Here is a 72,089-nt window from a genome sequence, read left to right as displayed (position 1 = left end):
AGAGGAAGACCCCTCATTATAAGCTATGAGTCACTCAATTACTGAAATTGAACTGTTTCCCATTTATGCATAATTCTCTAGGCATAATTTAAATTTGATAGAAAAGGAGAAGATGTCCCATTTCTACCTCAGTTCCTCTAATTATACATTTCCCCAAACATATTAGGCCTCTTAGAAAGAGATTAGCTTAAAACAGAGATTAATAGTTTCTGGAGGAAAGAAAGCCTCTTTCCTCCAGATGATATAATCAGTACCCCCAGTAGTTAAATCTTTCCTTCTTTCCCAATCAGACCAGCTGCACCAATCCATTTCCAAGATCAGCCTGACCCACAAACATGACAGATGAACTAAAAGAAAGGAAGTGTTTTTTCTAGCCATCTGAATTTTGCACACACTATTGTTCATGAAAGTTCAAGTGAACTCAAGTGATCATTTAAATCCCAAAGCACAGAAGGTGCAGACATAACTAATTATGAGAACTAACTACATTGCAATACCAAACCTGACTGGTTTATAGATGTGAAACAGCCTGCACTCTATTAATTTCTTGAATGCAGATTTATTTTCATTTACATACATTTCTGAGATGATAAACAAGGCCAGAAGAGAAGACAGGGGACCCATGGGAGTTGTGCTTCACCCTGGAGTGGCAGCTGAAAACTAGGTGAGACACCCAATAAGTCAAGATGTCTGTGTTTGGCCAACACATTGGCATCCTTCTTGTTTCAGTGAATGATCAGGAGTTATTTTTCTGCACTCCTTCACAATCCATGTCCCCCTGCAGAAGACAAAAATCCATTTCTTATTCTCTATGTAACTTCTCACCATCTTCCATTAAAATAATTGAGGAAAGAAATCATAGGGGTGGTAAGATGCATAGCCAAAATTACTCATCTTTGAAGTGTGCTATGATTTTTTTTTTTCTTGTAGCTCATTTAAGCCCTATGACTCTTTTAGCAGCCAAATGTGCCCAGCAGTTAAAAAATCAATACACTCCTATTGAGGAGTGTCTTCCCATCTCCTGTGTTGATTTGTTCTGTAACCTCTGATAAGACCAAGATTCCTCTTTGGCTCCCAGTTTGATTGTGAAACTGAATAACAGCCCAGAGTGCAGCGGCAATTCCTGGTGCTGGGGAGCAGAGCCTCCTCTCCCCTGAGCAACAGCAGCAGTAGGTTAGAGACATTTGCCTCCTTTGGCCATCCTGCCCTTTCCCACATTGGCCAATGCTTTTTCTGGAGAGCCCTGTGAGACCCTCAGGTCAGCATCATGCAGGCAAGGGAGAGAGCTCTGGTGCATGTCTTGCAGTGACACCCCTTTCTCCTGCCAAGCCCTGGTGAAACTATGAGCTGAACAGGCATTTTCCAGCACAAAACTTGCTACAGAGCTAACCAGGACCTATGCTTACATTATCACTGCAAGTTAAAGCCAAATCTGTTAGTACATGGGAAACTGCAAGCCTTGCTGGCTTTATCATCACAGTATTTCTGAGAACTGGGACAGCTGTGTTAAAAAATGGGATCATTTACATGGATCCCTATGCAAGATCATAAACCAGATTTCTTCCATACTTAATACTGCTTCATAATCTCTAGCAGTTAGCACCCATACTGTTTGGGTTGCAAGTGAGCTAATTTGTCACCCTTATGGTTTCCACCAGCAGTAGGGTAAGAGTAGCAGTTTTAATTAAAAGTTTATATGCAAACATACCTCACAATTTCTGTGTGACAAATGGTTCTTCTCTCCCTGTGCTTTCCCTGCTTCTGGTCAGGACAAAATTCTTGCCTTTGCAAAGTTGCACATTTTTGTCAAAGACTGCAGTCATTCTCACACATTTATCTTGGACTTCTGTATGAGAGATAAATTTCTTTCTGTCATCCCTACTATTTTATTTGTTTCGGGCTTCATTCCACAGATTATACTGTCTGGAATTAAGGCATCTGTATCTTCACATCATCAGTCTGTCATTGCTTTAAAACAAAGACTATTATCTTCTGCATCAATACCTTGTACAACAGATATTCCAACATCATTATACTGGAAATATAATAATAAATCTTTGAAGTACTTTCTTTTAAAGTAACTTTACAGTGTTACCACATATAGGAAAATAAAATGCCCAAAGCTGTATTTGTACAAACCATGTCAATAGTCAAAAAGTGTGAGAAATTATACAAATAAATAAATATCTAATTTAAATGGTCTGGGTGTGTTGCCTGAGTGGCTATTTATTTCTTTTTTGTTCCTCATATTATCTTCCATTTCTGATTCTTCCCTTTGAAGAATGAAGCCCACTAAGACAGACTCTTCTCTGTTCATACTTTGTGGCTACCTACACCAGGCAGTTGTTATGACTGCTGATGTAAATTCTTTTCATGAACTGAAAGAAAGATTTGGAGTGATTTTTTCAAGATCAGCATATTGCAGTCGATCTGTCTAATACCATCTATGCTTTGTGCCATTCTGTTCAATGCAAATTCATTACCAAATAGTCTTGGATCAGCACAGATGAAGTCTACTTAGCACAGTCTTCTGCATTCAGGAGCAGTGTTTCACATACATGCAGACACTAGTGCAGTTATTTCAGTGCACAATTATTTAACTGCAGGCAGCGGTGACATCCAAAACCTGCATGCACAACCCTCTGCAGGCTTGCATTTGCACTGATTAAAAGATCCCATATCAACATACACAAGCTAGTGTTTGCATAGTGTTTGAATTTTTGATCTCTGCATCCGCACCTGTACATATACCAAGATGTCCCAAAAACAGAGTTACAGATTTGTTGCATTTCTCACTGGAGTGATTGAAAGTTAAGCCAATATGGGCAGTCCTTTTCTGTTCCTCTTAGAAAGAGAAAGAAATATCATATTTACCTTTCTTGGCACATCAAAATCAGCAAAAAGGAACAAGATATGTTTTCAAGAAAATGTTTGCCTATTCTTAACTCTCAGCACACATTCAGAGATCAGAACTTCTTGGTATGGCAAAGAACTCCCACCCAATGTGAATCTCTCCTGATAGCTGTAAAGCCTCCCCCTTTACTCTTCCAAACTATGTAAAATTTTCTATTGTCTTCTTTTCCAATTTGCCTGTTCACCTCTAACGGTCTTGTTGCATAAGTTGTTTTTGCCTGAGCAACAATGATGAATGAGATTCTAATTGTTAGGAGCTGTTTCCTAAATGGTTTCTTTTATCATCCCTCCGAGTACTTTTTTTTCCTAAGTTTTTCCGTTGCCTTGACTTAATTTGTACATGTGATCAAATGACTTCAGTATTTAGCAAGCTCTTCATCCTCTTAATTGCTGTATGCTGTTTGAAAATACAAACATTCTGAACAACCTTCTTGCCTTCCACAAGTGTTACTCCATTTGCAGCATATAAACACATGCACTGAATGAGTAGCAGTTTCATTAATCCTGGCAATGAAGCTTTTTCCCTCTGCACCCACATCCTTCTTCTCAAAAGTCTATTAAACAATTATGTTGGCCCAATTGTCAGTGGTGACCTTAAAATTTGCTTAGACTGAAAAAAAAGGATAATTTTCCTGATCTGTTCACTGCTAATTTATCACCAAGGTTTAAACCAAAAATCTTAAAATGAAAAAAAAAAAAGTACATTATTTTAATGGCTTAAATACACATTTAGAGTTCATGAAACATGAATGCACTAATCACCTTAGGAAGCTGAATGGACCTGGGAAAACAGCAATAACAGAGGAAACAGTTATCATATTAATAATATTCCTCCGTATATAAGGAATGTTTATAGCATTTAACACAGAAGCAAAAGTGAAAAGACAGAGAATTAGACAATGCCCCTGACGGTCAAATGCATACAGGTCATTAATCCTAAAATACTCATGTGGTATTTGACAAAATATTTGGCCAGAAGTCCAGCTATTGTGTTCCCTGCCTGCTTTTATTATTCTTGGAAGGATGCACCATTATGTCAGCAATAAGGATAAAGACACATAGTTTTGGGATTTGTCCATGGAAAGAGAGGAAAGCAAAAAGATCTTACAAAAGGGCCACCACAGGCTGCAGCTGTTTGCACTGCCAGATTTAAAGACCCAGCTCCAAAAGCACCTGCCAGGAATAAAAGCCACAAACAAGTGTAGTTTTGCCAGCAAGGAAGTCAACAGGCTTCAACTTACAGTCGCAGAATGCTCCCAGAAGATTCTTTCCCCTGTGGTTTGATGCAACCATGGTGCTTTATGCAATGGTATAATGCAATAATGTTACACTGGTCTCCTGTTTTGATGCAAGTGCTTTGTTTAGGAGTGGAACATGACCAGAAGTTGACATACAGAGAATGAAGAGGCCCAGATTTACTGTGTGGGGTGATGAAGGACCTCAGCCAGGAAGAGAACAGAGCCCTCCAGCTCCACAACTGGTTGAGAACCACGGTGCAGAGCTTAGTCCTGGCAAAGGCTGTGTGCGCCCTTGAATAACCTGTCTTAGAAAGTCTAGACAAACAGCTAGATCATTCCAAGACATTTGCTGAAATCTGTTTTAGTAATTGAGAGCCTCAAGGTGCCATTGTCCCGTTTCTTATTTATTCTTGTTTGCAACTTCTCTTCACTCTTGTTTTCATTTCAGAGCAATTTTTTTCCCGAAATGTATGGATAGGCAGAATGCTATAAAACTGACAAATGTGAGATGATGTCCTGGGTTGTAGTGTAGGATGCACACAAAGTATTTATTCTATCACCATCTTCATGAGCTGTTGAAACCAGGTGGGGCAGTGTTTTCCCAGGCCCCCTTCCTTTGGGCTCTTCTGCTAATGGCCCATCAATGCCTTGCCCAGGACTCACAGGTACCTCCCTCCAGGAGTTATCTCTGTTTAATGGGCCATCAAGGACCCACTTCACAACTCATCATCTCATTGTGAGATGCTCCACCCAGGGGGAGGAGCCAAGCATTCTCACCTGGGGTTTGGGGCAGTACAGGCAGCCTTTACCCACTGGATTCCCAGAGGACCAGAGCTACCAGACCTTTCTACAGGATCACTGCTTCAATGAGAGCACTTCATCTGGACTGCTTCCACCACCCTAACTAACAGGGCATCAGGTTGTATCCTAAGTCTGTCAGGAGTCTTCTGTACTATTGTTTTTTATTTTATTTTACTTCCTTTCTATTAAATTGTATTTCTGACCTGGAGTCTCTCACTGGTTTTGCTTTCAAACCACTACAGATGAGAAGTACCAAACACTTCCTGCTGATCTCTGTGTCATAATGTAGATGGATGCTTAGCTTCAAAATAGTTGCTGAACTCTTAGTATTTCCTTTTTGCTGTGCTGATCTGTCTTTTATACCAATTGGCTGATAAAGAGATGTTCTCCCCAAAACTAAGAGAAGACAGTCGATTTGCAGCATTTTGGAGTTGCCATATCTCAGAATGCTGTCACAGCCTTCCTGCTAATAGTAGAGACACTATTGTATCAAAGTCAATCAGATTTTCCATTTTTAAAGAGGAAGAGTACAAAACTGGTAGGGCTGAATGATGGCATCATGTAAATGTGGGTTTGTGTCAGGAATTATTTTTTCTCAAAAGGAACAGAGGGCAAAAAGTCATTATACACTTTATGTATCAAAGAGTAAGAAGTCATCTCTAGCAGACTGAGCTGGAATTCAATTTGGTGTTTGCATGTATTAGTAGTTGATGGAAGAAGTGCAGAGGTCCAGTCCTGCAGGACCAAATCATGGGAATAAATCCTGCCAGAGGCAGCTTTGGTGCTGGTGGTGCTCTCTTGCAGAGGCCCAGTGGAAAAGCTCCATTGTGGAGCCCTTACCCCTGAGGAGCAGTCATGCTTTTACTGCTTGTAGACTCACAGATTGACAGCCTGAAAGAGATCAGTGCTATATAAGCATCAAGGACAACAGCTATCTGTTATTACAATGTATATATAATCAATTATTTTTATATGAAAATTTGACATATGTCCACTCTAATGGGGAAATTTAGATTTGCATGTCATTTGAAACTCTGTCATAATATATTTACTTCTTGCAAGTGATTAGCAAATCTTAGAAATATTTTTCTAAAGCTGTTTCTCACACATGCCTCTAAGCCTAATAAAGTTCTGTGTTGTTGATAAGTGTGCATTGCTGTCTGCTTAACTGTGAAAAACAGAAATGAAAAGCAGAGAAGAGGCTATGTCTTTGCCAAAAGGTTTCACTCAAGTATTTAAAAAATCAGCAAGCAATCAACACAAGTCATCATGTTCCCAGTCAGAAAACAGAGAGTTTTGCATGTAAGTTGTTATTTAACAAGGTGAATAAATCAATCCTCTCAATATACTTCATCTAATTAACAAGGTTCAATATACCTTATGTGAACTACCTGTTTCCTCACATCAGTTGTTTAAAGAACTGAGCAAAACTAGCAGTGAAAACACTGTAAACTATGAGTGGGGAAAAGCCCATCTTCACTGTCCATGAACAACATGTTTAAGCATCTGTTCCTTAAATCAGAGCTGAGATAATGTGAGCCTCCCTTCTGCCTTCCTTCACCCTGGGGCTGGGATGCTGTCACAGATGTCTTCCACCCATGTAAGTCAGTTTGAACTGTTTGGTGCTTACTTCATGTTAAAGTGAAGCTGTGTGGTCTCAAGGGATCCCAGCAAACTGCATTGAGGCACATCATCTATACTACACTTTCAAAATCTGCATTCAAACAAATTTGAGAACCACCTTGCTTCTCAGATGGCTCCAAAATCTGCAAGTGCTGGAAGTGGCAGAGAATTTCTAAAGGGCGAGATTGACATCCTGATCTGTGGAAAGATGTCCTGTGCAAACAAATGAGGGACTATTAAGAGCAGTACCACTGGGAGGAGGCCCTGGGGTACTAGATGTGTTTGGGGCAAACTGTCTCCAGTAATTTCTAATTAATTTCTTTATGGAGCTATTGCTGTACATCTCCTCTCAATAGAGGGACATGATCTCAGCTGTATCACATACTGTTCCAGAAATCCTAACAGGAAGCATGAAAATAGGGTATCAACACAATATCCATTGTCTTTCATAACTCTCTCTACTTCTTCTCTGCCACCAACCCAACATCCCTGCGTATCTCTGCAATGCTCTGGGACTCTTTCAGTCACTCTTTCTCTCTAAAAAATGTTTACACATCATAAACATACAATGTGGTGTTAAGAAAATGTCCTCTAGTGTATTTTATCCAAAGTAATTTATCACTTCTATCCATAGACAAAATTTAGCATCATCCTGGGCAAATAAACATTTATGGTAACATAACACCATGTTGTGGTTTGAAAGCAAAATGAGTGAGAGGCTCCAAGTCAGAGATACAATTTAATAAGAAGAAAGGTAAAAAGGTAAAAATAAAATAAAATAAAATAAATGCAATAACACAAAGGATCACTGACAGAGTCAGAATACAACCTGAGCAGGATGGTGGAAACAGTCCAGGTGAGGTGCTCTTCCTGAAGCAGTGATCCTGTAGAAAGGTCTGGTAGCTCTGGTCCTCTGGGAATCCAGTAGGTAAGGGCTCCTTGCACTGTTCCAAATACCAGCTTATATCCAGGTGAGAATGCTTGGCTCCTCCCCCTGGGCAGAGCATCTCACAATGGGATGATGAGTTGTGAAGTGGGTCCTTGATGGCCCATTAAACAGAGATAACTCCTGGAGGGAGTTACCTGTGAGTCATGGGCCAGGCGTTGATGGGCCATTAGCAGAAGACTGCCTTACACTAGAGCACTGCCCCACTTGGTTTCAACAGTTCATGAAGATGGTGATAGAATAAATACTTTGTGTACATCCTACACTAAAACCCAGGACACACCAGCTGAGGCAATGTCAGGGCAGGACTGCAGCATTGCTTCTGTGTGGAGGGCTCAGACCTGTGGGGTGCACTGCCAGCAAGCCCAGTCTTACAGACAGGCAAGCCCTGTGGACACAGGCAACCAAAGTTTTTTACATTCTGGGACAGGTCTTTGCACAGAATTTGATTTGCCTTCCCAAAAGCACAGGGTAGATATTTGCAGCCAGTAGCCAGTAGTATAGACACGATGGTGACTTGGTGCATACAGCAGTCACATCTCTCAAAAGGCAGAACTTTCAGGACTGAAAAAAGCCTAGATTGGCTGAAGGAACCCTCTGAGGAGAGAGAGGAAGAGCAAGAGGACATGCTTTCACTGGGACAGGTATTGAATGTGGTATTGATGATGTAGGAGTATTAAACGTATTTAAACACAACCCCATTTGGCAAAAGACATACAGGGAAATTCTAAGGATGTATGATCAAAGTAGTAGAGCTTTTTCCTATACATAAAATAGAAAACACTTTCCAGTTTATTTTAAGGTGAAATCTTCAGCAAAGACAAAAGCTACATTACACTGTTAAGCATTTATAGAGATACTTCTAGGACTTTAATTGCAACATACAGAAGGAGATGCAATATTACTGTCACTGAGCAATACTCATCTAGTTTTCTTTGAAGCCAGTGGTAGGCTACCACTGCCATCAGTCAGAAACAAATTGGGCCTTGAATATGTACCCATTTAAGTAAATTGCTTGTTAGCTTCTCCCATCAAATCTGCAGTTGAGCCTATCATTGCCAGGCGGAGATAAAACCCACATTCATTTAGAGAGGAAACGGTTGCAGAATATGAATTACTTTGTCTTCTCTGTTTCCTTCAGCCACTCCATAGAGAGAAAGACAGGCAAGGCAAAGGCAGCCAGCACACAGCTCTGGCTGAAATGAAGTCATGGTCTCTGGCAGCCCAGTGCTGCCATTGCTGGACATGAGGCAAGATTACAGTGTCTCAGAGCAGAGGCTTGCAAGATTTACTCTGTCTAAATTTGTCTTGCCCTGCCTGGAGCTTCGTTTGTATGTGGTTTTTATGTTTTCACTTACTTGGGGTTTTTTTTCTGACACACAACCCAATTACTGGATCATAAGGTGCAGCTTTTTTCGACTGCTACTAAAGTCCAGAGACCTGCCAGAGAATCTCTGAATTGTGGGATAATGTATGAATTCCAAGTGCCAGACTGCCTTGTCCTTGTTATCCTCTCTGAGAAGCAACAGGGAAGACAGTAAACAGTTCCTAGTAGATTTTTTTGCTGTAGAATACAATATGGTCTTTCCTCACCATGTTGACCAAAAGGAATATAAAATTTGTCCATTCTACAAACCTCTTAAAAAGCCCTGCAGGCAGTAAAAGGGTTAATAACTCAGCTTCTCCTGTGCTTGTAGACATTAGTTTTTATGACTAAATGTTACATTTTACAGTTACATACATTTTATATGCACTGATTTTTATTGCTTAGCCAGTTCTGCATTTATGAATCATCCTCAGATCCTTTAGCTACTTGAATCTAGTAATGAAAGTTAAAATGCTACTTGGTATTAACAATGTTGGTTTGGGGTTTTTTAAATCAACTTACGAGGCACAGTTAAAATATTCATTTTCAGCAAAGAAAGTTCAAACTGTTCAACACCTGAAGTGACACATATCTTGAAGAAATCAGCATAGGCATTTAAAGAAGTAAAATTTTACAAAAGTAAATGCATGAAGAATAACTTAAGAATGAAACAAAGGCCTTTTCCTATACATGCATACTTCTGTCCTGGGTTGCAGTGTAGGATGTACACAAAGTATTTATTCTATCACCATCTTCATGAACTGTTGAAACCAGGTGGGCTAGTGTTTTCCCAAGCCCCCTGCCTCTTCTGCTAATGGCCTTTGCGGTGTCTTCTGCTAATGGCCCATTAAAGCCTTGCCCATGACTCACAGGTAACTCCCTCCAGGGGTTATCTCTGTTTAATGGGCCATCAAGGACCCACTTCACACTTCTCATGCTATTGTGAGATGCTCTGCCCAGGGGGAGGAGCCAAGCATTCTCACCTGGATATAAGCTGGTATGTGGGACAGTGCAAGGGCACTTATCCTCTGGATTCCCAGAGGACCAGAGCTACCAGACCTTTCTACAGGATCACTGCTTCAGGAAGAGCACCTCACCTGGACTGTTTCCACCATCCTGCTCAGGTTGTATTCTGTCAGTGATCCTTTGTGTTATTGCATTTATTTTATTTTATTTTATTTTTACCTTTTTACCTTTCTTCTTATTAAATTATATCTCTGACTTGGAGCCTCTCATTCATTTTGCTTTCAAACCACAACAACTTCTTATATACTTTTTTTAAAAAGAAAACTCTTCTCCCCAAAAGAAGAGTAAACCTGCAAACTCTAATATATAAACATCACTCTTCCCTACACCCTCACTGAAATAGTTCTGTAATTTCCAAACAATGCCATGTGTTCTGCTTCCAAACTGGATCAAAAAGCTTGTGGAGCTTATCTGTAATATTGTTCTCAGAACCATTTATCGAACTTATATTTCATCCACAGGGTCTACATCTTGAAACACAGTTTATTATTCTGGGTTCATGGCAACATTCAGCACTTTGGATTCAAAAGCTGCTGACAGTTCATTTCCATTGCTCAGTCTTTGCCTTTCTGGGTTCAAATCCAGCCGAGTCCTGGCAAGCTTAGGACTCAGCAAGTGCACCTTCAGCTAAAGACACCAGGAAAAGATTTTTATTAGCAGAAGATAACCATCAAACTAAATTACACCATGACTCTTTTAGGACAGACAGATACATTTGGGTGGAAACATAAAAGTGATTGCCATAAAACTCATTAGAAAAATAGACACTTCTTATAGCGTTTTCAAGTGATATAGCATTCCTGCTAGCTACAGGGCAGCCAAAATAATCCCTCACTGGAGAACCAACCATGAGATGTATACTTCTCAGATACCTAAACAAACTGAAAAGGAAGCAAAAATAATTAGAATCAAACAGTTAACAATCTGAAAACAGAAATATAGAATCAAATGCAAGTGTGTGAATTAATACTGTCTTATAATGATGTGAAGTGTTTGTCTCTGGACCAAGCCCAGCAAATCCCTTCAGCACATTTCCTGACTAGACACATCACATGAGACCCACTGGGGTGTGACTGGAGAGAGCCATTTTAGTGTGGCAATGAATAGAGACACAGTACCAGCATCCTCAGGACTGTATCCTTTATGCCCATTTTCTATGCCCTGGAATGTAAGATCTAACTGCATTTACCTTCCAAATACACAGTAACTACAGGAAGAGAGACATAAGCATGCAGATCCAGAAGTCTGCTCCTCTACTTATATAATGGCTATAGTAATTGAAATGTTCGTATAGCTTACAGAGTTTAAGTTTAAATTATATATTTTTTGTTAAAAGCACCTCCAGCTCCCACATCAAGTGGTAAATCCTTTGAAAATTAATTCTTCAGCCTCTATGTAAGTTTGTTTTTTTTTTTTCCTAAAGAGGTACCTTTTCCAAAATTCTATATTTTCTTTAATTTTTTTTTCATAGCAATACCTACCACAGATTGCTTATCATGCAAAGTCCTAGAGTAAAATTAAATGCCTCAGAAAATGCTGCACATTTTCTAATGCTTATTGCATGCCTTTAATTTCTTAGTAAATTTATGTTGACTTAGGTGTGGGCAAGAGTCCTGTTGCACGGATGAAAGTTGCCAACTAGTATGAGTGTCTCAGAAACTTCAGGGATGAGGTACGAGATTTAGGAGACCTAAAGCAGGAATAAGTTCCAGCATTACCAGATGTTTCCTATAAATGCAAAATGAAACCATAATGTGATTTCAGTATAGTCAACACCAATTTCCACTTTAACTCTACTAAATCATCAGTGGATGATGATAGGTGATCCTGATAATTCTAGCTGTCTGATGTTTTGCCATTAAGTTCTTGCTTTCAGTGGCTTATATTTTGCCAAACACAACCAACTAGAGGACATTTTCTTTCTTTACTCTAGGTGGTTATGTTTTTGTTTTGGTTCTAAGACTTTGAACAGCCAGTTCAGCTGTTTCCGAGAAGAACTAGGGAAAAGAGTCAATAACTCTGCAAGAGCTTGAAATAACATTTTACATGTTCTTTATGTTTACACATAGCAATAGGGAACTACAACTTCACAAAATCTGTGCTGTGCCCATGAAAAACCTCAGCTTTGGGCAAATGACAAGTTTCTAAAATATACATATTTTTAAATCTACATACTGTATATTTTATATTCACATTTTCTATATATTCATTATATATATAAATACAATCTGTGTGTACATATATCTTAGATTTAAAGGATGTTTGCTGAAAATATCACTGGGGATCTTATCTGCACTGAGCATGCTTCATCCCCCTTAAAAAGACTTATAAATACCAGTTATACAAGCATCCATTGGGAAAAGATTCATAACTCTGGGTGAATTTTCACTTCAGGAATCACTCTTGACCAGCAAAAACAAACAATTATACAGGGGGGAAGAAGGAAAACCTTCTTAGCTCTAAGGAATCCGCTTCCCTGAGTCTCTCTGCTGCTCCAGTGCACAGTGTAAATTCCTTGAGCATTCTCACCTGAATCCCACTCCATTTGTCCTGACCTGCTGGATTTTGCCAGCCCACAGCAGTCCTGGGAGATCTACAGAGGGCCACTGCACAACTGCAGAAGCTGACTTCATTTTTCCTCTGTTGGAAAGGGGACTCAGCACCACATGATTACATCAGAAATCAGCCTACATTGCTACACTAACTGAACACTCCAAATGCACTACATGCTTCTCTGTAAAAATCAGAGTAAGGTTCACCTCAAGAACCATGAACTGAACCCAAAATTGATGATATATGTTACTGCCTATGACTGACACACCAATCTCAAGGATCCCAGGGTGTCCTTCAAACCTTTACTGGGCAGTTGGTCTGTATAAGTGTTACCAGCTGCTTCTTGAATTCATCTAGTGGAAGCCTTGGCTGTGTAGCTAAATGTCTATTGATTATCCTTTGTGGATCTATTGAATGGAAATAGATGTGGTAAAATAATTACCTTTTTCTAAGAAATTTTGAACATGTTAGAAGACAACATTGTCTGTAAGACTGAGTATTCCAAGATAGGAAATATTAAAATTAAGGACGTTCCTTATAAACTGTCACTTGGGAAAAGATGTGCTGGACTGGTGTGGTTGGTGTTATCCCTGTTATCTTTAAGAATCTCCCTGCAAATGGGTTTGATGTGGAGGACATGGGCAATGACAATTACCACCAGAAAGCCTGTAACTGCATGAACACGATAGTTGTCTGAACCAACCATCAGACAACAACTATGCAGAAAAATCACTGGAGATTAGCACATGGCTGCAAGGAGAACAGAGGAAACACATTTAATTTAGGTGTTTGGGAACACAGGAGTGAGTGATTGATCTCCTCTGTCCCTTTCAAGGAGTCATAGGATGGTTGAGGTTGGAAGTGACAGGTCAGAAGAAGGTCATCTGGTCCAAGCTCTCTACCCAAGCAAGACCACCCAGAGATAGTTGCCTGGAGTTATGTCTAGATGCTTTTTAATGTCTCCAAGTTAGAGACTCCACCCTCCCTAGGCAACCTGTGTCAGTGCTTGGTTACCCTCACAGTGAAGAAGTGTTCCTGTCTATTCAAAGGGAACCTCTCAGCTCCCATTCTGTGCCCATTGTCTCCAGTCCTGTCACTGGGCACCACTGAAATGAATCTGGCTCTGTTCTCTGTGTACCCTCTGTTCAGGGAGTTATACACATTGATAAGATCCCCCTGATCTCTTCTCCAAGCCTTCTATCTCCCAAGCTAAACAGTCCCAGCTCTCTCAAACTTTCCCCACAGAAAAAATGCTCCAGACCATTCAGCATCTCCATGGCCATTCCTTGGACTCCCTCCAGTATGTCCATGGTTGTACTGGGGAGCCCAGCACACTCCACGTGTGGCCTCACCAAGGTGGAGCAGAAGGAAAGGATCACACCCTCAACCTTCTGGCAACACTAAGAAGATTAATTTTGAGATTGTATCGTATGTGCCATAATCAGGGTGTGCAAATGACATCTCTGACTTCCAGGGACTGTATATTCCAAATTTTTCATTTTCCCATCATAACTTTGAAAGGATCTTTCTGAAAGTACATTGTATTTGTAGGCACAATTAATAAAATATATGTACTGGAAATACAATCGCAGTTTTAGATTTAACTCTTAAAAATTCAATAACCCAAAGTCATAAAGTACATGTAAATATTTCATTACACACATTTAATTGGACTAGGAATGTGCTTTTCTCTGATGTAGATTAATGAAATTGGCTGCAAAAAGGGATGGGGATGCTACTTGACTCTTCTTTCTATTTTATGATAGAGTATAAATTATTGTCAGTATTTTAATATATTGAATATTATTAATGTTTAACTAGTGTCTATAAATTTTTTATTAGAACTTTTCTTTGAATAATTGCTGCAAATTAAATTGAAATTCTCTTTTTTTTTTTTTTAATACGACAAAGCTACAGACATTTACATTTCTCAGAATGTTCTTGAAAGGGAAATTAAGAGCAGAGAGATATACTGGAGATTTAGTATTTGCTGACATAGTGGAAGCATCACCAAACTTTGGGTTTCAAAGAGTCCGTGTTAGTGCCATTCTATATTTTACATGGAACAGATTCCTAAAAAAACCCAAAAAACAAATCAAAACAAACTACTACCAAGCCAATGTAGAATAAATGGCATAAGCACACACCATATTGAGCATATTGCCTGGTGCAGAAGTCCAGTTATGAACATCATCAGTGTAGAGGAAACATTCTTACACCACAAATCTCCAAAGGCGAGCTGCCTGAGGCAGATGGAAAGGAAGCAGTGCTGGAAGAGGAGCCATGGCAAGGGGCTCGTTCAGAGGTGCTCACAGGATCTTCCCCAGACACTGTGCCAGACTGGGCTGCCTGAAAAGCCGCTGCTGCGGTGTGTGCCCTGTGCATTTCATCTTGAGATGTCTGTGCTGGGGAGGGCTGCCACCTGGGGAGCTTCTTCATCAGCTGCTTCCACCTTAATCAAACCTTTCTTATGCACCTGGGCAGTATCTTTTTATGCTAGCTGGTGTCTGGTGAGCTCACAAGTACTAAGATAAGCTCCTCAGTTAGTTTAAGCGGGTGAAGTGGTAACCAGAATTCTTGGATTTAGCATTAGTAACTTCTCGTAATCTCATCTGCAGCTGCTGGCTAGGATTGAGCTTTTCTTAACAGCTTAGTTTTCTTGAAGTCAAAACATCACCTGATAATGATTTGGGCTAGTAGGAGATTGTTATAAATGAAACAGCCAGATTTGAAAAATAAAATAAAAAAAAACAGAGTTTATTTTCGGATAACAATAAATTTGGAAAATCACCATAAAATGACAGCCTCAACCCTGGGATTGAGACCGGGTGAACATAGAGACAGGCCTCTATCCTTCCCCATTCATAAATCCCATCACCCAGAGTCCAGTTTTTATACAGTTTATTTTCCCTAAGGTTAGATCTTTTGTCCACTATTCTGGGGTGATGTATCCTTGAGGTTTTTTTTTTTTTTTTTTTTTTGAGGCAGTCCCCCTTCTGAATAGGTTTCTGGGCAGAGTTGGTAAATTGATTATTTTTTCCAGGAAGGCTGCATCGGGTGGGTCGAGTCATTGAGTCTTATCTGGTTTCGCTCATCCTTGATTAATTGTCATCAATGGCCTATCTCCAGGGCCAGGAACTTTTTTTCAGGTGTTGATTTCCATTATTCTCTTGCTGGAGACACCCAACCTGGAATGCAAGCCTAGTTTTCCCAGGACTGGTGCTTGTTCATTACTTTTATTTATATTTTATTTCAGCACGAATTATCAAATGCAGTACATTCCCTATAACAGAGACAGACAAAACTTAAGTTACAGGTTAAAGTAACAACAGAGCAGGATGCTGCAGCTCAAATCACACTTTACCTGCTGCTGAGTGCAGCCTCTCCCTTCTGTTAACTGAGGCAGCTGCCTGGATTTCACAGTCCACGCCAGCACTGCCCACTGCAGCGACAGCCAGTACCTGAACTACTTTTAAATAAAAATATAGGTTGGAGAAACCACACTGCTGCCTTACAAAGAATGTTCCGCATTAATTTTACTCAAGACTACTGATGTAAAACACAGAGCTACTGCAACCCATTTGCTTCCAAGACTCGGCCTCTCTCATTTACAGCTCACCTCTGATAGTTTTTTTGGGTTTTTTTGCCACACATGAATATGGCCCTGGGGATCCACGTTTACAGAGCACCATCTCTGTGGTGAAGGATGTATTAATGGGTTGGACCTATGGCCCTAGGGACAGAGGTGGGGACTTGGTGACTGAGGAGGTGCCCTACCCAGCCCTCCTCCCTACCCTGAAACCAGCCCCAGGGCAGCCCAGGCCATCAAGGGGATGAAACAAGGTGCAAAAAACCGTGTGCTTCTGAAATATATGCTTGTTGGGATTTTTTTGTGGGTTTTTTTTTTTTTTTTTTATGTTTTAAATCACAGAAAGCTGTCGGGGTTTGCAGTGTGTCCCATCAATCAGCATACCACGCAGTGTCTATATTAAACATCCCACCGAGTCTCACAGGGAGCGTGAAATTTCCAGTGACACAAGATAAGAAAATATTCAGCAGGCTTTCTTAAACAATTTATATGTTACAGGACTAAAAGGTCAGTAAGCAAAAATTGTATTTTATCTTCCCTGCATATATATTGCTTGATGATTTGGTCAAAAATCATTTCGGGTTTCATATTTGGTTACAAATACAGATGCAAGTGAAAAAATATGACTATGCATAATCAGAGATGGGAAAACGAGAGGGTTATACTGCTCATTTCAGTCCCTGAACAACAGATTCAGAGAATGATTGTGCATTGCCAGGGAGAGCAGCTTTTCTGTCTCCTACAGCTATTTTCAATCTTTTACCTTGCCATATCTGCAAAATTACTAGCAAAATACATATTTTATCAATTTCTGGCCACCTCCAGTGCAAAAATGCACGAAGAGCTAGCTCATACTTCAACTGGCAATATTAGAGAAATGCAAATGAGTCACATTTCCATCCCATTGATTGCTAAGGGGTTTAATCTTGTCTTCAAATAGTTGCAGGGATGGGGCAGCCTCAGTAGACCTGGTGAGTCTGGTTGGGTAATTAGTGCTGAAAAATCTGAAGTTCATGTTTCCTGTTTAATGGGGTAGATATATGCTGGACTTTCTGGTCAAAGAATTCATCAAAGGAAAGGGGAAAGAATCAAATTCAGACCTTCTCTGTAATGACTGTGCCTTGTCTCAGCTGAATCAAGACAGAAGTTTTTAGCAGTAAAGTTTCTTTTATGTTGAATTTAAGAATAGTTTTCATTTCAGCAAAAAGAAATGAAAAACAAAAACAAATTTTTAATGCACAGGACAGACAATAGGGCACAAGGCATTTCTGGGATTTTTGCCCAGATCTGTCATTGACTTCTTGATTATATCTTATAGGTCTGTTTTATGTTTTTAGGGGAAAAAAATCATTAGCATGAATGTCAAGAAAAAGGAGAGGTTTGATTCACTGCAGAGGGACCTGTAGGGTCATGTCACAGGCTGGGTTAATAGACCTTCAGTGTATTTCAGTCCTTCTCTCTCTCTCTCTCTCTCTCTCTCTCTCTCTCTCTCTCTCTCTCTCTCTCTCTCTCTCTCTCTCTCTCTCTCTCTCTCTCTCTCTCTCTCTCTCTCTCCCCTCTATATATATATATATATATATATATATTTAATGTACTGGCCTCAAATCTGTTTTCTTCAGGGCAAATGCTCTACTTTGCTGTATGGGTACAGCAAAGTAGCCATGCAGAACAGAGACATCTGTGCTAGCTTTAAAGTACCTGTATCATTACAGAGGACAATCCTGCAGACAAAGTCACCAGCCTTCTCTGAGAGGCATGAAGGACCATGCTGAACTGGTGGTGATACTTTTAATATTTTGAGTTAGCTCAGAGCCATGATGCAATATGCAGCATAGATGTGGGAATTTTCTACAGGATGGTATAAACTCACTTCACTCTATTAATAGTTGTGTAACTCATTAAATGTGTTCCCATAAATTCTAGTGGTAATCTGTGTCCCTGCCCAGCTTGTCTGGAAAATTTACCTCCTTCTCCCCCATTGCTGGAGACAAGCAGACAGTGCAAAGAAGATTCCATACTGTCCTCGTAGGGAATTGGGGAGGCAGGGATGACACCCTGGAGTGGGAGGCAGGAGAGAGGAAAGTTTTTGCAGGGGCAGAGAAGGAGAGGCCAGAAACATACTCCAGGTATGAGCCCGCTGGCCTGACCTAGAGGTCACTCATAACATCTAGGTACTGAGAGAAATATAATACTTACATTAACAATAATGGTGGCATTAAATTACCAAACTCCTTAGACAGATGGTGCTACAGGCTCTTCTACCTCTTTCATTTGGTGCATAAAGCACACATAAGTAGATAGTCATGTAAAGATTGCTAAGAATTCCTGTTCACAGCTGACTTTTTGCAGAGACTGATTTTTAGATGCTGTTTAGTTTTTGGAAACAGAACATTTCAGTCCACAGAATTTTTATCACGCTAATAGATCTAATAGGCTCATGAATGGACAGTAAAATCCTTGCCTTTATATTCTCCAGCCCTGTTGCTAAGAGGTATATGAGTAACAAACTGTTCACATAAAATTTCACATTTTTCTTCACTAAAACCCCGACACGAGGAAAAAAAAGTCTGCTGACATTGATTAAGATTTTGAAAAAGCTCCTATGGATTTGCCACGCCAGGCTGCCAGTTTATAGTCTGGGAACATTATCACAGTTTCATTTCCACAACAAAAAGACTCCATTCTTTTCTTCAAGGTTTGACCGTTCACCCTGTCCTTGGTGTTTTGCATCAGAAATGCACTGGTGTTGTCAACCCCTCTATTAGTACTCACTTATCAAGTGTGCCAAAGAAAAGCAAAAGAAAAGGACAAGTGTCTAACAGGTTACTATAGTTTCTTTTGTGTTCTCACAATTTGTAGGCTTCAGGCATTTAAAAATGTAATTAACATTTGTGCATATGATAAATTTTAAAAATGGATGAAGTTTTTACACTTGAATGCTAACAATTTCCATTGTCTGTTACCAGTAAATTTCAATGGCTGGTAATTTTTACTCTACAGATTTTTGTCAGGCTATAATGCTAATAGGTTGTACTAAGAAGACTATACCAAGTTGGGTGGGAGTGTTGATCTGCTGGAAGGTAGGAAGGCATTGCAGAGGAATCCAAACAGACTGGATTCATGGGCCAAGACCAACTGTGTGAGGTCTAAAAAGTCCTGGGTCCTGCACTTGGGTCACAACAATCCCATGCAATCCTACAGGTGGGGGAACAGTGACTGGAAAGGTGCCCTTGGAAAAGGACCTGGGTTTAGCCTGCAGAAAAGGAGTCCCAGGAGAGACCTTATCACTCTCTACAGCTCCCCGAAAGGAGGCTGTGGCCAGGTGGGGTTGGTCTCTTCTCCCAGGTAGCAAGTGACAGGCTGAGAGGACATAGCCTCAAAACTGGGCCAGGGGAGATAATAGGTTGGATATCAGGATGAATTTCTTCATGAAATGGGTTGTTAAGTATTGGAACAGGCTGCCCAGGGTGGACTCACCATCCTTGGAGGTGTTCAAGAAATGACTGGACCTGACATTTAGTGCCATGGTGTAGTTGACAAGGTGGTGATTGCTCAAAATTTGGGCTCTATGATCTCAGAGGTCTTTTCCAATCTAAATAATTTTGTGATTTTACAGACACAGAAAAGGAAATAACCATTTAAATGTTCAGTGTAAAATTAAAGGTATTTTCCTTCCAAAAGTAAAAGAAAAGAATTTCAATTATTGCAGGCTGGTAGGTGGGAGACATCTTGCTAATATTACATATTGCTAATTCTTTTTTCTTTCACTGCCATTTTATACAGTCATTTAGTCATAAGCTATGAAAACGTGTGAATAATCCACTTCTGCTACACCAACTTAACACCGCTCCATAAGCAAATCAAATATGATCTTGGCAACATCTGAAGGTATGGCAAAATTAATGCAGTGGAGAATGGAGAGATCATGCAGCCAGAGATCTCACATGACAGTGTTCTCCCTCCAAAATGCCCCTGTTAAATTTCAGAACAGACTACTTGTTAATGGAAAATATAATTTTACAGTTGTCCTACAAGGACTCCAGAGGTTTTAGGGTTGCCTAGTTTAAAGCATTATAGGATCTGTATCACAAAACCATGTATCGCAGGTGATAGCCTGGTTGGCAGACTCAGCAGCAAATCCAATAACTGTAGCATTAGCCCCTGGTGCCAGCATTTGCAGGTGAGAGGAAGGTAACAGAGCACCAGGAAATCTGCACTGTGCATGTTCTGTGGTAGTAACCTGAACTTCACTCTCTGAGGCTAGTTCATACAGTCCTTAAAAGTGCAGTTTAGGTTTAGCCTCCAGGAGGATATTATACCAATTTGAGCAATTAGACTTAGAAGGAGACAGAATTAAGCCAATACTACTGAATTTTGTTGATGTGTCTCTTTAAAGATTGGTGCCCAAGAGAAAAAAAAATGCTGTAACAGAGAATTTGAAAGTAAACACCTCAGCATTTTAATAACTGCAAAAGCCATTTTTTTGCTGGCATGCCATGAACATTATTGCTGTAAGATAAAGTGAAGGATGGTCCTATAAACAATACATAAAAAGACAAAGACACTACTTGTCACACTGCTTATTCATGGCTAAAATGCTGGATACAAGTTCCTAATGCCCTATTTTAATGTTCCCACCTGGCTTCTACAGGGAAATGCTTACTTTTTATCATGAAAGAATGAGACTATACCTTAATCTAATACAATCCATATGGGAACAAAGAAAAAGTGTCTTCCTGTTACTTTTTGTTCCCCACCTACCTGGACTAGTGAGACAAAAGTATACAAATTACAGATCACTAGCACTGGTATGAGACTTTCTGGAAAACACTGTAAATAAATCAATGTTTAATCAAAGGGATATAATAAATTCAGTTGAGGATCCTCATTCCATTGCATCTCTCCATGGTCTCTCCAGAAAATTAGGATGTCTAGTATATCTGCTGGTGGCAGGTGTAACCATCACAAGAGCATTAAGGCATTCATCTGCCTGATCATGTCAGAGATAGGATGAAGAAACAGAACCTAGAATATTTATTCCTCCCTAAATAAAGCCTGGAAAGAAAGAACAACAAAATTGAGAGCGTGGGGAAAAAACAACAACAACAACAACAACAACAACAACAACAACAACAACAACAAACCAAAAGTGGGGGGGACTTTGTTCTCCGATTCCAAGATTTAAGTGAGCATTCTTTTGGCAAGCTTCTGGCCACTTCCCTCCACTTCTGCTCATCCCATTCACTTGCACTGTTTTCCGTCGGCCTCACAATTTTTCCTCGCTTTGCCCGCACTTCCCTTTTTCCACTTGCCCTCCTGTCTCTCCATCTGCATTTCTGCCCTGCTTTCAGCAGTCCAATTGGAGTCATTTGGGCCCCATTTAGTCCTTCTCACTGCCCCTCAGCTCCTCTCCCTGCATACGCCGGGAATCGCTCCGTGCCCAGATTTGCTGGGATTTTTTCCTCGCACTGTTTTTCCTCATATCTCCTCTCCCGAGCCTCTGGGAGACTTTGTTCTCTGATTGCAAGATTTCATTCCCTGTAGGTAAATTCCAAGAGGTTCTTAGAGGGACAGATTTTCCAATGGATTCAAAAAGGGTTACAGATTCGGACTCATGAAGCAGGTGAAATGATTCAGATTGGACAATGACATGGTTAGAAAAGAAGGTGAAGATGACTTTAGCAAATTAGTTTCAGGATCATTAGAAATGAGGGCCGAAAAGGATATGTATTTTGGCAATAAATTGTCATGAATTGGCTTGGTAATGCTACATAGCATAAAGTAATTATATTTAGTAAGTGAGTAGATGGAGAGACAGAGAGAATGAGAAATCAAAGGTAACAGTAAGGCTACAAGATAAGGAGGACAGTAAATTTCTAAACAAACAGAAAAGGAACAAAAGAACATCTTTGGGACAGGTAAAGAAAGTCTCATCTGGAGAGAGTTTGAAATGGCAAGGTAACACCAATGGAGCTATGTTAGAGACAAAAGTTCACAACAGGAGGAAAAAAATAGTTGTAAGCAATAGAAATGTTTCGGGAGGATGAGGTAGTCAAAATAGAGACTAAAAAAATATAAAAGGAGGAGGGCTGAGGGTGAAAACTAGAACAGATAGTGGAGAGGGAGTCGATGTACCAGAGGAGGAGCTGAAGAGAACAGTGTTTGATATTAAAGCAGAAAGCAGAGAGCAGAGGCTAACCAAAAGATAAGATGGAAAGGAAGAAGATGTGGCGAAGTGCCAGTGGTCCTGAAGACTGCATTAAGGGGCATCCAAACTGAAAGAAGCCCTCTGGCTTGGCTAGGAAAGAACATAGGTGAAGGAGGTCTCCACAGATACTGAAACTAGATAAAACAGAAAGTCTGACAAATACAAGACAGGAATAAATATTTGGAAGTCTAATTGGGTGTGTGAAAAGCTCAGTGGGAAAGTGAAACCATGGTTCCAAGCTGACTGAAAAAAGCTGGAGAAGGGAGGCAGGGCACCAAAGAAACTGTTGAGGTATAAAAGAACAAAGGGCATTAGGACTGTGTCAAACACAGAGTAGAGAGGAAACACCAAAGAAATCTTACCCTCCAAGGCTGAGAAAGCAAGATGGGTTTGGATTTAATTGAAAGTAAACAGAGGAGGTAGGAAAATCAAAGTAGTTTTAATTGTCTTAAAGTAGATTTTGCTCTTTAATACTATCAAAGGATTGCACATTTTGAAATTGTCACTTGCAACTGCAAGACCCAGAAGTCTCAATAGATGCAGACCCATATATTAAATTGATGGTATAGTTGACCTTGTTTCCTGAAGGAGGGACAAGAGATTAATTTCTATGGAAGCTTTCCAGCCACTAAAAGCACAATTGAACTAGACAAAATATCTTAAAATCTGCCTCAGTTATGGGGCAATGTAGTCATTAGCACTGGGGTGAAAATATTTTGGAGAATGATTAGGGTTGAATAACAGATTTATAACCCCAGGACTTGCAGAATAAAGCTCTATGGGAACCCCCATTTTCAGGCTTTCTTTTCCTGAGGAGAGTACAGAATTACCGGGGCCATACCAGCCAAGTATCAATGCAGGCTGGTTTTGCTCAGTAACTGGAAGATTGACTTACGTGGCGTGGGTTGGATGGAGAACTTGTGCCTGGATTATTAGTTTAGAAAGTCAGCACAGATCTTTCATGGTTTTTCAGTTGTGAAATGATCATGACAAAGGAGCCAAACTCCCAATTTCCAAGCTATTTGTGGCTTACCAGACAGTTGATGTTGCTCAGAAGGGCTGCTGATGAGAGAAGCTATCCTTGCATATTGGCACCAACTATTTTATGCTCTGGTTCCATGGCAAGGTGATAATGACATAATGTGCTGTGCGTGTCCTTGAGTGCTATACCTCTACTGCAGTGGAGGCTACAGGCCCCTGATGCCTTGGAGAGCCTATCTAGAACAGAGGCTAGACAGAGTTAAAAGAATAAAGTAGGTATTTATTAAAAGGCCTTCAAAGGATACACCTTGGGCAATGCAAAGCCTCACAGAGGCTACACCCAAGATGGATGGTGGTCACGAGTTTCTCAGATGGATATAAGTTTGGTCTGTTTGCATATCAGAGGTTGATTGTCCAATTATACCTTCAGGTAACGAAGTAATATTTCCCTGGTCTGCTTCCACAGACTCACTTTTGTTTACACTTTTCTGGGGCCTGAGGCCAGTTGTGTGACCTTGGTTCCCAGGCCCAGAAGGATTGTTTAGTCTGACCAAAATGTGAAGAAAGCTAACTAGCATTCTATATAGAGTTCAGAGTTATACCATAATGCAGTACAGAATCTGAAAAAATGTACAAGCTAAAAACTTAAGGCATCACAAAAGGTTGCCTCAGACACTAAAATATCCATCACTGCAGCTGCTGTTGGTCACGCCCTCACATGGTATGCAGTGAAGTGTTAGCAGGGCTAACAGCATTGCTTTAGATGAGTATAGAAGTTGACCCACAGTAATCCACTAACTAATGCTGTTATGTCTTAATCTGAAATATAAAAGTGAATTTATGTATTCAGCATAAAAAATGTGAGAGCACTCTCCCCATAACCAACCAGAAATCACAGAATCACAGAATGTGTATGTTGGAAGAGACCTTCAAGATCACCGAGTCCAACCCAGCCTTAACACCTCAACTAGGTCATGGTATCAAGTGCCACATCCAGTTTCCTTTTAAACACATCCAGGGATGGTGACTCCACCACCTCCCCAGGCAGACTATTCCAATATTTAATCACTCTTTCTGTGAAAAACTTCTTCCTAATATCCAACCTATATTTCCCTTGACACAGCTTAAGACTGTGTCCTCTCGTTCTGTCAGTTTCTGCCTGGAGAAAGAGACCAACCCCCAGCTGTCTGCAACTACCCTTCAGGAAGTTGTAGAGAGTGATAAGGTCACCCCTGAGTCTCCTTTTCTCCAGGCTAAACAACCCCAGCTCCTCAGTCGTTCTTCATATGGCTTGTTTTCCAATCCCTTCACCAGCTTTGTTGCCCTTGTCTGGACACCCTCAAGCATCTCAACGTCCTTCCTAAATTGGGGGGCCAGTGGACACAGCACTCGAGGTGTGGCCTCACCAGTGCCGAGTACAGGGGAAGAGTGACCTCCCTGCTCCTGCTGGCCACACTATTCCTGATACAGGCCAGGATGGTTGAAAATTAATATTTGTTTTGCAACACAAGATCAGCAACACAGCAGTCTGCTTTCTATTTTGAAACAGCATGATAGGAGGAGGCGTTCAGGTTGTTTTTTTGTTTTGTTTTGCAAAAACTACATATTCTTTACGGTTTAAGTAGAGAAACAGCTTAGCCTTGTTAGGAAGCGGCGTTGACAAAAACTTCAGAGACTCTATACAAATCTATACATTAATACATCTGATGATTAATAGTGTATTAATTTCTCACAACTCAGATCAACTTATATCTATTAAGAGGCAAGAACTTTTGTAAAACTTCTAGTCAGAAGAAGACTCAAAATCTCTTTCCAGAAAAAGCACAGTTTCTCTCAATTGCACCATTCTGTCCTAGAGGGAAATACAGAAAGATGCAGTTTCCCTACTCTTGCCTCCTATCTAGATGCTGATAGAACTTCTACTTTGCTTTTGAAATCCTCACTCAGAAATGTAAAAGAAATATAAGAGGATGATAAAATCTGTCAGATGAGATTTACCACAAAATGCTTGAAAGCCAAAAGCATGCATGATTGATGAAAAGGCTGATTCCTGAGATCCATCAGAAATTTAGAGAGAAGATGCATTGCATATTTTTCACAAACTTGCAGTTTTCCCCATTACTCAAAAACCAGTCATCTCAGCTGAAAAATATTCTGGGCACCACAAACCCAGGGCAAATCCTTGTTGGATTTTAATGACTGAAATTCATTAATAATAGCTGGCTGGTAAAAAACCCATCTGTGGTCCAATTGCAAGATCCTGTTAGTTCATTCCTGCATGGAAAAGCCAACACAGCATTTGACCATGTACTCAATGGTGATTGATGGTGGCTCTCCAGGAGCTAAGAACCACACAGGTACAAAGCTGCAAGGTTTTCTCACACATAATGTTACTAGGCACTCTATGGCATGTGGTAAGTTGTAGTTTTGAAATTTTCATTGTATTTGTTCTACAAATCATCATAGGACTTTGCTCCTCAACTTCCTTATCATGGAAGCACCTTTAGGCACCAGCTAAGTGACAAAATTCTGTACATGACCATTTTACAAATGAGGAGAATTAAACCTAGGGAGAACAAATGGAAGGATTCTGGGATTTACATTTCATTTATTTTAAAACTGCTAAAATTCTACTTGAGTCTAATTATATACCTTAAAAATTAGGATATACTTATTTTTAACATCATAATCTGTGCAGAATCTACAAATTTTTACTTTGTGTTTATAGTTTCTTTCCTATTACTAATCCTTTCTTCAATCTGACCTGACCTGGCTGGGGTTAAGAGCTGTCACAGGGAGGTTTCAGCCTGTAAGGTGGCATTGGAGATCCCGTCCACACCCATACCTGAGTACTGGAGATGTGGCCCCAGTGCAATCCTCCCCAGAGCCTCTCGGAGGAGAGAGGACAAAGAGAGCTTAGCTTGAGAGCCACAGACAGACAGGAACTCCAGTAATCCTCACATGCCTTGAGGACACGAGGAAGGACCAAGCAGAACAATACAGAGATGGGCAAAGAAACAGGACTGTGCATATCACATGGGCACTGCCATCTAATGATCCTCATGCTGTTGCTCAGTGGATAAACTCAGTATCACTTGTCCCACCGTATTTTGTTTTGTTGCCCATCACAACCAAACCACTTGCGCCAGTTCTGTTGTGCTGACAGAGTCCTCCAGTGGCAGGACAGCAAACATCAAACGTTTTCTGCAAAGCCAGTTAAAGTGGCTTTCCACAGAGCTCACCCTCAGGGTTGTACAGCTGACCCTGTTGACCAGTGGTGTGGGCTTTTCCCTCCATCACTAGCTGGTCACAGACACCATACACAGAAACACTGTGTATTCGCCAAGCTTGGGGTCTGCGGGTTCAGGGAGCTGAGGTTCATTATGGAGAATGGCTGCACTGGGTTATTGGCATTGCAGAGCTGGGAGGTGATTTATTCCCAAGAAGAGACAGGGCAAAACTGGAAGAGTGCAATGGGCAAAGCAGGGGTGTGTGCACAGAACGGTATGACAGGAGATGGTGAAGTTTGCCAAGCTGTCAGCAGCAGGGGGAGTTGGCATGTAAGGACACCATGCCTTGAAGATCTGTCATGCTGTACAGCCCCTCACTGACCAAAGAAGTTTTAAAACCAGCTTTGTCCTACTATGCAGGGATTTAAAGCATAAACTCTGACATTAATCCCCAACATTATCCTAATCTTCAATATTAAATAGCTGCCATTTTATTTCAACTCCACAGGGATTCTCTGAATTTCTTTCATCAGGATCGGCTAAAACAGTCAGTCTTGGCATCAGTCTTGCTTATGTAGTGTATACTGGGACTTCTTCTTTACTCAGATTTATTCTGGTGTAAAACTGACACCACAGAGTAGTAAGTCTCTAGCCTCTGTGTCTGAGTTACCAGACCTTAGCTTGAGTATAGAAAAGAGTAAATCAGTGTATCTGTTACATATTTCTTTTCTTATCTCCAGAGGCAAAATAATTTTGGAAAGTTGCCCTAGAAAGCAGAAAGACAATGTGTTTTCAGCTTTTGTGATATTTGTTGTTTATTGCATCAGAAGATTACAGAGTAATCCCTCCCCTAAAAAAAAAAAAAAAAAAAAAAATCCAAACAATAATAATATCCAAATGTTATAGCTGTCTGAAGGAAAAAATCTTCAGTGAAGACTTTGCAATGAATTAGGACATGATAGGTTAATTTGGATGTAATTCTTAAGGTTATTTGATTTGTGACTGGGAGCAGCACTACTGAAGAAAGCACATTAAACCTCTCTGATAGGACTTTATTTCAATCATTAGCAAAGGTCCTGTCAACAAAACCATAGCAGTGGCCCACAGTTCCCAGGGAGCAGGGTCAGTGAGCAGCTGATGCAGGCATTACATACATGCAGTCTTCAGCAGCAGAGCCCAGAAGGGTGCTGAATTGTTGCTCTACCCTCTGCTCTCCCATCATCACTTCTTTTTGCCCAAAAAAGGCTCATGAAGCTGACTTTGTGCCTCCTTCCAGCTCCAAACATCACAGTTTTCTCCTGGTTTCTAAAAGGAGATGCATATAACCTTGGATAAGAGCTTGTTTCCCAAATCTAAGCTCTATGAAAAACAGTTATGCTTAGTGAAAACATAATTTCTCTCCATTCTTATTCATGCTGCAAAATAACAGCACACACAACGACAAGGACCATCCTCCTTCCCTCTGAACAAACATATGCTGACACCCAAGTGGTTGTGGTTAAACTGATGAGTGAGCTGGAAGTACAAACTGCTGGCATAAAGGGGTTCAGGGCCAGGCATGTGTTTCTCACAGCTGTTACCCAGCAAACATGAGATTTGTTTTTTGTTTTTCTGTTTGAAAAGACACTTCCTTTTTATGAAATTGTTGCTATCTTTGAGAAAAATAACACATTTCAAGCTTTCTTTGCACATTATACGAGAACACAAACAACAATGGTAAGATTACAAACAACATTTAAGAGATTCTCTGCCAGTCACCTTTAAAAACCTGTTATTTTCTGTAAAAGAATTCTGCTGCATATTTTTTCCCATTAAATCCCTTATATCTCAGGTCTTCTCAGTTCTCTGTTTCTGCTAGGTGGGGAGGAGTATGTTAGCAATGTAATATCATGTCACGGATGTGATGTGGCATATTACTTCAGCAAAGTTTTAGGGATCATCTGTGCTGAAGTCAGATATCAGTTTATATTCAATGATCATCTTCAAAGGTGTGTTAAGACTCTGAGGAAAATGAGAGGAAAAAAACAAGATACAAAAAAACGCCATGGGAAGTAAACCATAGAGATACATACTTTTTTTATAATGATACACTAAAAAATATGCTAAAGGGCCCAAAATATCAAAGTTCTCTTCTGTACTCATATGTCTTTTCTGATAGATGTTCAAATCAAGATCTATTTGAGGAAAATACAGCTGCTATAACAGTCCTTTTCTACATTGAACTGTCATCCTCACCTACATTTTCATTGCCTGTCATACAGATCTCTTCCTAAGATGTACATCTGCAGCCAGCACTATCAGTGGTAATGTCTTTCTAAACTTTCCAAATGGACCTTTATGTGGTCGTCTGTGGTGCATTTATCTTCACATTTTTTAACCTAAAAGTTGGCCATCTAGTCCAAACCAGGTGACCAGAGAACTTCTGGTCAGTGGAGGGAGACAAGTGTCTTCACAAGGCAAAGATGCACACCTCAAGAGGTGTGTTTGGCGCCAATAAGAAAGAGGAACTGCTTTCTGGATGAGCCTGTGTCAGCTCACTAAATGTGGAGACAGCTAGCTGAGACAAGCTCAGCCTCTGCATGCCAGAACATGGGGGAGATGAAGGTCACCACAAATGTAAAGTTGCACTGGGGCTGCTGTAAGGCTCAGATTCACACCATTTTTGTTTAGGTAAACTTCCAAGGTAACTATGGGAGAAGTCTTTTGCCTGAGGGACTTCCTATAAAGACTGGAGAATGACAGGCACATCCTGAGAGTGAGCCATACCACAGGACTGCACAAACTAATGTAAGAAAAACACTCAAATTCTATCCAGACCACCAAAGACCTGAGAGACTACAGCCAAACCAAGTGTGACCCTATTCCATTTCAGGCAACCTGCACAAGGGGTTAGCATAATGTGTGATGAATCCCAGCTAAACTCCACTAAACTGGATTTTCACATATAATGTACAGCACTAAATATATTGTCATACCTTGATGTAAGATAAACAATACCTAAGTATAAGACAAGTTCATAATTGCTTGAAATGGTAGCTCTTAGAGACTTTTTTTTATAGCAGAGGAAACCAGATGTTGACTTTATGGAGGTGATAAACTGTTTAAAAAACCATAGTACAACAGGATTTCAGCTGTTCAAACAGACTCTGTTAAGTCATCTTCTATGTCCAAGGGGAGAATCTGCCCATGCTTCCACTTATTTTTTAACTGGCAACTTAAAAGTATCAGTCAGCATGAAGTATTGGATCCAAGTGGTCACCTGCTATGTTTATTAATTTCAGTACAGAGCCATTCAGCTTTGGTTTTTGACATTCAGGTCTGTGCACCATATTCCCTGGTATTTCTGCTCATAGTAGTGTGGTGCATGAAGATATGCACAGGGCTTGTGTGTCAGACCGAAGTTCCTGAATGTTTCTGTTCCAAAGCATCAAAGTCAAGAGTCCAAACAAGTATCAAACTAGCACCATTCAAACTTCACCTGTAAAGTCAAGTTGCTATGGTTTAGCATTCTTGTCCACCCCACACACTCTGATCAGCTGTAACACCACTCTCAGGGTAAGAAGACTCAGCTGAATGCAAAAATACCTTTTTTTCACCAGTCTTCCCAAGTCAAGCCCTACGCTGAAGTGCAGCTTCTTGGTTATTTCTGCACTCACTGCTTTAACTGCTATTACCTCAGTCCTGTTAGATCATAAAAGTAAAATCAATGCTGCTGCTAACCTAGACTGCACTCCAGTGTGCAAAGACTCAAGGCCAGTTTAGTCCAATCCTGCAGCTTAATTCAGCAAACTTCATTAGTTAAAACCAGATACCCACCTCCTCCTTCCCAAACTGTCCATACAGTCATGCAGGAGATACCTAATGCCATATACCTGTTCATTCATTTTCTTTCATTACTAAGAAGACAACAGCATTCCACTGATATCTGAGGAAAACATAAGCAAATAATACATAAGGATAAATTATGAATATGAAGTCGTGCAATTCATGCAAGTGAATAGGATTAATAGCTACTTTTATCCCTCCTCACACATGGTGGAGATTTCTGTGCTTCTAAATAATGTTACTATAATTACTATTAATATTACTATAATTAGGTTTCATATAAATTGACTTTGGGGCTCTCCCTGGGTCATTGTGGACATTTTCCCATCACCACTGATTTGCAAGTACTTTCCTACAGTCTGATTATTTTTTTCTCTGCTAAGGTAAACTTACTTTACTTTGAAAGTACAGTAAAACCAAATCTATAACAGCAAGTGGTGTTTTAACTGCTGGAAGCTCAGGATATTATATGCAGAAAGTTTACTGGAAAGCTCAGGGATTTGTACATATTAGTTACAACATGTCTAGGAATATTTAGATTTTGAATCAGAACTCAGGTGGGGCTTTGTGACATCAATTTTATCTCCAAAGGAATATTATCACAATAAAAGGCAAATTATATTGGTTTGTTCCTAAATAAGAAAAACTTAATTTTCCTCAAAAATAATGTGCTGGTTTGGTGAACTTCTCTGCTGTGCTGGAAGAAGGTTCATGCAAAACCTTATTCTGGGTATACACAGAGACCTCAGAATAGGATGTGAGGGGGTGTGTACACATATATGGTCTCCTTCTCAAAACATTACAGTGATAACGGCAAGAAAAAAACTGGGATTGTTGTGCCCCAGTTAGCTTGTTAAATGTTCACACTAATAGATACAGTTACTAACTGGAAAAACAGCTCTTGATGTTGAGACTATAATATATTGGTTGGAGATAAGTAGGAGTTTCTAGACTGAAACTAGAACACACATAGGTAAGTAGGCAGGTGATTTCAAGCAAAGTCTTGAAATTTGTCTCTTTTTTTGCAATAGAGGGAGTCACGAGATAGAAAAAATAGTCATTTATCACATGTTAAGCAATTCCAAGATGTGTTTAGCAGCTTTAGTTTTCTAATGACTCGAAGCAGGAATTTGGAGTCTGGCATAATATAAGCATGATCCTACTGATCTGTGTTTGGCTTTCTCTGTGAAATGCTGCCTACAGCAGAGCAAGCTGATAGCCTGAATTGGAAAGGAAATGAGGATTATTTAATTAAGTTCACTGCCAATCCTTCTCTAATAAGTTTTGAAGCAGATGGCCATTTGAAAAAAAAAGAAAGGTAAATGGGACTGAAGGCCCTGCAGTCAGAAGTTCCTGGAAGATTTTGGAAAAGCAGTAAATGCAAGAAGAAGGAAAGATTAAATATTGTATAGCCAGTGGAGAAGACAAGTGAGCTCAAGTTACCTGCTGTGCTTGGCAGCCCCTCAGAAGCAATATTTAGATTTTAAATTACTGCATGCGTCTTTTTTTGATATAACTATCATGGGGGGCACGAAAGCTCTTCCAGCAAATGAAAATTGATACTAAAATACCTACAGTATGATCCATGGAATTAGTATCCCAGCACATCCAAGGAACCAGTATCCTGGCAGCATAGAATCAGCCACAAGAGATGTTTCCTCTTGCTCTGCCCAAGGGAGAAAACTGAGGACAAACTGGGCAAAAAAAAAGGCTTTTAGGAAACGAGGGAGGAATATTTTGAGAAAAGGGGAAGTGCTAGGGACTGTGAGAGAGGATAGTGCTCTCCCAGGTGAGGGTAGAGGAAATATGTAGTAACAGAGACACAAATTGATAGGAAATTAGGTTTAAGTATTTCTGCATGTGCATTTTTAATGTGGATTCTTGATTATTAAATATAATCATCATAGTACTATACATAAGCATCTTCACTGACCTGAGCTTCTGCAAATATACATATACATCTATATACAACTGATCTATACATGTTCATATTTAGATCTGATTAAACACACTTTATCTCAACATCAGGCACATAAAGTTATTTCTAGTAGTAACAGGAAGGGCACACAAGAGGTAGAAATTGAAAATTCTTTTTTTCTACTAACTGTAAGATGAAATTTGGGGTTGCAGTATTTGGATTTGAAATTATTGCTTGTAGGTTTTTTCATATAACTATTGCAGTGAGCATGAAAGCTCCTCCATCAAATTACAACTGATTCTAAAATACCTACAGGATCACCAGAGCCAGGAATTCCTTCATGTTTTTCCATCACCTCAAAAAGAAAGCAAGCTTGAAAAATGTTTTGCAATGTAACAGATGAGTTTGCAGACCTATAAGAAAGGGAGACCAGTACTGCCAATTTATTTTACTGCATTTTTATTGCTGTACATCATATTTTACTTTCTCCTATTGCTTTCATGTTGCTGCTATTTCTACTAGACAATGTATATTCTATATTAACATTTGTTTTCTGTATTATAATTTGCTATCATACTATCACAGAATAAAACACTGACTAGTAATAGTTGTCAATAAAAGATGCTGGAAGCCCTGAAGTAAAGAATTGTGGGGCAGACAGTTTGGAGACCAACCTGCCTACAGGAGAAAATGTTCCTTTGTTTTCCTAACACAGGAGTAGTGGTTTTATATAATGATATAGAGGGTTTATAATACTGCAGAAAAAAATCTGTCTAAATGTGTGGATATTATAAACATAAATAACAATTTTTTTACCTACCTTACTCAGCCCTTGACCTAAGTCTGATCATGAGTGCCCTGGGTCAGTCCTTGCATTAAATGGTTCATGTTTCCTTTAATTAATTTTATAAATATTGCCTTCTAATTGTATGGAAGGTTCCACTGCAAGCTTTTGCTAGTGGCTAAATTTGGCAGCCTATTACAGACTAGAGGCAGGCTACATTCTCATCTCCTTCTCAGTCTTGTCCCTTTATTGATCTTATTTAACACTAGAAGGTCAAGTTTACAAACTTAGTCTAGGAAAACCTGAGGTAGATAAATTCTACCAGACACTTCAAATCCCAAAGATATAAATAAAACTTTTTCCATTGATCTCTTGGGATAGTAGCTGGAGATATAAAAAAACCTTTCTGTTTCCTGCCACCCTGGGTCTGCACTTGGCTAATGGTGTATATTTACTTCCTGTACCACTTGTCTTGCAGTACTCCTTGCTTAACCACCACTCAGACCCAAACTCTCTGTCTTTTGATCACAGTTTGATTGCTTTGCTCCTTTGCTGACTAGATTCTCACAGCTTACAGGGAGCTGTGATTGAGAAAGCAGTTCAGAACTAGGCCTATCAGAGTATAATTTAGGAACAAATATAAAAATCTCCATCATAGTGTGAGTATAGAAAAAGTTACAATTCAGAAAAATTACTAATTTTTTTTTTGTACTGAAATGATACCAAAACAGCTTACACACTTGTCAGCTATCTGTATTTGAAATTTGACTGCTCTTCCTGAATTGTCTGTAAAGATTTAAGAAATAAAATTACAGGCTTTAGGATTGTCAAATAGGAAACCATCTGCCAATCCTGTTATATTACCTCCTTTACAAAGTAACCAATTTTGGCATGAAAAACAGTTCCAGAGTTCTTCTGACTCTTAAATTTCCTATCCTAGAATGGCAGTTTTCTCACCTTTGGAAATTTTAATTTCTAGCCTCAATTTTTTTGTGAAAAGATTTTCCATGTTTGTCCTTGAGTCATTGCTGCTAGTTGGTTGAAGTGAATTTTCACCTTCACCGGCATTTACCTCTCTTGCCAAAACCAAACTACATTATATCCCTCTCTGGTTTCGTTTCATAAACAGCAGATGCCAGAGGTTCATAATCAGTGGCATATGCTGTTGTTGAAGGCCTATCACTGATAGTGTTCCCCAAAGTTCAATACTGGGCTCAGTATTGTTTAACTTACTGATGACTTGGATGAAGAGTGCCCCTGTGATGGACCAGACTTTGATTGGATGGGCTGGCTCAGCCTGTGACCTATTGTTCCCCAAAGTGGGTTTGTGCCAGCTGAGGGAAAATGCTGATAAGAAGCAGATCCTGCAAGGTGGGGTAATGCTTGTAATATTCCAATCTCTTCCCTCCCAATAAAGTATAATTGCATCTGACAGTGTAAAACTCCTCCAAGAGAGGTATTGGATCATTCCCACATATATGAGGAATATATACATGGGAGGAGTGGCCCATTCCCCAGAGGGTATGAATCTATTGAATAAATCTAGAGATTAGCAGTTCATGATGATCCTAACATAGAGATAGTAGCTTCTTAGGACAAAAAAGAGTGAGTAAAGGCTGACAGCTCATAGAGGTGAGATGTGGGATAGGATTGAAAAACGCATTGTTTAGATGCTCTAAATATAGAGAAAGGCATGGGTAAAAATCAGCTTTAGCTCAACCTAAGCAGAGACCAGGAGACAAGATGAGGCCTCAATAGCCAATGTCATTGTCCTACAACAGGACACCTGTATTCAAGCATCCTGATGCCTGCCTGCCAGACAGACTACCTGAGTATATGTGCCCTGGTGCTTGTCTGTGGAAGTCTGAGAGAGCATGTGTAAAATCCCCAATGTCTTAAAGTAAATCATCTTCCAATCCTGTTTTCCTGCAACTGCTCCTTCTTGTTCTTTCACTACCCTGTCTCTTCTAAAGCCCCTTTCAACATTGTAAGACTGCTCTTGGAGTCAACTGGAATCTGCTATTCCCTTGGCTGAAGTCCACTTTGCTCTGCCTATCCTCATATGCCACATACTCCGTCTCCCTTACCGAAGGGTTCAAGAAGTCCTCTGCAGTATGCTGACAACTCCCTGGTACAGTCCCGGGCCCAGCCTTTATAAAGTGCTTGGGATGTGACCTCACAGCAGAGGGAAATGTGACCTTAAGCAGAGGGAAAATGGACCAGGTAAATGAAGGTTGAATGAGTAGAGGACAAATGAAAAGAGGATCTCCATTTCCTGAGCATCTCTGCCTTGATTACCATCGCTGATCTGTTCCAGGTGACATTATTTGTACACAGAAGTGTGACAACCAGAGGAAACTTCTCTGGTTCATCAGTCGACAAATGTACATCAAACTACATCTTGGTCACTCTTCAAGACTGCCATAACAGCCACTATGTCCATGGCTTCCTTATGACCTTGGTATATGAAAATCTGTAACATCTTCCACTTCCATGCTTCCAGGCACCTTCAGCTTACTCGATATGTAATTCACTTATAACATTTATTGATCATCTATTAATTTTACATGAAGTATTTATAAATGCACCCTTCATATAAAGTATGATTCATTCATCTACAAAAATTTGTTTGTGGGTTATCTTATACAAAACAGATCTTTATTATTAACAGAATGAAATTACAACATCCTGTAAAAATCATTCATGATTATGAAGATAGAGAAACTACACTGACATGTTTAATAGTACTAAAAATTAAGTAGTATGGCTATTATACTATATATATGTTTTATGGCTGAACAGCTTTTGGCTTCATTCTTCATTTAATAGCTATTTTCATCCACTACATTGCAGTAACTTCCATCACAACTCTCTATAAATCACGTCACCCACTTAAATGTTGTAATTTATTGTCCTACTTGATCAAAGAAACCAATATAACCATTCCTATACATAACAGTAAAATACCCAGAAGAAAATTTCAACAGATAGCCCCAGACAATTTGTACTGAAAAATATTTAAATTACAACTTTGAAGTGTAAAGCAACTGCAAATAGGAATTGTGAAATGTAAGAACACACAAAGAAAAAGCGCATAGCTAAAAAAAAAAAGGATAAATTCAGTGAGGGAACTGCTTTTTCACTCCTAAAAGATTTGAAGGCCTGATATTCGTTTGATATGAAATACTGTATTTCTACTAACTTCCAGTACTTGATTTAATGGCAGGCTGATTTATGCCACTGGACAACCTTGCTCAACATCCATTAATGTTACATAGGTTGACTCAGAATCTTTATTCTACAATTTTTCTCAAGACTTCAGCCTTGCCTACAAGGTTACCTTGCAGTACGAATATTCATTTTATTCATGTCACACTAATGGGGATGTTTCATTCACGTTCAATGTGATCATTTTTACTTCACCATGATGCCTCTGCATACAGGAAATGGAATTTATTTTGAATTACATTATCAACTTGGGGAAGAGGATTGCCTGTCTCTTCACTCCCCTTTCAAACATTACTTTTTGCAGGACAGCTTCTGTGAAGACTCGAAGGACACTTAACAAGGCAAGTTGGAAGTCAGTGTAATTCTGAGTATGAAATCAGGATTTGTTTCCAGACATCACTTACAATTGCATCAAAGTATAACCCTGATATAATTTTTCATACTCTTTTAAAAGAGTTTTCTGTGCTGCAACAATGTCTGAGACCAGGATACAACCTGTACATTCTGCCTTCAATATGTCGCCAGGGCATGACCACACCTTTGGGAGGCAGACACAGCTGCTGATGGTGGTTTCCAAAACAGCATTTATGTATTAACCTTGGGATTAACTCAGTTGGATAGAGCATGGTGCTAATAATACCAAGGTTGTGGATTTAATCCCTGCATGGGTCTAACTTTCCAGCTCAGAATATTGTGTATATATTCTGTAACACCTGTATTGTCCCTGTAGTGTCAGAGACGGACAACAGGAGCAGATTCATTCTGTGCAAAAGACGCTTCCAGACTTGTGAAGCACTGACAGGTACATTCAGTACAGGAGCTGCAAAGTACCCAGAAGGGAGATCACTCCATGGTTATTGCCTGCACTGTGGTTATCACTTTGAGCAAATGCTGGAATGCAGAAAAGCATAATTTGGAAAGCTGACAAGTATAACTTGCCAACGAACAGATTTGTCTTTGACAAATTTAACTCAAAAGACATGCCCACCAACAGAGCACAAGTACTATAAGTACTACAAGTGCTACAAGTACAGTATATTAGTAAAACAGTAGTTTTGATCTAAACAAAGCTTTCATGTCAACACACAAAAAATAATTATATTAATTGACATCACAGGAGACTGAGAAGTCAGATGAAAGGGAGGTCAATTCAAATTGCCTGACAACAACTGGACCAACAATATATACTTTACTCTCTCATGAATTCTGAAATTTTCTGATCCACCTAATTGCTCTAATTGCTCAGAACCACAGTTAAAGAAGCTTTCATGATTACTTAATGAATTTAATTATTTACTCTTTTTTTAAAAAAGTTCTCTATTTAGTGAAATATACGGTGGATTACAATTGCTAAGAAATTACAAAACTCCTTGTGCATTCTATTTTGGGAATGTTTTCAGACATTACCAATAACATAAAATTTTTATATACATCAGCAGTACATGCCTTTCTGGTTCTATGGATCAGGTAAAACCATCCTAACTGCATTTCAGTATCAAACTGCTCCCAGAGCAAATACTACATGAGCACCACTGTGCTGATGGAGATCTAAGGTATACTTTCATTTCTGCAAGATTTACATCACTGTAAGACTGCTCTCAATTAACTGCTGTAGAGCATCAGCAGTCAAGGTTATTTAAAAAGTTGGCATATTTGACTGAAAAAATATTTAAAAATCAATGTGTCTTCTGTATTTCTGATGCTTGCCTTCAGTCTCTCCCTTCCCTACAGAGCTGTCCCTGTGCTCTCTTCCCTGGACCATTTGCTACCCGCCAGTTTCCTCATCAGTTTCACCATTTGATCAACTCTAGAAGTTAAAAATGACCACAAACTGTGGCTAGCAGGTTGTGAGGAGAAAGCTAGGAATGCATGAGAAGAGTGCAACAAAAGACAGGAGAGAAGACTGCAATTAAGCAGCAAGTAGCAACCTTTATGCCCAAGGAAGCATTACAAGTGTTTACTGGTTAAATCTGAAACCTATTAAGCTCCAAAAAGAAAAACTGCACCTGATCAGCTGCAATTACAAAAAAAAAAAAAAAAAAAAAAAAAAAAAAAAAAAAAAAAAAAAAAAAAAGCCTTTCCAGATAATTCGTATTAGGAGTGATTAAACACATATTTCAGTTTCCTGGAAACAAAATGTGCTAGGAAGAAAGAGGAAGGATGTTTCCAAAGTTTTCTTCTTGAATAGCCATAAACTTAATAATGTTATTAAGTTTATGGCTAATAAACTTAATATTTTAAAATTATTAAGCAGAAGTGAGCTGATACATCAAGGAATCAAAAAGGCCAGTAGGCCAGTACAAGAATGCTGAGTCTATAGATAGTTTGAAATTCTTATACGATTTCTCCTCAGCTGGGAAAAAAAAATATTTTAAGAAACAAAATCACAGAAACATTTAGAACTCCAATAGAAACAACTTTACTTGTACTGATTATGTGATGCATGATTTACTGTGTCAGATCCTAACAACATTCCATCTATCCAGGATTAGCAAATACTGAGAGCTGAATTTCTAGTGCAGCTTCTGAAATCCAAACTTTCTTTGCCTCATTTATATCTCTTTGTGTTCCTCTGTCATGGTCTAATCAGAACTGGCCAAAAAGTACCCCACAATGATTCATTCCCCATCTCAGTGGGAAGAAAAACTGGAAAAAAGTAAAACTTATGGTTTGAGAGAAGAATAGTGTATTAATGGAAAAAAATACATATTATTTTAATATTATTATTATTAATAATAATAAAAATAAATGTAACGAAAGAGAGAGAAAGAATAATAAAACCCATGAAAAACAAGTGATGCACAGTACAGTAGCTCACCATCCACTGATGGTGCTCCCAGCCCATTGCTGTGATCATTGGCTCCTGGGCAATTCTCCTGCCTTACATACTGGGCATGATGTCCTATGGTACAGAACATGCCAGTCAGCCACACTGGCCATGCTCCCTCCAAGCTTTTTGTGCAACTCCTCACTGGCAGAGCATGGGAAACTGAAAATCCTTGATTTAAAGTATGCACTGCTTAGCAACAACCAAAACACCAGTGTGTTATCAACATTTTTCTCACAATAAATTCAAAACACTGCACTGTACCAGCTGCTGGAAAAAAGTTAACTCTATCCCAGTCAAAACCAGGACATCCTCCAATTAAATACACTGGTAGGAAACACCTTTGACTTGCCATGAAAAGAATTCCCAGCAAGTATAAACCCTTTTTACTTGGTCTTTTTGGTAAAAGGATGTATTGTAAAATAAAGGCCAAGTGGCAAGAAATCAGTGTTTTCAGTTATTTTTCATGTACTTCCCATGGGATCTGTGGCAGGTGGCCTGCACTGAAATCAAGAGTCTAAACAACCAGCTAGAGTGCAAATATTTGTATTCTAATGTTCAAACCAGAGTACCATGGTGATTTTGTGGTATTTCTGAATGCCACCTTCAGAAACCATTTCACCTAAGGGCAGTCATGGCTCACAGTTGAAAACTTCTGTCTGTATGCACTTGCATACCAGGTCCCTTTCCAGGACCTCCTGCTCTTCTGTACAGCTGCAGCAAAGCTGACTTACTGTAAAAAGAGGCTGAAATTGGTCCTCAGAGAAGGTTCCAACATATTGGACAAACTTTGGATTATCTGCCTTAAAACATTGAAGTTTTTAGAGTACACAGGTTCTAATCAAATCACAAGTTACGGTATTTTTCTTTCTATTTCACATAGTAGAAGTGTGACTGTGACTATCCTGGATTTCCTGTTTGATGACTCAAAAAAGCAATTTATTGTTGCCAATACTTGGAAGTGATTGGGCAAAGCAGCTTAGATTGGAAGGAACTGGAGGATGGGTGTGTGACTCAAGAGCAGATTTGGATCTCAAATTTCAAGGGACAATGTTTGTCAGGAAAAAATGATTACTTCAATTAATCAAAAGTAATTAAAACATGTTGCCCTTCCTCGTAAGAGAAAGTTATTTATATATGAACTAAGTTGTTCTGCACTTGCAAATTATGACTTCATTGCCTGACAGATACACTTGACCAAAGCTGAAAACAAAAATAGGCTTCTTGCCTCAGTTTATTCCTAAATGTCACTGCATAATGTGATCTGCTGTATGCTCACAAGAGTGTACATCATAGTAACAAACTTGCTTTTTTAAGTACCATCTGGAATGCATGTGTCTGAGCAGAGCTGGAGGAGAAATGCAGCAAAGTATGGAGAGCTGCATACAAATCAGTGCTTGTGGCACTCTCGAGAAAAAGAAAATGGGGACAGGAAGATCAGTTACATTGTCTGTCTCAGGCCAGGGCATTCAGGGCATTTTCCAAACTGGGTTAAAAAAAACCCAAAACTGCAAAAAAAACCTTAGGAATGGAGAAATTTTATTTTTTTTTTTTTTAAGAATTGACTTTCATGAGAACCTAAGTGCAAAAGGTTGAAAAATATTTGACTTAATCACAAACATTTGAAAGGGCCATGCAATAATTTAATGTATTATTAATAATGAAGAAAACTTATTTATGGTGTTTTAAAATTGATAGGTCAGTGGATGGAACTCAATGGACATGAATTCCAACACACACTGTATTATTTACTGTACTGTAATTACTTAAATCCTTAGCAGGATCTCTGAAAATTATGGTGACGTTTAAATACCAATTTGTTAATGAAGTGCATTTATCTCCACAGCACAAATGAAACGTTTTTTTTTATCAGGCAATTAACCTTAATTTTAGACCATGCAAATGAATTGTCTTGATTTTTAATTTTGATGGAAGGAAGCATTGTTTTGAGATGATACAGAAAAATATCAAACTGAATAGATGTTGGGAAAAAAATAATATTAAATTAGACTGGCATAATTTTAAAATACATTCAAGAATAAATTAGAGGACAAGATTACTGACTGATCTTCACAGTAGTCACATACTGCCATGAGAAACAGATGTGATAACAATTCAAATCCTTTAGATTTAAACTGAGCCAAATTTAGACTATAAACTCTCTGGGATTTGCATGTATTTGCTTCTTTGAAGGATGTACATTTAAAGCCCTATAATAACAAAGAATGAAAAAACTGGAAACTAAACTTCGGAAAAACTGAAAACTGACTACAGAGAGTCATCTGGAAAAGACTGGACCTATATATAAGCTTAATGCTTTTAACTGCATGGTTGGTATTACCAAAAATTTAACTAGAACTTTCTAGTTTTGTTCTCAAAAAGAATGTCTTTTATAGAAAGAATTGTTTCCGCAAATAGTAGAGAGCATGAGAAAAACAATAAACACATCTTTATTATTTTATTTTTTAAAAATGTGCAACTATTAAGGAATTGGTAGTCACAACTAAAGAAAAAATAATAATAATTCCTTCCCATAGTTAATTTCTGCTCAGTTAATGCCAATAGGGCTTCTAAAAAGGTAAGTGGCACACACTGGTCTAGAAAGGCAATTCTGACCAATCCTCAGTGTCTGCTGAGCCAGAGAAAGGAGGATTTCATACTAAAATGGACACAACTGAGGTAAGCAATGAATAGGGCAAGAGCTGGAGCCTGGCTGTGCTGTGGACATTTCAGCAGAACATGGCTCAGGGCGTGCAGCACTGAGGTTTCTGACTCGCACCGTGCCTGTGTGGATTTTTTCCTCTACTGGGGAGTGGCCACTTCCTACAGCAGCAAATGATGGGGCTTTGCTGGTCCCCACTTCTGGTGGACTTTGATGCAATCCAGTGTATCAGCACTGCTGAACCAATGCAAGTGTCTTATCAGCAAGCCAATGGTCGATGGCCTGGACACTCCCCAGGTCAAAGCCCAGAGCTCTGATTCCGTATGGAGATACAGGAGAGTGGAGACTCAGCAAATGTTTTCTTGCAGATGAAAACCCTTGAAATATCACTACACCTGGCAGGAATCCATGTGGGACGCAGAGAATCAATGTTTATTCTGAATAAAGGTTCTAGTGAGACATTATGAACAAAAATGAATGCAGCAATCTTCAAAATTGAATTTAAGGGAAGAGAATCAGGAGACTGAACTTGCATGTTTTTACATTTTATTTGCTGATGTTATCATCCCCTAAGATATATTATCTGAGTGTCACAAACAGCAGTAACACTCCTTAAACCCTCAGTAGGCAGATATTCTTGATATTCTGATATTATCTATGTAAACTGATGAGCCATTGCACTAGAAGTATTGTTTCAGAGGTTACTTTAATGAGGCTTTTGAATTTTGTGTCTCTTTGGGCCAAAGGCTGTTTGGTGTTCATCCAGAGCGGTATGTACTCATAGCATCAGCCTTCCTAGTGCCTGACAGAGACCAGAAAAATCCCTGTTTCCCAAAGAAGTCCTTGTTTTCCCTTTCCATCGCTTTTACCTACTGATTGACTCCTCTTTAGTCCTATTGCAGCCATACTTCCCTCTCCATTTTATCGTATGTGGCCATCATAGATTACTAAAATAGGACCAAGAAAACCTTTCTATATACAGTCGAAACCAAAACGATCCAAACAAAGAAAGCGAGTGGTACCCGCAGTTGTTCCCCAGGCCAACAAACTACCCCACGGCACAAAACACCGGCAGCACGAGGGAGCTGCAGAGATCAGAAACACCTCACGGGAGCAGGCTGCGAAAAAAAAGAGAACGATTTTTTCGCACGTTTTAAAAAAACGGCAGAGCGCACTTAAGGCATAACGCCGGCCTCACAGCCCGGCAGCTCGCCATGGCAACCGCGCATGCGCAGCTGCCCCGCCCCGCCGAGGCCCCGCCCCCGGGGCCGCGCGCAGGCGCAGTGGCGGGCCCGGGCCCGGGGAATTTGACCGTAAACATCCTGCGGTTTGAACGGCGCCTTCGCGCGCAGGAAGGGCCGCGGCCGCCATCTTGTTCGCTCGGGCGAGCGGCTCGGCTCCGCTCGGCTCCGCTTCCGCTCCGCTCGGCCCGGCCCGGCTCGGCTTCGGCTCGGCTTCGGTTCGGTTCGGCGCCGCTCGGCTCGGGCTCGGCCCGGCTCGGCTCGGCAGGAGCGGCGAGCGGTCCCCGGGCCCGGCGCAGGGTAAGGAGCGGCTCCGGCCGCCCCAAGGGGCCCGGCGGGGCCCGGCCGCAGCCAGCCCGGCTCTCAGGTGCCGCGGCCGTGCTCGGAGCCGGCTTTTCAGCCGGGGAGGACCCGCCTGGTGCGCCGCGACACCCGGGGCTCCCCGGGAAGGGCAGCGCGGGGCCGGGACCTGCGCGGGGCCGGGTGTGCGGGGCCATCCGAGGCGAGGCCGGGCGGCGGCACGGGCAGGGCCCGGGGGGAGCGCGGCCGGGGCGGTGGGGGAGCTGCGGGGGCGCGGTGTGCGCACCTGGAGCGGGTCCGCAGGGACCTGCCCGGGGGAGCCTGGTCACCGGGCAGCCTCGGGAGCCGGGGGCAGGCCCGGGGGAGCCGGGGGCAGGCCCGGCGGCCGCCGCCGTGTAACAGATCCCCCCCCCCCCCCCCGGCCGTGAGTTCGCTAAACGGACAGCCAGGCTGCTGGAAAGACACGAGCAAAGTTTCGTTTGCCAGGGTTGTGTTTTTTAAGTGCGATTTTTTCTCTGTGCTGTGGATGGGGCAGGGTGCTGAGTGTTGGCAATGAACTGCCTTCTGGACGCTGTGGCTGTTCAGCTGCAAGTAAAAGGGCCCTTTAAAAATGCGAGCCTTTTGAACAAGCAAGGTCTTGCTCTTATGGACGCTGTTAGAAATCGCCTTATCGTTTTTAAGGTTTCTCTCATCCTGTTTAGAAACGCTTCTGTTATGTAAAACAGGGCCTTGTGTTTTTATTAAAAACGAGGGAAACTTGCGGTCACTGTTACTTATTGCCATATTTCATTGAAAATGGATTTTCTTTAAATTTAGACACATAAACTACTGTAAATTTGGAGTAGTTGCCATTTAGGCCCACATTGTGCAAATGTGAGTAATAAACACGCTTTCCTCTTACTCAGTAAAACTTGTATTATCAAAACTGGAGGACACCAAAGTATTAGTAGGGCCAGGTTTCTCTTTTATTTTATGAAGATTCCTTTGTAAATATTTGACATATTACAAAACTTGGGAAAGCAAAGCCCACTCATCTAAACTTTTAACTAGAGAGGAAGTAGGTGTGATGGAGGGTAGTAAAAGGAGGAGCAAGAAGTTAGTGAGACCTACAATAAACTTAAATTACCCCACAAATTAATCATGTCTTGCTTATACCGTGGGATTTCCCGCAGAAATTAGAGTATTTGCTTTAGTTACCACATTAGTTTAACTTCTTAAAGGTAAAATGTTAAGAAGTTTTTTATATATGGGCTCTTTGGATGAACAGTGCAGAGAAATAACAATTGTAAAAGATGAACTAACATGAGGAATTCTGTTCAACTTACATATCTTTAAAGAGTGCGTTAGTACATGGTTTCTGCAAGTTTATTAGTTTGACACGATCTGGAATTGCACAAAATAGGTTGGGATAATGGAGACAGGGCCTTAAATTAAAAAGATTTCTTCCCTACTGGTTGAGCATTCTGAATGTAGAGGCAAGGGCAGGATACCCGCTGAGGGTCAGGCCTGAGTGTGGAATTGAGGGAGGAGGACAGCAGTGCTCACAGGGTTCAGTCATCTCCAGCTCCCTACGGTACTGTGAGTGCTCTGCCTTTTGAATTGGTAACCTTAGCGGGGCGCTGCCCCCATCGGATCGTGTAGGTGTGTGGTGTGGTGTAACTGGAGAACAGCAAGTGCAGTTCCTGTAACGGAGTGGGGTGCTCTGAGTAATTAATAGACCTGGCAGTGCAACCTCAGCCAGAGAGTTTCTGAAGAATTGTTAATGCAAAAAACAAGACCTGGAGACAAATGGAAAATGCTGTGTCTGGTTAGCAAGAATATGTCAAGTTGAACTAGTTCAATTTCATCTTTTTCAGTAATTGATTTTTTGTGAACATAAAAAATTAAGGTGACTTGACACTGAACTTTAGTGAAGCTGCAGGTGCCACAAAGAAATATATTAAAATTCAGACAAATGTGGATTAACCAGACAATTATAAAAGCGGTTGAAGGAAGGAGATCAGATAAGGTAGTGATGAAAAGAGGCACGGAACTGTAAGGTGATGTTAGTGGAGTTTGTGATGAATTTTTTTTCAGTGGCACCAGGTGTTCAGTGTGGTACCAGGGAGGCAGTGCTAGTGAGGGCCCACAGGTGAGAAGTGTAGTCATGTAGGAAGGACTGGAGAGTGAAGGTATATGAGTTAAAGTTGAAGAATCCAAAGTACAGTTGCAGGATCAGGGTAGTTCTTCTGCACTTCTGAGGTCTGGTAGGGCCAGCTCAGGCTCCTGCAGGTGCACAGGGTGATCTCACTCTTCCCCAGGTCACCCAGGGCTGCCTGGGCTTAGCAAAAGAGAAACAGCATAGGAGGAGACTGTGCGGGTGGGGGAAACCAGCAGAGAAGGGAAATTGAAGGATAGCATGAGGACAAATGGATTAAAATGACTGGCTGATTTCTTTAACTGTAGTGTGGAAGTTGTCTGCTCATCTGTGTATGGCTGTGGTTTTGGACCAGCTTTACAAGGAACAAAAGCAGGTGACAGTAAAAAAATAGAAGACTGAACTTTAGTTGTGTCCTGGTGTGTGTGTGTGTGTGTACGTAACCTAACCTAGGGAGGGCAGCTGACAAGTGAGATAGAGTGAGCCACAGGCGAATCAAAATATGGTGAGCGTTCTGTGTTGTCAACTCTTAGTTCATTAAGCAGCTTTCTGCATGCCTTGAAGGATGGGACTAGCTATGCCAGGATGCTCTTCAGAGGTTAGCTAGTTAGCCATTCTAAGCTGAAGAAGGATTTTAGGATGAAGTATATGTAAGTTGAGGGTTAAGATGAAGCTCATAGTTACCATCTACCAAAATTTTTAGTGCTACTTTGGAAGGGGCAATTACCAAAGTCTCAGATAAGAGAATAAAACAAGCACATTCTGGATTAGACCCTGTATATAACCAGTATTACATTAGTTCGGCTTTATGTTTCACTTACTTCGTGTGTAGTAGAGCGTTTTTTTACACTTCTATAGGAAGAATGTATTTTTTAAATTGTGGAATTGTTGACCAAATTAGGCATAGAAAACCTGAGAACAATTGTGGCACATTGAAGCAAATTCGAAGTTAATGACAATAAAGTTTCAGGTATTTTAAAAGGTTGATTTGGCAAGATCAGGATTTGGCCCTTTCTGGCCTTGTGTGAGTACTTATTCTTTTTTGCCTTAGAGGAATGCAAGCAAGACACAAAAATGCCTGGGTTCATAGCAAGTTTTATGGTCCTGTTTCATATCCAGTCAATTTCAAAACCTGACAGTTATATTTTACCTTACAAGCTTTTTAAGACACATCAGCTACCCTTTTTCTTTTGTGGATTCTTAGGAGTTGCTTTTTCAGCCAATGACATATTCTGTGTGTCTGCCTGAGCACCCTGCCACTTCCAGAACTCTTGGTTCCTTTAACATTCATCCCAGTCTCAAATTATGCCAGAAAATCTATTTCTTCTTTTATGCCACTGCATCAACATACTGTGCTATGAATTAAAGATCAGACAAAAAGTCTGAAATGCAGAAAAGGGAGTATTTGAAAAGAAAGAAAAAAAAAAAAACCTGGAGAAAGCAGGAGCAGCCTTTGGGGCCGGCTTTGAAGAGCTGAGGTGCTGAACAGCTGAACTGCAAAGGTGGGCTTTGTACAGTTGCTGTAACCCAGTTATTGCCTGCAGAACATCTGCTGGAATTTGGAAGTGACAGGGGCTCATGTGACAGGAAATTGTTGCTTTAGGTAATAGTATCATTGTTGGTTAAGGACAGTTCAGATTGAAGCACACTAAAACTATCTGTAGTGTGATTGTCACTGTTTCCCTTCATGTATTTCAGTATGGCAAGGCTTCAGTGATGGATGAAGAGAAACAGATTTAAAGTGATTGATAAATTGTTTTTGTCCACATTGTCCAAGTAGTGAGTTTCACATTTAACAGGAAACTTAAAGTATATTTTCAGTTAACTGTATGTTTAAAGTTTTGTGAAACCCATGATATCTGTTTTAATAATTGTGCCAAACTCCACTAATCAAAGTACATTCTTTTGCAACAGTTGTTGGATGCTTTTAAAGGAGTAATACAAGTGGTTTTGTTTACTCTGTGTTTTCCCCTATTCCTCATGTTCAGGGGTAATTCAGGCTTACTGTTGCACAGTTGTGGTAGCAACTCAAGATACCAAAATGGTCTGCTGGAAAATTATGTCTCTGCATATACAAAAATACTGAGGCCTTCAAAATATGCAAGGATTGAATTCTCTCCTGGCCTTATGATGTCTTTCAAAAAATCCTGAGGGGCAAAAAAGTAGAATACCTTCCTTTGGATAATGTTTATCCAAAATTTATTTAATTGTGCTTCCTGGAAAAACCTGCTCATGTCCATCTTTGTGCAGTGCTGTCCTTAGCCCTCACACAATCTCAACAAATAAAAATGACATTTTAACCTTTTGTCACTTTGCAGCTTCATTGTGACTAAAAGCTATTAACTTCACTCCTAAGAGTAGTTTTAATTCTGTATACTGAATTAATTTGAGTTTAAGCTGAACGGGACCTTTATTTCCTTTAAATCCTCTCCACTGTTTTGGTTATGGATGGAATTGGTGGCCAGTCTGTCATTAAGAGAGTAGCTTGATAATCAGTTCTGTTATGCAACTCTCAGAATGGAAAAAAAAAATTCTTGGACTAAACTTTGAGATGTACATTTTTTCATTTGTTACCCAGATGTCTAGAAGTTGGCTTTATTTCCACTGAACAAGTAATGTCAGGGCTTCTCTTGCCCCTGTACTTAAATTTCTAGCAGTAACAATTGTTACTTGCTGTGCTTCCCCTGGCAGTTTTTCTGTAGGTGTAGAGGAGGTAAAAACTGAAATACACTTTTTTTGCCTTTCTCGTTCTTCTCTTTTGATTCATTTTCCTGGGTTATAGAAACTACTGGAACAACTGTGGAGATTCTTCTACTTTTTTAAAGCAAACTTTTTTTTCCCCTCTACTTGTAATTAACTGAATCATATGCTTACCTCATGCATGGAACTGGCTTGTTTAGATCATAAGACATCGTGCTGTTCTGATTCCCCATGGTTTGATGTGTTGGCATCTTATTAGTCCTAACAAAGTAGTTACTAGATAAATAGATAAGAGTGTCTTTTTTTTTTTCCTAGTGAAGGAGAAAGAAAATGGAATCTTAAGGAAGTTTGAAATAATGCAGTCAGTTTTCTCACTACTTTTATCAACATTTCATTAAAAAAAAAATGAAATGGAGAACGGTCTGTTCAGAAATGAAGACACAGTGGTACTTCCTGTTTAGGAAATTATAGTGAAGTCCAGAAAGATTTGGGGCTGTATATTTTATAAAGGTGAATCTTTTAGTGGAACAGTGTACAATATATACTGGTATAGTAGAGTAGTAGCTACTGAATTAAAAGTAGAAAGAAATGGAAGTCGTAGAAAACTACAGTGGAGTGAAAGCTGAGATGTGCTTCTTTGCCTTAGGAGAGTTTGGTATCATTACACTGAAGGTAAAAAGATTCAGGATTATTTTTTCTTGAGGGATGGTAAACATTCCTAAGTTGTGTGTGTGGCTCTTAGTGGGTATTATTTCTGCTTTATAATTCTTCTGTAATAAATATATATATCTGCTGTTACATGGACGCCATTTGTAAGTGTTGACTTCTTAAACATACTAAACAAATAGTCTGACCTCAGTGGTTGAAAATCAAACATGCACTTTTTCTGAGGATAAGGGGAGTGTTTACAAGGATGTTCCTCATAAAATAAAAGATGTGTAAAGAAATATTTGCCTTTCTCTTTACAGGTTTGCACTTTGTTTTAGACATCTGGGACCATGTTTTATGCCCACTTTGTCCTGAGCAAACGTGGGCCGCTGGCCAAAATCTGGCTGGCGGCCCACTGGGATAAGAAGCTGACCAAAGCCCATGTGTTTGAATGTAACCTGGAGAGCAGCGTGGAGAGCATCATTTCCCCAAAGGTATCTGTTTTACACTAGTGTCTTGTTACCTTGTAACAGGTACTGAAAAGAACTTGAGTGTACTGCTGGTAATTAATATTTGGGTCACTGAAGTAAATAAGTTCTTAATGTTGCTATTTTAAAGGGTGGCAAGGTCTGTTTAGATGTGAAATACTCTATTGTGAAATGGGAGGAAATTTTAAGTAGCTTGATGTTTTTACTTTTTTTTTTTCTTCCCCTCTACTACTCATGACAATGAAATTTTTCACCTTAGAACTGATGGTACAGTTGTGACTTTTATCACTTAACAGATGTCAATGTCTTATAAAAAAACAACTACTTGAAAACAAAACAAAATTTATTTGACTTTTATTTTGGTTGATACAAATGTTAAGAGGTTTTATAATGCTACTCTAGATTTTAGAAGAACTGCTGAGTGTAAGCAAAAAGTGTGTTGTACAGTCACAGAGATGCTTACTCTTCTAGAATACTGATTTGCTTCATTATCACTTTTGGAAGGATTTAGGAAGAAGATAATGTTCATAGACTCACAAGTGAGCTGGAGCATTTTTTAGAGAAAGGAGAGACTAATAGGCAGTTCTTCATGTATTTAACTTTGTGTAACAGTTCATTAGCTGAAATATTTAAAAGACAGTGAAGGAAATAAAAATTTTGAATTCTTACAGGTTGATGTTAAATCCTGTATGGCTTAGTCTTTCTGTGAGACAATTATACCATGTACCATTCAATACAAATTTCATGCTCTTTCAGCCTAAAATACTTAAAGAAGAGTCCTTCTGTGAATTGCTTTTTTTCAGTTTCATGTTCCCACAGTAGATAATTCATTACATAGTAAAGCAATGAGATTGAAGAGGAAAGGAACTTTAAATTGTTTTAGTGTGGCACAGTGCTTGTTTATGGGCACTCCACATCTTCACTGTTTCTCTCAGATTTTCTTTTTAACTGCAGGACAGAAGTGGAGAGGTAGCTAACAGTTTTTAACCAGATTTTACTTAACCAAATCACTATTTATGGCTCTTCAACTTTTTGCATTTTTCACTTTTTCCACAACTGAAGTAGCAAAGGTGGTAGAAAAGGAACTGTGGTAAAAATAGGCTTTGTCACTTATTTTTTAACTAGACAGAGCAGAATTTGGGAATTCCTGGAGTGAGCTGCTATTAATTTAGTGATATTTGCTAGTTCATCTATAGATAATGTAATAGTGTATCATCTTGAACTGTAAACATTGCATTCTTTGTTTCTTCAGATTTCTGCTGATTTTTATACTTGTTTTGCATATTTGATTTTATTGAGAAAATTCATGTTAAGCTGACTGAGGTGTCATTTAACGGAAGAGTGTGGATACATCTAATTTACTGATTGTGCAATGTGTTTTTAGGTGAAGATGGCACTTCGAACCTCAGGACATCTTTTACTAGGCGTTGTTAGAATCTACCACAGGAAAGCAAAATATCTTCTTGCAGACTGTAATGAGGCTTTCATTAAGATTAAGATGGCTTTTCGTCCAGGTATCTGTCTTTATCTAATGCTCTGTGACAAGTTACATTGCTAAATGTATTTAGTGAGAAGGCACAGAATTCTGCCTTCTTATGTCTGTGTAATTATAAAGGTATAGGTTATAGGAGAAGTAATTATTGCAGCTGGCTGAGTTGTCTGCTGAAGAACATCTTTTAACTGAATTCTGAACAAAAATTTCTATTGATGCTGATTCAGTAAAATCCCATTTAAGATTTTGGCTGTTGCTGGTGTATGATGTTAAATGGAGAAACACTGCATGGTCTTAACCTTCTGTCTGAAAAAGGCCAGTCCCCTACTGAATAGAAGCACAGAAGGGGACTGGTTTCCATCAAGGGTGAGGATTCTTTTGCTATGAGGTACAAAAGAAACATGAAAGTAAGCTGTGTTTTTGCCACTTTCACATTTTCGTTTCTGCAAATAATGTGAACTGTGATGTGTAATGCATCAAAGATAGTTTTCCTTTTGTACGTTTGCAACGTAATTTCTCCCTCTACAGTTGCTTGCTTAAATATCTCCCACGAAGATGGGGTGCCATATTAATACCTGAATTTACTTTTCCATCCATCCATCCATTAATTGTTCAGCTTTCATTCTTTCATGGCCTTAAAGATACTTTAAGGATACTTTTCTTTAATTTTGGCCCGGGGAACTTTTTCTCTGCTGAAGTGTAGCTCTGGCAGTGATGCTGCTGGATGCTAACAGCTGCCAAATCATATTCTACCTTTTTAAGTTGATGAGTGCAATAGGTTTAAAAGCTGAACTTGAGAGTGGCTTTTTGTTTTTTAAAAAAGCAACTCTTGAAAGCCAGTGCAGCAGTAACTTGAGAAAAGTTAAGATATGTCATGCTTTTATCTTCATTTCCTGATCTAGGTTGTGATTCAGGCATTGAATTCAAGTACTGAATTTTATTTAGCTTTCAGTAGGAATTTGTTGACTGTTGCTAAATTTTGTTTACTACTATGTTTAAATTCCCTGGGTGATAAGAACATCAATTTATTTTAATATCACAAGGCAATCTGTTTTCTCAATTTTACTTCTCCTAACAGAGTGCATGTCAAAGGTGAAGCACCTTGAAATCAAGATTTACAAAAAGTGGCATGCTGGCCTCACAGAAGCTGAGGCACTGGTCTTTTATTTTCAGTTTATCAGCTTTGTGCCTTATGCATTGAGTCTTTCTGTTCTGAGAATCATTTACACGTTTCATTTTAAGCAGCAGACAAGTAAAATATTGAACAGCCCTGAAAGGATGGACTAGATTTCTTCATTCCTAGTCAAGTATAGTGATGAATAAGCTACATACTCATGCTTGTTCTTGGTCTCTGTGGACAGTGGTTCTTTGATTATTCATTGCAGAGGGGAGCGCAGTGAGCAGAGTGTTTTTGAAGTATCTGTACCTCAGAATTGCTTGTGTTGTATGTGTGGGTCAGAAGGCAGAGCATAGAGCTCAAATCTTCTGCAAGTTACAGAAGGAATTGAACCTGCATTTCCCATGCACTTTCAAGTGCCCTGACCTTTCAAGACTTTGAACAAAAGAGAGGGACCAACCACTGGCACTGGTTTTGTGATGCCCAATCTGATAGTCATGCTCTGAGAATGCCTGCTGAATAAGAGTAAGCATCTCTGGAGGGTAAGAAAAGGTATGTGTGTGGTTTTGGTAATACAGCTCTTTCATGTGCAGAAGCCTAGGAGTTAGTGACCCCAAGTGCAATCAGTACTGTTCCAGAGCTTCTGGAGCTGATGGAACTGAATAAAGGACCAGTAGCAAAGTAGTCACACTGTGCTGCTGCTGTAATGTAGAACCCTGCAGCTCATACTGGGCATGATAAAATTATTTTGGAGCAGGTACCTGTGATGCTGTGAAACACAGGATGCCTGTGCCACACCAACATTACTGATTGATTTCAGGCTACTGGTGTTATACAGACACTGCAAGGGAGGATGATATATGTTTAGAATTTAGTTTGAATTTCAATTACTAGCATTATCTAAGGTTTCTTTGTAGGTGTCTCAGCATCAGTTCAACAAATTTAAAGACAGTAGGCTCATGCAGAGAGGAAATGCTAATGGCATGGTGAAAAATGCTGTCCTTGTAAGCAATGGGAACTCATGTCTGGGTGTTCTTTGCAGGAGTTGTTGATTTGCCTGAGGAAAACAGAGAGGCTGCTTACAATGCTATTACCTTACCTGAGGAGTTCCACGATTTTGACCAACCACTTCCTGATCTAGAGTAAGCTTGGGTTTTTTTTCATTTCCATGAAAATGGTACTTGTTTTTAGTTGAAGAGAACTTAGTTTTAAACAGCTAACTCATTGCTAAATGTAGAAAAAAAAGTCTGTAGGTAACTTCTATTATTAGGTCTTTCAATAAGGAAGTGTGCAGTCATCTTTGTGTTGATTGTAAGTTAGAAGCATTGACTTCAACTGAGGTTAAAGCTGTCCTTACAGGAGCTTTTGAAAAACTCAGATACCTGTTGTAACTTTCTTTTTCTTCTATGCAAGGCACCCTACATCACATACATCCTTTGGTTAGACAAGATTAGTTTTATGGAAATGTCGTTGACCTTTTGAAGTGGCACTTTTAATTCTTCCAAGTTCTTAATACTTACGGGTTACTTGTACATATAACAAGTATACAACCTGAATAGTTCTTAGTCTTTAAAAAACAGATGTTTGTGGGTTTGTTTGTTTGTTTGTTTTTTTCTTAGTTATTCATAAGGGAATTTCTAGAATACAATTTACTTAGTGTTCAATTTAGTTTAAATTCAAATTAGAGTATATGCTAATTTGAAACTACATAAAATTTTGTGTATTTATAAGAAATGTACCTTAATATACCACAAAGGATGTTAACTTGGTAGTGGTGCAAAATATAGTGTTTGATAAACTATATTAATAGCTTTTGAAGTTGAAGAGGTAGAAGGTTTTTCTTAATTGTTAATTTGTCCTTAGAAATTAGTAATCCAAACACAGCAAGGACTAAGAGAGGTTACTGATACATTTCCCAGAAGCTAATGCAATTTGGATGATAGGTTTGAACCATTAATGGTCTCACTGCTTTAAGTAGTAGTTTCTATTCAGTGTTCACCGTTATTTTTTTCAATAATTGGCTTGAACGTAAAATTGCTTTTTACTGGATAATGTCATGTTTATTTTAGCAGGCTTTATTTGTTGTTCATTTTTTAATGAGATTTTTAATAATTGCCTTCTGTTTGTTTAAGTGATATTGATGTGGCTCAGCAGTTCAGTTTGAACCAGAGTAGAGTGGAAGAAATTACAATGAGAGAAGAAGTAGGCAACATCAGTATCCTCCAGGATAATGACTTTGGTAAAGATCTCATGTGTTATAATGTGTTACTAGCTAATTTCAGTTATTGTAAGATACGGTTTTGCAATTACTATGGAATGCCCAATAAGCACTAAATAAATTAGATCAAACATGCTACAGGTTTTTATGATTTTTAGTTTGTTCATGTCAGTTTTTCCAGAAAGTCTGCCCTCTAATGCTCAGCAAACTGCTAGCTGCCTAGAATAGGTAGAAAGAAAAGCTAAAGAATATTCAGTCAAGTTAATCATTGAAGTACTGTAACAGTTATAATTTTAAAAATGTAGTGTGAATATGAAGTGAGCTGTTGATTTAATCTTAGCATGCTCTCAGTCAGAAACCATTGGGAGATTTCTAAAGCTGAATCAGTCCCTGGTGATGAGTTTGCTACTTTATGTATCTTTTCAAGGACAGTGTTCTAACATCTGAATCAAAGCCTAAAGACAGTTTTATTTGAATATATGGTTCCCAACGTACAGTATTGTAATCCATAAATCAGTAATTGTTTTGAAGGAGTAATCTAGGAATGATGTTGACTGGCTATTGATTCGTTCCCAATGGGTACTTGAAGCCCAGCCTCGAGGCATAAGGCAAAACATCTTTGAATTCCATTGAATTCTTTGGTTTCTGTGCAGATAAAGTTTAGTAGGATCTGGCTAATATCAATTCAAATAAATATAATAAAAAGAGATAGCAAAAAAATACTATTCAAACAATTATAAAAATAACTATGTTATTGCTGGGCACAGTTCCTTACATCTTGTCATTAACTCTGCAGATAGGATACATTAAATTAAAGTTTGGTCTGACACATGGGCCTTTGTTGATCAGTTAGGTGGGTCTCTTGCATCTTGGTTTTCTAGCACTTAGAGCAGTGCAATTGTATTCTTGCAGGTGACTTTGGGATGGATGATCGTGAGATGATGAGAGAGGGTAGTGCATTTGAGGATGACATGCTGGTGAGCACCAGTGCTTCCAACCTCCTACTGGAACCTGAACAGAGCACCAGTCACCTCAATGAGAAATCTAATCACCTGGAATATGAAGACCAATACAAAGATGATAATTTTGGAGAAGGAAATGATGGTGGAATATTGGGTAAGTTTGAGAAATTTGTATTTCCTCTATCCTACCTCCTGCCTTAATTAATTATTTCTTGGGTAGATGAGAGGAAGTTGTTTCCTTTGTTGCCAAGATCCCTGTCAAAGTTATGCCTTGTACAGTGGAATTCTGGTTTGTGAGTACTACAGCAGTATAGATGACTCACAGCATATTAAGTGTTGGCGTATTTAAAACAAAGTTTTAAAAAATTAGATGTACAATGCAATTGTGTGGCAAGTAGATTATAATAAAGGTTATCTGTAAGCTCAGAATTAGAGCTGAGATCCCCCTTGAAAGAGCACTGCTACTTTCTTCTGTCAGCATTGAAAGTACTGGTTTCCAACTTGTACACTGTCTTCATCTGTGTTGTAATAAACTTGTCTGTACTTCTTTGTAAATTTGTCTATACTTATTTTATTAATTTGTGGATGCAAAACTGATTCTTTCGTATGGTTCCTTCAGATGACAAACTTCTCAGTAATAATGATGGTGGTATTTTTGATGACCCACCTGCACTCTCAGAAAGTGGAGTGATGATGCCAGAGCAGCCTCCGCACGATGATATGGATGATGATGATAATGTATCAAGTGAGTATGATCCAGGACCAGACCTAGAATTACTTTCAGCTCATGTAGTTTGGATTCTAATTCTTTAAAAGCATACTAAGCTCAGAAGTGTGCAATGTGAAGGTGTGGAGGAGGGGCTGGAAGGGGCAGCAGAGGCTGTTAATGTTTTGACCTGGTGCGAGGTTCTCGTTTTGATTGGCAGTGGGAGGCCCGGACAGCCCGGACTCAGTGGATCCGGTGGAGCCCTTACCGACCATGACTGACCAGACAACACTTGTTCCCAATGAAGAGGAAGCTTTTGCTCTGGAGCCTATTGACATAACTGGTGAGTGAGCTGTTGGGGAGGATTTTACACCGTTTGTCAGAGACCACCTTAGCTTGATGGAATGGAAATGAATGTCTAGCGCTGCTGCTGACTCTGCTGCTCACTTGGGAGAGAAACCAGAGGTCAAGTGCTGAATTATTTTTATTCTAATAGTAGCCCTCTACTTTTCAGAGAGGTAGCTTACACGGATGGTGTCAAAGAATACTAGTTTGTAGTTTCTGCAGTCAGGGCGTGTAACAGCATGATACTGTAGCTTTAGATAAACAGGCTGGTTGAAATGCACCAAGTTGGAATGGTGCTCAGCACGTCTTTAATTCTAATGCAGTATCTGTAGTGCAGCACAGTTCTTGATAGGCTGTGTTTGAAGGGCAGGAGCGACTGTTTACACTGAGAACAAGTGCTGTTCTAGTGATTGGTAGCTTTAATGAATGGCTGATTTCAGGAGGTGCACTTCTGTATTTGAATTTCTGCTAAGTAGGGGTTTTCCTTGTCTTTTTCTTTAGTGCAAAAAACTTGCTTATTTTAACTGATACGATATTTGGCTCATTATATACTTACTCCCACTTTATTAAAAAACTAGTATCTGTAAAGAAAGTAGCTTGTCCTACGCTTTTATAAAAGACTGAGCTCCAGGCCCTGATTCCCTGCTTGGGCAGTGGGAGAGCCCTGGCACTGCCCTCTCGTGGCGGGCTGGCAGCAGGGGAGCAGCTCATCTGCTGGGACCAGCAAAGACAGCATTTGCCAGAGCCTCAGGGTCTGCTGCAGGGTACCAGGCTGTGAGCACTGTAATGTTATCCTAGATCAGGGTCAGAAGTTTACAGATAAAACAACCACCCATATTAACTCTACCAAAGCTCAGGTAGGGCTTAGGGGGAAAAGTGGGTGTGGTATTTTAAATCTGTCATTAGAGTCATAGAATGGCTGGGATTGAAAGGGATCATGAAGGTCTAGTTCCAACTCTCTTGCCATGGGCAGGGACACCTTCCACTAGACCCAGTTGCTCAGAGCTCCATCCGGCCTGGCTTTGAACACTGACAAGGATGGGACATCCACAACTTTGCTGAGCAACCTGTTCCAGTGCCTTGCCACACTCACAGTAGAGAAGTTCTTTCTAATACCTAGAATGAACCTCTCTCTCATTAGGCAGCCATCCCCCTTACCCTGTCACTGCATGTCTTTGTAAGAAGTCTCCTCCATCTTCCTTGTAGACTCCCTTCAGCTACTGGAAGGCCACAATTAGGTCACCCCAGAGTTCCCTTTTCTCCAGGCTGGACAACCCCAAATCTCTCAGCCTTTCCTCATAAGAGAGATGCTCCATCCTCTGTTCAACTCGGTGGCCAGTGTTTGCACCAGCCTAACGAGCAAGCCATGGGAGAGAGGCATGTGCAGCTGAGGACATTGAGGCTTAGGTAGATTGAAATTCACAGAAGAATTTGTAGGTTATGGGACAGCATTCATAGTATTTGACATTTTATATTACACATAGGTTTTAGTTCTCCCAAAGCTAGTGTTGCCTTAGATTCTTGAGGCAGCTTTATATGTGGGCAGGTAAGACCTATAGAGAAAACTTGCAGGATTCTTTTACAGCATGGTACCTCTTTGAGCTAACCTTCATTGCTTGCTAAAAATCTCAACAGTCAAGGAAACCAAAGCAAAGAGGAAGAGAAAGCTGATTGTGGACAGTGTGAAAGAACTGGACAGCAAGACTATTCGAGCCCAATTAAGTGACTACTCTGATATTGTTACTACTTTGGATTTGGCACCTCCTACTAAGAAATTGATGATGTGGAAAGAAACTGGTGGAGTTGAAAAGCTTTTCTCTCTGCCTGCACAGCCTTTGTGGAATAACAGGCTACTGAAGGTAATGTTTTTGTGCAAGTTCCTTTTAAATGGACTATATTCAGGATTGTGCCTCATGTATAGCAAACATCAGCATATAAATATTGATACAGTGATGGCAGTATTCATAATTGGAAGAAAAAAACATATTAAAATAACTAAGGTAAATATTTTAAACGTTGGTGTTATTAATTACAAAAATAAATTATTTTTTAGAAGATAGTACTGTTGCAGAGGAGCTTAAAAACTGAGAAAGATAGCCCATAATTACTTGATCCATAATGAAGTAAAAGGACACTGAAAACTGCAATAGTGAATAATGTAACTTTTCCTCTGTAGCTCTTTACTCGCTGTCTTACACCTCTGGTACCAGAAGACCTGAGAAAGAGGAGGAAAGGTGGAGAAGCTGACAATCTTGATGAGTTCCTTAAAGACTTTGAAAACCCAGAGGTTCCCAGAGAGGAGCAGCAGCAGCAACAGCAGCAACGAGATGTCATCGGTTTGTCTTATCAAAGATGCTCTGCGTTCTCTTGGAGCATTTTTTTTCTCTTTTATCTGTGCTTTGTATTAAGTCATCAAAGATTATGTATGAAGCTATGAGCTTTGTAATGGTTGTTTAGTTTGTTTAGCTTGATGTACAACCAATACATAAAATAACATATTTATGTGACATAAAATAACTTTTTTTTCCTAGAAATAGGGGATGTTTAGGAATTGTTAGAACCAGTGGTTTAAAAGTGCGGGCTGTTGGGGAGTGCTCAATTCTAACAGCAGGTTGGATTTTGGTACGGTTTCTAATTACATTCTTAAGCATCTAAGAGGAGATTTTTTTATGGAATACAGATGAGCCCATTCTGGAAGAACCAAGCCGTTTGCAGGAGTCGATGATGGAAGGCAGCAGAACCAACCTGGATGAGTCGGTGATGCCGCCGCCGCCAGCTCAGACCGGGGTGAAACGCAAACTGCAGCAGGTGGAGCCAGAGCCAGTGTTACCCGTGAGTGAGCCTTTGCTGTGGTTTCATGGGGAGTGAGAGGTGGGCGGTGTCTTTGAGTAGGAAATGACACAGATTTGAGGCCCTAGCTTTTGATGGTCCTTTGAGATTCATTGTAGTAGTATCAGAACATTTGTCTCTGGGTATCCATTCTGGTGCCTTTGTTAGGTGAAAAGCTTACTGAAGCATTTAAAATGCTGGTAGGAAAAAGAAATTACAATATTTCCTCCAGTAAAAGTCTTCAAGGAGTCTGGTGTATTGCTTATCAGGTTCTGCTTGGTAAGTGTATATGAGCAGCTTCCATGAAGCAAGGATAGTGTTAGCTGCATAAACATCTTTTGAGAGAGCCCTAGTGTTCCAGGCCTAAGGATTCAAATAAAAACTTCAGAGAGATTTCCTAGTTGAATTGTGAGTAGACTTGAACATTAGCTGTGATGCTGTTTCTGAAGGGGAGAGAAAGGAAATAGGCAAAATGGAAGGTATTTTTCTGAATGCTTGAGTGGTGAGAACAGTCCTGGTTTATGCTGTGTCTCGTGTTTGTGCGTTTTTTAACCTCACTGTTCGCGTTCCTTGACTAACACTGTAGAATGAGGCTGTTAGATGTTACATGATCTTGTTTAAGCAGGGTGGCAGCTGCTGCTCCTCTTGGCCATGTCATGGGGTGAAACTGGAATTGACTGTGCTAAGTCAGTGTGATTGGGGATGTTGGGAATTCTGTGATCATCTTAGAGGCCAGGTCAGGCCTCTAGCAACATGCACAACCCATGGGGATACCTGCTGTGTGACTACATCAGAAGTTGCTCAGCCATTTTAGGGTGTGTGTAGAAACAGTGTCAGTGTAACTTTACTGGGAAGCACTTAATTGTTTATAGATTCAGGGGGAGAGTACCATGTATTAATTTTATTAAAACTGTCTACATAAAGCACATTAAATTGCTTTTCTGTATTTTCCTCTTGACATAAATATTTTTTTGAGAATATACTTCGGCACTAAAGTAATTAATACATTTGCAGAAGCTTTGCAGGTACCAATGTTTTAATTCCTTCATGTTTGTACTGATGAAAACAGCATTTTGATATTTTGAAGATGACTAGTTCCAGTGAGTTAAAGTGTGTTCATGTAGTATTGCATCTGGTGATGTGGGATTTTAAATTTACATGTGCTAATCCAAGGAATGAGATCAGCAGTTTGGATGGTGGCGTAAGTGAAGTTACTGGAAAGCCTTTTTATTTTGCAGTGCTGTCATAATTTCTGGTTTGAGTAGAATCTAAAGGGTTGAAAATACTTGTATGGACAGCAAAACAAAATTGCTTTTGGTTTTCAGAAATGAAAAATTCTGACAAATGGCTAATATTAGATACTTGGATTTTATTAAACTGGTTGGTACCACCGTCATTCTATTGTAAAACTGACAAAATGATACTGTTTGTTTAACTGTACTGTTTGCTTTTAAAGCACCCACCATCACAACAGCTGGAAATACCACCTGTAGAAATGCCTCCAGAGGAGCCCCAGAACATCTGCCAGCTAATACCAGAGCTAGAACTTCTGCCAGAAAAAGAGAAAGAGAAGGAAAAGGAGAAAGAGGAAGAGGAGGAGGAAGAAGTAAGAACTCTGTTTAGAATCAGTTTGTGTGTTTCCCAAAATTGGATGAATGTTTGACTGTCGATTCAGTAAAAGACATAAGAAATAACTCGTCTGTCCTTATTAATAGCCCTTGGAAATTTAATTCTCAAATTAGTTCATGACTATTTAATAATATTTATATTATTTAATTTTATAAATTACATATGCATTCTGTTTTGAATTAGTGTTCTCCTATTCTCACCTATGGCTGGATTAAACCACTCTGTATGTTTATTATGCCTTAGATAAGAACTTTTGAACTTAATAGTGTGGTTCATTTTAAATACCTTGTGCTTTGAAAAAAGTAGCTTTTTGCAAGAAAACCAGCCATGTCCTCAAATGGGATAACTTGTCTCTTAGCTACAGTATTAATATCCTATGGTAACAAACAACAAACTTCATTGATGTCTTTCATTTTACACCTGCTTCCAGGAAGAGGATGGCACAGGGGGTGATCAGGATCAAGAGGAAAGGAGATGGAACAAGAGGACTCAACAGATGCTTCATGGCCTTCAGGTACACATGGTCATTTGCTCTATCTTAAAGTAGCTTTTGAGTGTCCACTGTTCCTTTTAGCTGAGTTAAAAGGTCAAGAAAGACCTTTCTTTGCAGTCAGTGTAACAGCCTAAAATACCAGTTATCCTAAAGGGGGAAGAACGCATGTAGTTGATCAAATCTATATCAAATAACTGTATTAAAATTCAATCTATACTTTTATAATTGTCACTTATTGTTAAAAGAACATTTGAATTAAAATTTTTCACTTAAATATTTTTCCATGTTTAGGTTCACACTTGGTATGCAACTAAGATTCCCAGAAATGTAAATTTTAAAATGATCGACTGTATTTTTAATGAAGCCATAGCACCTCTGACTTTGTGCTTTGTGTCTATAGGCAAACCCCCGTAAGGGTCTAGGGATAACACCATTGTGCAGGATATTTACTTCCTGGCTAGGCTAGTTTGAAAACTTGCATGCCATGAGAAGCTGAATCTCTTAAAACCTGGAAACATGACTTTGGCTGATTTCTAGCATGTGGCTTCAGTCTGCAGAGACGGATATCTCTCTGTGGGATGGATTCTTGCTCCCTGGAACTAAAGAGGCTTTTTCTGATACGATAGCTGAACACACAGTATTCACCCTGAAGTGCAAACTGTTCCTTTGCTTATCAGTCTATGTGCTTGTCCTCCACATATTCTTGGACTGCCTGGTTTGTCGCTCCTTTGTTCCCTTAAACATTTCGGCAACTCGTGAGGTTTGGCTGTCACTGAATGCCACATCCCAAAAGGCCACACACCCACCTCTTCTCTGAGCCAGCTTTAAGTGCAGAGCATGATTCCATGTGGTGTGGATTATCCTTCTGGCCAGTTAGGGTCTGCTGTCCTGGCTGTGTTCCCTCCCAGCTTCTTGTGCACCTCCAGCCTTCCTGATGCAAAACATAGCACCGTATCAGCTGTTGTGAAGAAAATTAACTCTGCCCCAGACCAAATCAGTACAACTGAATAAAATAAAAAATAGCTTAAAAATAACTTTGGAAGTATACAAATGTTGACTTGGTAGTGATGTGTAATGTTTTCCTCTCTGAATGTTTTATCACAGTTTCTGATGAGAGCTTTAGAATTCTCTTTGGCCATAACTGGCTTCTTTCAATTCTCTCTTCCATGTACCCAGTGTAATACATTGGATGGCTGAAAGATTAAATCTGCAATGAGATTTGGAGTTAAGATCTGTTTAATGTAAAGTGATTTGGTTTGGTCAGCCAAAATATCTTTTCATCTCGTTGAAATTCATTCCAGGGCAGACAGTTCTTCTTTAAATTGAACACTTCAATTGTTGTCCTGGCCAGCAAAAACATGTATTATCATGATTTTTTTGATAAATATTTTTGCCAAGACTTTGAGAAAATCTAAGTGACTTTGGATACTTAGTTTAAGACAGAGGAGTTTTAGAAATAAACAGGCTTTCACCTTGGGAAAGTTATGTGCCTTCTGAAGAACATAAGCTCTTGAAATCTTACCTTATTATTTTTGAAATTACATTTATTTTGAGAAATAAAACTTGATTTTTTTTTTTTTAATTCCTATTAACTAAAAATTGTCCTGCAGTCAAAAAAGACTGATTACCTGTTGCTGCAGAAATAAAATCTTGTGCTCTACAATGGTGTTTCTGGAATACATTCAGCAGATTCAAGAATGATTTTTCACACATCTCTGGGAAGCCTACTAGGTTTCATTTAGCTAAGATCCATAGAGAAATTTTCATGTACATGTTGTAATGTTCCCATCCTTCTGAATCCCTCAGTGTCCTGGGATTGACAACAAACAGAATCTTGCCAAGAAACCTTGTTGTTTCTGTGTAGTTCTCTATTTAATTTGTGGTATCAATGTTGTGTTTTTCAGAGAGCTCTTGCTAAGACTGGAGCAGAATCTATCAGTTTGCTTGAGCTGTGCAGAAATACGAACAGAAAACAAGCAGCTGCAAAGTTCTACAGTTTCCTGGTACTGAAGAAGCAGCAAGCTATAGAGCTGACACAGGAGGAGCCCTACAGTGACATCATTGCCACCCCTGGTCCCAGGTTCCACATTATCTGAATGGTTCCCTAGAGCAGAGCCAGTGCTCCTCTCACCCGTGCGCGCGTGAATTGCCCCGTCCGTAGGGCCCACAAGATCATTGCAGAAAATTTAGATTTTATTGTCTGTATAAAGTCCTTGGTTTTCTCTTGGGGTTGTTTTGGGGTTTGTATTTTAACTTTACCACTCAAATTTTTTTAGTGAAACTGCTGGCTGGGTTGGGTGACTTGAGTTCCAGCTGCAGAAACCAGATGTCTCAAGCGCCCAGATAAAGATTGTTTTAGCAGCTCAGAGCAGATGTGTGCAATATTGGTGCATGTGATGTTGAGTATCAATGAAAATGTCTTACAATAATTTGACTAGTTGATTCAATAGAGATATTTTTAACCTATACAAGTAAATCTGAATGGCCAACCTGTTGTCTGATTGAAAACGTTGCCAAACCCATCTGAAATGTTCGGTCTGCTTCTCATAGTAGTAGTTTTCTCTCTCCTTCTCTAGATCTTTGTGCATACCGTGGGTCTCTTAAAGCTGCCAGTATGAAAGGTAGTGCCTGATATGTCAGCTTGCTGTGTCACTGCATTTTTGCAGTCAGATTTTTGTAGCCCTTGATGCTAAGGGGAAACGAGTGTCTGTGGAAAGCACTTCCTCTACATGATACATGAAAGGACAGAACATGTGAAGCATTTTAGATGAAACATTCCTTTTCACTTATCACCTTGTTATGGTCCACTACTGATAATGGCTAATTACTGTTAATAAGTGACAGATGAAAACTAGTAATTTCATTTAACCATTTAAGAAATCATAATGCTTTAGGTTTGTTAGAGCTGTATATAAACTCCAGACTTTTTAAAACAAACTTCTAGATTGTAAATTATCTGATTTTTTTATTAAGCAGGCATCTGACAGTAAGAATAAGAAAAATTCCTAAATTCAGATACCACCTGTACCGAAAGGGCAACAAATTTTGAATATAGAGTACAGATGGGCACAATTCCACTTAATTATGTAGTGTATTAATGGCTCTTTGGATGTATTTATGGTTTTAGTGTCAATTTTTTCAGATAATGTACACTCCCATGTTCAAAAGGTTTTATCAGTTTTACGAAAGAAATCCGGTTTGATTTTATTTCTAAAGAATGAAGCTTTACTGTTAGACCAGGTAGCACCAGAAATTATGTGAATATGTTGATTATGGAGACCTGTCTTAACTTTTTTTAGGGCAAAATTATTCACACTGAAGGTTCTGGTTTTAATGTTGGCACTTTTGTGAAATAATTTTGGGACTCTGAAATTTCGGTGTATACTCAACTGTAAAATTATGTGAATGTTTAAAAAACTCTGAGACTACATAATGACCATGTTTTAATAATCCTTGAAAAAGTTAATTGTATAAAGTTACTGCAGCTTTATTTTCAACATGATGTGCCTGTAAAACCATAATTTTCCCCTTTGTAAAAAGAGACATTGTAGATAACGTGAATGTTTAATTATAGAAAAGGTCATTAGTTTCTTGTTACACATTTTTAGTCTGTTTTTGTTGCTTTTCAAGGTTAATATTCTTGAAAATAGTTGATGCTGTTATGTATAACTTTTCTAATAAAAGTTGTGTTATAAGCTGTTATGTATTAGCTCTGTATGTTGTTTGAACATCCCCCATTTATGTAGGAGAGACTGAGCACTAAGAGATTGGTTATTTTGGTATTAGGTATGGAAAGATTTAGCTCTTCAAAAGATTAAACTTGAATATGTAAATAGATTTCTTGCCACTAGGAAGGAAGTGTTACTCTACTGGCTGTACTGTGCTTTTGTTCAAGGATTCTGTGCTAGGAATGTGTGTGTGGAAAATTATAGGAGACTCTCTATAAAATGTGATTCATCTACATGCCTATCCCTTCTGAATGCCAGAACATATCCAGCTTGGATTCTTTTAGCTCTGCTGTTCCCTTGCTTCTGGAATTGCCTCTGCATATATGTCAGTGCCTCTGAAGTTGCACATTGCTCCTGGTATATCCAGGCACTTGGGTCCAAGCCTGTGGCTGCAGCACCTGGAGTCAGGTGGTTACCTCTAGAGTTTATATATAGGGGCAGTGAATTCTGACTGACCCAGGCTGAGTGAGCTGACTTAGTCTGGGCTCCACACACAAGGAGCTTTTGAGTGACCTGTGGAAGCAGCCAGGCCCATCCCGTGTGTGCTGGAATTCCTGTGGGATGCAGGGTGGCCTGTGCTGAGCCAGCCCAAGTGTGTGTGTGCAGGTGCAGCACTGGAAAAGCGGCTTTCATTCCTTTGGTTCGAGCTCTGTGAGAGAGAAGTGTGGGAATTTGGGCACTCAGACAAGGATGAAAGCTGTTCTGGTTTTTCTGGCTTTCCTTCTATCAATAATCTAGGACAGTTTTATCACCGATTTGTCTCTGTTACACCACTGTGATTAACACTCAAGATGATTTAGCTCAAATGTATGCCTGGTGACACTGATCTGAGGCACTGAATGCAAGCTCTGCTTCATCACGTACAGGATTTGTTACTAGTTCTGACCATGGCCTGCAAGGAGTACCAAGAGGCTTGCATTTCTTGGAAAGGAGGCTTTTTGCTAATGCATTGATCAGCTGCTGAATGAGGTCTAAGGAAGTTGATAGAGCACTGGTGTTCTTATACAGCTCCTGTATGTACAAGAAGTATATTTCCCTTCTCTGTTACGGACACAAATGATGAGATGGAGAAGAGCTCTCTGTTTTATGGCGTTCATTGTTTTCTCTATGACTGCTGTTGTCTTTTAAGTGCTTCAGTATCGGTAAAGAAGTACAGCATCTGCATTTTATTATAGTTCCTCCTCAAACAAATGTCAAAATGGTTTTAAAAAAATTAATCATAAGCATTCACTTACTGTTTACTAGATACTAGGAAGACATTTTTGTCGCAGCTCAGTGAGTAATGTCTCTTTTCAGAAAGCTGTCATGGGAGGGATTTAGATTTGATCAAGAGTATTACTGTAAATGTGTTCTTCACTGCTTCCCAGTCAGGCTGGATTAGCTCTAGTGCCTTTGGCTGTAGTGCTGCACTGCAGCAGTGAGGGGAAGGAACTGCTGTGAATGCTTCTCCGTGCTCCATTTTCCCGTTGGTGGCAGTTTTGTTCTGTCTGCAAAGCTCAACTGCTCACATTGGGGGTACTATGCATGCGCTTGCTTTCCAAATTACTCCTCCTTGTGTGTAAAAAAGAGAACTGTTCAAAAATCTAAAGAAGTATTTCATCAATGAGATAGAGTTGTTGACGGAATTCCTGCCCTACCTGTGTGATCACCTTGAAGACACACTGCTTTGTTTTATTCCATCTGGGGTGGAAGGGAAGAAGGCAGGTGATGTTATCTACAGCTGGAAGTTAAATAGTGCTCTGTATCTGGGAGGGGTATGAGTAGAGCATTCTTTCTAATTCACAAGTTATGATTTAAACCAGCTTGTTAGGCAAATGACCTAGCAGCTGTTGTGTACAACTTTGCTTCAGGGACTTTGTTGGATGGTCAGGTGTATGGTGCTGAGGATGTTGATCTGTTCCCATCTTCTGTGGGCATGAAATTGCCTTTTCTGCTTGGGTCATTCCAGCTGACATCCTACACTGGTAAATCAAGGAAATCAAATTTCCAAGGGTTATCTTTCACTCCCTATTTTTGTTCTGCTGCTATACCAGAGTCTGTGTCATGGTACTTAATTTTTTGGGAGGAGAGGGGTTAAGGTAAATTTTTATGTTTCTAAGCCTCTTAAGTGTCCATAGACTGTACATCTTTACTCAAGTAGTTGTGTTTATCTTTGTGCTTTTTCAGACCTTTCTTCTGTTTCACCTCCAAGAAGTGGCTGGAGTATATACTGTGAATTTCTACAACATGAACGTATAGAAAAGCTGAACTACCAAGAAATAAATTGTCCCAACACATAAGGAAGAAAGGACAGTTCTCTGAATTTCTTGCTAACTTCTGAAGGTCTAGTAAAGCTATGGGAGGGATAAGAACAGTAGGTAGAAGGGAAGATTTTCTCTAGTTCTTATAACAGGAGCTGGTTTTATATTTGTTTTAGCTTAAAACATCTTTATGCAGAATAAAAAAAAAATCCCAAAATCTCAGGTCAGAGAAAATATTCATATTAGCCAAACACTAATGTTAGTGTTGTATTATAAGTAGAATGAAGTGCTAAAAACTTCCTGGGAGAACACACCCTCCAATTTCATTTGACCCTAGATATTCCCCAGCAGACAGGAAAGATACAAGAGGTAGTTTGATTGTCTTGAGCTGAAATCTACATGTTCTCCTTTCCCCAGCCCCCCTGCTTTTCTTGTTTGCCTAATTTTTCAATAAAAACATTAAACATCATAACATAGCCTGAAACTGAAACTAAATAATTGAGAATGTGTGGTTGACCTTTAATCATGGATGTGTATAAATGTTTGACACTGATCAAGAATACATGTGATGAGAAACACAGAGTTACTCATGGCACTTGGCATCCTTCTGGAGCAGAGGGGGGTTTAAAGCCAGTAGTGTTCTCCATGCAGGGACTCCTTTCTAAATTAAACTGTCTTGCTAAGTTCATGAAACACCTTCTCCTTCCTGCCTTGCACTGCCCAGGTAGTGCTGGCAATTATTTGTACAGTTTAGTTCTTTAGGTTTGGGGATATTGGGAACTGATTCAGGGTAAAACCTACCAAAAGAAACATGGAGTTTTTTTCCCAGCTGGATCAATTTCTACATCCTGTGCACTGGGCAGCCACACAGAAACTTGTGCCAGCTTAACGCAAGAAGCACCAGGCAGCAGAATAGAGAAGGAAGGAGTGAGGATTTCTTTTTCATATGGCTGTGCCAACTTTGCATGTGTGTTAAATCAGTCTAAGAAAATTATTCACAAAGTTGCAGTTTGAATTCAGGAGTCCCAGCCCTGGCTAAAACTCTGTACTGGCCTGTTCATCATCAGCTTGCACACCACTTATTAATATTCTGTTTTTCCAAGGCAGATGTTGAAAGTTCTCCCTGAAATCAGGTATTTCTATGACAGAGCCCAAGCCCAGCCTCTGCCAGCAGATATGTCCGCACTAATTTTCTGTTCATTTTGGGAAAGTTAATATATCCAGTCCTCACGTTACTGGAGAGGAAGCCAGAACTGGAGTCAATTCACAGGCAGCATGTACCACACATCGCACTGGACTGAGAGCTCTGAAACGAAGGGATCACGTTACCATAAAACATTCCACTGCTGAGCATTTTTGCAGAAAAGTTCAGCTAAATTTGTCTTTGTACAAATTAAGCTGCTTCTCATATTTCTTGACTATGGGACTAATCTCCAAAATAAAAGAAATGCTGATGTTTAAGGAATAAGAAACCACAGTCAATGTTATAAGAAAAAATAGAAGGAGAAGCAGCTTAGCATTTGGATTTCAAATCCAAATTTGATGCTTAGGAATGTTCTCTGGTCAAGTAACTAATGAGAGACACTGAAAATAAACTAATGGTACCATTTTGCATTTTGTAATTACATGAATGCAAACTTGTACCTAGTCCTGCTGATGCTGAGGGAGGCAGCAATGAGCTAGAAAAGGCACACAAAGATTTCTTATGGTGGCAGCTACTTAGCAACATAAGCTGCAGGCTTGATCATGTCTTGAGACTGAAATAAGTGCAGGAGACACCAGTGCTCCAGTGCTAAGTTTCATCTCCACATCTGCAAGAAGCAGTTCCAGTTCATTAACTGTGGCAGGCTGCTCCCTGGGGTGTGAGCTGGGGCTGAGACCCCTGGGATCTCTTGCCTTCACCACTGAGCCTGTGGAATTATACAGAGGCTCTCTGATAAAAAAAAAGTTTAAAAACCAAGCCCAAAAAGAGAAGACCAACCACATGCAAGAGGAATCTATTGGGAATATTTAAACCATCCTCATGTCGGCAGCAAAGCCGACATCATTCCCATCTCTCTTGTGCTATTCCCTTGGCAGGGTGACGTGACCATTGGAGTCTTGCAGGTGTTGGACAGGTTTTGCTGATCACCAAGGAGCTGCTTTTGGAGAGGCACAGCTGAGCAAGCAGCTCAGGCCCCAGTGCACACAGCTGTGTAGGAAGATCTCGCCTGTACTCCTGACCCAACTGCCCAAGAGCTGTTCCCTGGAGGCTGATGCATGTTACTCTCAACACACAGAGCTGGGGAGGAGGAGGATGAGCCTTCCCCAGAGAGCAGTGTTAAATCCAGCAAGAGGGGTGCACATATAGCCTTACATGAAATTATTTTGCATTCATGGCACTTTATTCTTATGACTTAGTACTGCCATTTCTGTTAGGAAAGGACCCTTCTGGCTCAGTGTGATGTGCAGATCATTCATGCCCTGAGGGAAATACAGCAGGTACCAAATCCAGGCAAATGTGTGGGGCATATGTATAATGGAGCAAAAGGACTCTGAACCCCTAAGGCTGGACTGAAAGTGAGAGAACTGTTGAGTTTTCATTGCAAACAAGGTGGAGACATAAGATCTGCCAGCTGTGGTGGTGGATTCAGCAGGATGAGAGACAGGGCCTGCAGTCTGGCTGCTGGGACAAGGATATGAGAAAGTTTCCCACCTACTCAATGGATCACTAGTTCAAACATGAACATGCTGTCTCTGTGGTCTTTCCTCAAAACCTGTCTCTGTTTCTAACGTCCCTGAGGCCCATTTTTTCAGCAGTAACAAAGTTTTCTGCCTGATTTGAGGGCCAAGATGTTGACAGAAAGGGTAATTAAATGTTGGAATGGATTGCCCAGGGAGGTGATGGAGTCACCTCCAGTCTCTGGAGGAATCTAAAAAAAGACTGGATGTGGCACTTCATATGGTGGTGTTTGGTCATAGGTTGGACTCAATGATCTCAGAGGTCTTTTCCAATCTAATTGATCCTGTGCTTCCATGACAAGAATTCTGGAACCAAGGTTATGTGTGCTCATTCTATACTGCAAAACAAAGTGCACTCTTACCTCTCATGCAAAATAAGGCATCATCAGTGGAAAACCACAACCAAAACATTCTTACCATACTGGAAGGGAAGGTGAGACTACTCTTTCTAGATTTTCATGGTTACATGCTCTTATCTCCTAAATGTGGTCCTTCTATTTTTGTATTAATGTCTGTTGTTTTAGTTAAAAACAACAGTAATTTTTTTTTAACTTGACATTTTCTTCTTATGGTAAGAGGAGCTGAGTAGGAAAATGCCTGAGGAAATGGCAAAGCAGTACTTGTGATCTGTGAAGAAAATAGGACATGGTATCAGTGGTTGTGCCTGGTTGAGGCAGGCAGCACTGTATGAGAAGGGTATACCATAGCTGCTGGATTACAGTAATGTAGCAACTGGATAAAACACAGGTCAAAATCTTGGCCTGAGTGTTCTTCTGCCCAAAGGGAAAATGGATGCTATTATACACTGGCCCCAAGTCTGGTAGTCAGCTGTAAGCTGCCAAGAGCTCTCTGGCAGCCTTGGAATCAGGGTTTGCCAGCTCCACAGAAGCAGACATTTTCCTCAGAGATGCACTGTGCAAGTATAAACACTCCTTCATGAACAGCACTTTGGCAAGCCACCTGGACTTTGAAGTTCCACTCTCCTCCTTCCCCTCCAGCAGAGGAATTTCCCAGCCTGTCCTACTAGAAAGCCCATTTGTGCCTACCCAGGGTGAAGCCCATGTGAGAGAATCCTGTGAAGATGACTGAGCCGTGTGCTCTGACATTCCTCTCCTACATCCCATCACCTAAAACACATCACAGCTGCACAGGAAAGCCACTGCTCTGTTCCCCATCACAGCACAACATGCCAGTGGCAGAGGTGAGGAGCAGGGTGGAGACATCACAGTTGGGACAGAGTCCTTGCACCAAAGTCATCGATGCACAATCAGGTCTTCATCACTTGGGAAAGGCTTTGACTAGAGTACCAGGACAAGGTACTTCTAAGCAAAAATCAAGCTGTTTTCATCTGGATGTTACAAAGATGTGAGTAATGAATGCTCATCCATAATTCTTTTCCACCTACTCCAATGGAGAAGTATCAAGTTGGCACCAAGTTTTAAATGCAACAACATAACTTAAAACACTACAGTAAACTTGGGTCTGACATTTAAAGAAAAAAATTAGTCTTTGAAGGTCATTGAACAAACTTACTATAAAAAACATATATTATTTGAAAGTTTTAGCTAATTAATGTTGTTCAAAAGAATGTTCTAATTAATGTTGTTCAAAAGAATTCTGTTCCAAACACAGAACAGAGAAATCCAGTTTAAACAAAAGGAAAAAATAGCAAAGAGCACAACATATTTGATTGCAGAATGTATAATTTGATATATCATCATGATAATGTACTTTGTACATGTTTAAAACATATCCTCCACAGCTTCCAGTTAAATGTCGTAGGAGGCAGCTAGCATTTAAAATAATCCCCTGCAAATTGTATTTTCTCCATCATTTTTTCCTTCAATCAGCTAAATTAGAGCTTTTTCAGGCTTAGGGTTTAGAAGCTCAATTGTCTGGTAGGTATGAGTTCTTGATGAAAGCCATGTATGAGTGGGCAAAAAGCCAAGAAAAGATTTAAAGCAGTTCATTTCCTGGTACCTGAAGGATGTGTATGAGGTCAAATCTTTTGTTTTAACTCCATATTCCCTTCTGGAAGGGGAAGGATAGTTGTCTTCATGATATTTCTGCAAGGATATTTTAATTTAGAAGACCTCACTGTAAAAAGAAGGACCAAGAATCTGAGCAACACAGGGAAGTCTCTTAAATTCTCGAAATATTTAAAGTACTATGAGATGGAAAGAGTCCACAGAAAAATACCATCAGCTCCTTGCTCACAACCTAAATATCTCCCTGCTTCACCACTGAGGACTGCACTAACCATCCCTCCATGTCTGGATTGGTCTCAAAAAGCCAGAAAGCTCTCTTGGAAAAGGTCTTTCCCAGAAAAGACATTCCTGAATATCCTTTTCGTGAGTTTGCAACTGCAGTCACTTGG

The 72,089-nt window shown here is 39.8% G+C and overlaps 1 protein-coding gene across 1 annotated transcript; it reads left to right on the top strand.

The window, feature by feature from the left end:
• The first annotated feature begins 43,180 nt into the window (after positions 1 to 43,180).
• On the top strand, positions 43,181 to 64,727 carry RAD21 (RAD21 cohesin complex component). The gene is made up of 14 exons (XM_083860581.1): positions 43,181 to 43,259; positions 49,065 to 49,238; positions 50,617 to 50,746; positions 52,884 to 52,983; positions 53,974 to 54,080; positions 54,972 to 55,175; positions 55,641 to 55,766; positions 55,948 to 56,070; positions 57,708 to 57,931; positions 58,249 to 58,408; positions 58,753 to 58,904; positions 60,358 to 60,507; positions 60,961 to 61,044; positions 62,928 to 64,727. The coding sequence occupies exons 2-14, from the start codon at positions 49,095 to 49,097 to the stop codon at positions 63,117 to 63,119; spliced, it is 1,896 nt and encodes a 631-aa protein (XP_083716707.1). The 5' UTR covers positions 43,181 to 43,259; positions 49,065 to 49,094; the 3' UTR covers positions 63,120 to 64,727.
• The last annotated feature ends 7,362 nt before the right edge of the window (positions 64,728 to 72,089 follow it).

This window comes from Zosterops lateralis (assembly GCF_965231275.1).
Source record: "Zosterops lateralis genome assembly, chromosome: 1".
Lineage (NCBI taxonomy): Eukaryota > Metazoa > Chordata > Aves > Passeriformes > Zosteropidae > Zosterops > Zosterops lateralis.
The sequence above is the reverse complement of the archived record's forward strand: the minus strand, read 5'-3'. Positions and strand labels throughout refer to the sequence as shown.

Bases quoted from the DNA above. Each gene is read 5' to 3' on its own strand.
- RAD21 (XM_083860581.1), top strand. From the start codon at position 49,095: ATGTTTTATGCCCACTTTGTCCTGAGCAAACGTGGGCCGCTGGCCAAA. The intron at 54,081-54,971 runs GTAAAGATCTCA...GTATTCTTGCAG, and splicing joins CCTCCAGGATAATGACTTTG to GTGACTTTGGGATGGATGAT. The intron at 60,508-60,960 runs GTAAGAACTCTG...ACCTGCTTCCAG, and splicing joins AGGAAGAGGAGGAGGAAGAA to GAAGAGGATGGCACAGGGGG.